The following is a 70,951-nucleotide window of genomic DNA, read 5'->3' as shown; positions in this document are numbered from 1 at the left end:
GTATCCTGATAAGAAATAAAATTGCTTAAAACAAATACAAAATATTTGGAGACAGGATAGGCTCTCTCTCTCTCTCTCTCTCTCTCTCTCTCTCTCTCTCTCTCTCTCTCTCTCTCTCTCCTCTCTCTCTCTCTCTCTCTCTCTCTCTCTCTCTCTCTCTCTCTCTCTCTCTCTCTCTCTCTCTCTCCTCTCTCTCTCTCTCTCTCTCTCTCTCTCTCTCTCTCTCTCTCTCTCTCTCTCTCTCTCTCTCTCTCTCTCTCTCTCTCTCTCTCTCTCTCTCTCTCTATAATATATATATAAAAACATGTATATATAAAAGCCCCTCTCGCCCTTCCGCGGGTGGTTTTCACCCAAGCTCTCTCTCTCTCTCTCTCTCTCTCTCTCTGCAAAACAAAAAGTTTTCTTAGAGGAGGGGATTAATCATCAAAAAGATAAGAACATATTGTACCAGTGTTACATACCTTGGCTGTGCTCATCTTTTTAACTTATTCATAAAATTGAACCATCTCTATCATATATTTAGTAAAATTGGGAGTTGTTTTTTTTTTTTTTTTTTGTTTTCTGCACCTGTGTATGTAAAATTTAGATTGGAGAAGTAAAAAATTAATACTATGTTCTACTTTTTATCATCAGAATTGAAATATGGGAGGATTTGTTTTAAATTTATAACAATGTTACTGTTTAATTTGATGTTTACTAAACGTTCGAATTGGTTCCAAAATTCACAGGAGAATTTACAAAAGTGGAAAAGGTGAAGAACTGATTCAGGGAAATCATTACAAAAACTACAATTATTTCTATATTTGAGAATTTGGATATAAACATATTTGTGGGGTAAATGTCATGTAGAATCTTTTTATGTATTTCTTTAATTTTAATATTTAAACAAAATGTATCTGGCAGTAAACATGCTTTTTTTTTCAATTAAGATCATTTAAAAAAAATGAAAAATTTCTCCTTTAATTGTAATGCTTCGTTTTTCACTTAAAGTATTACGTTTATGTTTGATGTTGCACTTTTTATAGAAAATATCAATACCATCAATTATTAAAGAGGGGTTTATTTTAGAAGCTTCTTGATGTTTAAGGTGAGAGGTCATCAGTAGATTTAATACTGAGGAGAGAGCTTTCATTACGGTGCACCATCCTGAATTAGCCACTAGGGTGTGCTGTATACCTCTCTGGATGCGCGCGTGGTCGTGGTGTCCGCTGCTCCTCGGTGGTAGTGCGCTTCCACTGGACTGGAGTGACAAACAGAGACGGGCGTGGTTTTTTAGTCCACGCCCACACTAGTCGACAGGACGAGAGAGGTTTTCTGCCAAACTCACCTCAAAGTAAACAGAGGTTGACCGGACGATACTTTATTTTCTCCAGCCGGTACTCACACGTGGCCATTCAATGCCTTCGGTTGAGAGCCTAACAATCGCATACGACTTCCTGAATGAGCAGGGGACGTTTTCCGGAGGAGACATAATTACAGGAAATGTCACTCTTACTTTGGAGAAGGAAACTAAAGTTCAGTCGCTGTGTGTCAAGGCGAAAGGAGACGCGGACGTGCGATGGTCAGAAAAAAGAGGAGACAAAACCAAAGTGTACTCTGCTCATACCAGATACTTTAAGCTGAAGCAGTTCTTAACCGCAGAGGGTTCAGATGGTAAGATCACCGCTACAGCCGGAAGTGGATTGAAACTGGGATTCATGGAACACAATGTGCCTGTAATTCATTGTAATGCAACTATGAGGATGATGAATCAACCATATTGGAAAATTTCCTATTTTAATGTATTCTTTCACTAAAAGAAAATACTAACTCCCCTACTACTGATTTTAATGAATGTTACATGCTTTACTGTGCATTTATCACTCGGCTATTGCTCTGCTTTTGATGATGCTACCAATCTAAATAAAAACAAAGCATGTGATCTAGGTGAGCTTTGATACATGATTTGCATGAGACAAAGAAATAGCCTATATATATATATATATATATACACACACACACACACAGTGGTGGACAAAACTGTTGGTACCCCTCAATTAAAGAAATAAAGTCCACAATGCTCACTGAAATGACTTGAAACGTTCAAAAGTAACAAATTAAAATGTATTGAAAATTAAATAATCAAAATCAGCCATTACTTTTGAGTTGTTGATTAACAGAATTATTTTTAAAAAAAAAAGCTGTTTTCTATGGAAGCGATAGTGTAGCATAATTAAAAATAAAAGTCAAAAGCAGAAATGCTTTTGACTTTTCAAAATGACATTTTTTGACTCAAAATTCAAATGAAAAAGCAATCCGCCAAAATGCTTGTTCATTTTCTACTTCAAAAGCGGTTATTCTGTCACTTAATTAAAATTAAAATGAAAATGGTATTTGACATTTCATTTTCAAAAATTCTCTAGTAAATGTGTAGCAAAATTCATTTAGAGATGTCTAATCTGACAATTGAAATGGATGAACAGAAATGCTTTTTAATTTTCAAAATGCAGAAATGCTTCAAATGACTTAATATTAAAATTAAAAAGCAATACTTCAAAATGCTTTTTCATTTTCTACTTAAACACTGCTTATTCTGTCACTTAATGTGAAAATGAAAATGGTATTTGACATTTTATTTTCAAAAAGTTCTCTGGTAAATATGTAGGTGAAATCTGCTAGCTGTTGATGGGGCTCCAGCTGTCATTTTCCGAAGAAAAAAGCTTGCTCTGCGATGCGTCTGAAGGAGGACCGCAGAAGGCGGAAATGCTGCTACGTAATCATCAGAAGTTTACAACCAACACAAAGCCCTCTTCTCTGCTGCTAACACAAAGCTCCACTGCTCCTGGGGGGTATTCCAGGAAGCATGTTTAAACTAGCCTGACTTTAAGCCTGAACTCTGGCTGAAATCTGCTATATAAACTCAACATCCTCTCCCTCCCTCTCCCTCATGGTGCAAAGACTTGAGCAAAGTGGGACAAAGTAACTCGGCAAAACACGGTAAAACACAGTAAAACAACTAAACACATTTGGTCAAAAATTCCACACTTAAACCCAAATCCGTCCAGAGAGGCAAAGGGAATGATATCCCACAATCCCTTGCGGTGCCGATCTAACAGCAGCACCAAAGTTACACCTACTTGATTGAATTAATTTGAATGAAAGCAAAATAACTGTCTGAAAACTACGTGTTATTTTTAAACTGACTTAACAAAAAAAAGATTAATTATTTTTGACTGAAGCAAATAATTATGTTAGATCAAAGTAAAAAAGTTTATTTTTCCAACATCCATATGTGGTCTTATCACCCTCTCATGGTGGAAAAAGTATTATCTGAGCTTCTTCATCCACTAAATCATCTTCAAATGGACACAGCATGCTACTTCACCTCTCTGTAAACAAAGGAACCTTCAACTAAACCTACTCCAGACCAGGTTATGTTCAGAGCATGAGTTGCTTTGGCAACTTGACATACCCTGAAACATACCTCCATTTCTGGAACCGAAAGCTGAGGTTATCAACTTCCTTAAGGCCTGTTCACACCGGGACGAATTTCGCCGGCGATTTTCGCCGACGTTTAACGCCTCGTGACTAAACAAAGGGCACCAACGAGAGTGTGCACACTGACGCGAAAAAACGCCACGCGTTAAAGCGTCAAAAAAAAAACCGCCTCGGGTTCGTTTTTTTTTTTCGACGCGTCGCGTCGAAATCTACTCGACCAATGAGAATGGCGCTTTTGCTCACGGGTCTGGAGCTTCTGAAGTTACAGTAAAACACAACTTGGGGGCGCTCAAACACAAAACTGTCTTGCTGAGCACACATACCAGCGAAGAAGATAGACGCCAAGTAGCGTCTAAACAGCCGCGAAGCAATAATGACGGACATTCTAAAATATCCCCGAACCAAGCACCAGTTGGAGCTACTGGTGCTTGAAATATTCATGTTTTCTTTGTTTGATTCTGACAAGCGTGTAAATACTTGCTCTCTTCTTCTGAGTGAAAAGCGACTTTAAGAATCGTAAAGTTGCGCAGCGCCACCTTGTGTACAGGAGTATTTCTGTTTTACATTAAGCGCCATCTAATGTCAGGGAATGAAATTGCATGTTCACTCCACTCATCGTCAGCGAAAATCGCCTGGGTGTGAACACAAAAAACGTGGCGAAAAACGCTGGCGAATAACGCCTGGCGAATATTCGTCCCGGTGTGTACGGGCCTTTAGCCTCAAACTTACCGTGGGAGGTTGCATAACCTGCTTTCTGGAATACCCCCCTGGTGTGTCTGTGTCTCTTAGCAGCTGGACACACAGAGAAAGCACTGACGTCATCGCCCCGCCTCCCGCTTCCAAATGTACCACACTGAACATGGACGACAGAAAGCAAAGGAGAGAATTGTCCGAGGACATTAGAAAAACAATTGTAGACAAATATCGTAAAGGTAAAGGCTATAAAACCATCTCTAAACAGCTTGAAGTTCCTGTGACGACAGTGGCACATATTATTCAGAAGTTTAAGACCCACGGGACAGTAGCCAACCTCCCTGGACGTGGCCGCAAGAGGAAAATTGATGACAAATTGAGGAGACGGATAGTTCAAACTGTATCCAAAGAGCCCAGAGCAACCTGCAAAGACATTAAAGATGCACTCCGAGATCAAGGTACATCAGTGTCAGATCGCACCATTCGTCGTTGTTTGAGCCAGAGAGGACTTTCGCCGCGCACATGGCATTCCTACTACGGAGATAGCGAGACCAGCGTGTGCCCCCTGGATTGTTTTCGGTTCCGGGAGGAGACGGAGACGGGGGACAGACAGGACGCAGAAGCGGGGCTGCCGCTCAGGCCTGCTGTAAAGACTGAGGAAAACCCCCCACAGGCCTCCTCTTCCGAGTGTTCCTTGCCAATGCACGATCGCTGAACAAAAAAATGGACGAGCTGGAACTAATTCATGGATGGAAACCGCTACGTCCGTGACTGCTCTGTGTGCTGGTTAAATCAGAATCCTGGCTACACCCGCAGATTCCCGACGCGGCTATCCAGCTAACTAGCCGCGTTGTTCACCGCAGCGACCGGAACAAAGAAGGCTCGGGTTGGAGCAGAGGGGGAGGCCTGTGCATGTATGTACACATTAACTGGTCAAAAGACAGCCAAATAATCCACAAACACTGTTCGCCAGACGTAGAAGGCTTTAAATGCTGTCCATTCTATCTACCCAGAGAGCTAACCGCCTTGCTAATCACAGCTGTTTGCATACTACCCGATGCTAAGGTTAGCATAGCTCTCTCACTGCTAACAGATGCTAACGCTAGCATAGCGCTCTCACTGCTAACAGATGCTAACGCTAGCGTAGGTCTCTCACAGCTAACAGATGCTAACGCTAGCATAGCTCTTTCACTGTTAACATACACAATACACAGACTACAAAGGATTCACCCTGACGGTTTTCACGTAATATAGCTGGCGACTTTAATCAGACCAATCTGAAGTCTGTCCTGCCTAATTTTTTACCAACATGTTAAGTGACCAAACAGAGGGAAAAATACCTTAGATCAATTTTACACAAACATTAAACATGCATACAGAGCCACTCAGCTCCACACCTAGGCCAGTCAGACCACCTCTCTCTGCTCTTAACCCCTGCTTACACACCTCTGGAAAGGAGCTCAACCTCACTCGTCAAGACCATGGCATCACTACTTGGCCCGAGGATGCACTCTTCCAGCTCCAGGACGGCTCTGAACACACTGACTGGAGTATGTTTGAACACCAGGACCTGACAGTATTCACAGAGGCAGTAATGGAATACATCACCTTCTGTATTGGGGACTGTCACGGAAGTTAAACACATCCTGGTCTTTCCCAACCAAAAACCCTGGATGACCAAGGAGGTCAGGTTGCTCCTAAAAGGTCGTGACTCTGCTTTTAGGTCAGGGAACAATGACCTGTACAGGACCGCCAGCGCCGATCTGAGGAGAGGGATCAGGAAGGCCAAGTGGGACTACAAAAGAAAAATGGAGGACCACCTCTCCAACAACAACCCTCGGCAGGTGTGGAAGGGACTACAGCACCTGACCAAGTTCAGGGGACAGACCAGCACCGAGGCACACTCCAGAGCTGCACTAGCGGAAGCGCTGAATGTGTTCTTCTCACGCTTTGAGACCACACCACTGCAGTCTGAAGTCCCATCACTGTCCCCACTGTGAAACATGGAGGAGGCTCAGTTCTGTTTTGGGGCTGCTTTGCTGCATCTGGCACAGGGTGTCTTGAAGTTGTGCAAGGTAAAATTAAATCTCAAGATCATCAAGGCATTCTGGGTAGAAATGTGCTGCCTAGTGTCAGAAAGCTTGGTCTCAGTCACAGGTCATGGGTCTCCCAACAGGACAACCATCCAAAACACACAGCCAAAAACCCCCAAGAATGGCTCAGAGAAAAGCGTTGGACTATTCTGAAGTGGCCTTCTATGAGCCCAGATCTGAATCCCATTGAACATCTGTGGAAGGAGCTGAAACATGACATTTGGCGAAGACACCCATCAAACCTGAGACAACTGGAGCAGTTTGCTCATGAGGAGTGGGCCAAAATACCTGTGGACATGCGCAGAAGGCTCATTGACAAATACAGAAACCGTTTCATTGCAGTGATTGCATCAAAAGGTTGTGCAACAAAATATGAAGTTGTGGGTACCAGCATTTTTGTCCAGCCCTATTTCATTAGTTTTTTTTTTTTTTTTATAATTCTGTTAATCAACAACTCAAAAGTAATGGCTGATTTTGATTATTTAATTTTCAATAAATTTTAAGTTGTTACTTTTGAACGTTTCAAGTCATTTCAGTGAGCATTGTGGACTGTCTTTCTTTAACTGAGGGATACCAACAATTTTGTCCACCACCGTGTCAGCAGATAACAATAAAAATTAGGCCTGCACAATATACCGCAAATTTATCGTTATCGCAATATCCAGCTCTGCAATATGCATATCGCAAAAGACGGCGAATATCGCAATAAATCGCAAACCCAAAATGTGTTAAAACAATCTTCTAGCAGCTTGAAGCATTTAACGAATCAAATAAATCCCTTTATGCTTTGACCAATCAGATGGACGCCTTCCCATTGTTGACCAATCAGATGGAGGCCTATTATGTTAACCCTGGTCCTGAAGAGCCTCAACCCTGCCTGTTTTCCAGCTCTCCTTAACCAGCTTGCTGTTGATTGGCTGATTCAAGTGATTTCACATCCTGATTGACTGAACACACCTGATTTTGGTTATCATTATCGAGCAGTCTAGGGAGAATTGGAAAACAGACAGGGTTGAGGCTCTTGAGGACCAGGGTTAGCCACCCTGACGTTTGTCCCCCATGTCGATGAGGGTCATTTGGAGTATAATTTTGAAACTGTTGCAATGAAATGGGAATGATGTTTTTGTTTATTTTTCTATTTGTTTATTTACCGCAAATTTATCGTTATCGCAATATTGATCACTAATATCGCACATCGCAAGTTTTCCTCATATCGTGCAGCCCTAATAAAAATCCTTTCAGTTGGCTTATGTAATTTAATAAAACGATAAATTATTTACTTAGGTTTTATTTTGCACAATGTTTGACACTTTCATTGGAAACATACTGGTTTGTAGCAGGGAAGCACTTTCCCCACGATTTGTTTCAATGATTTGTATCTAACACACATGAGTCGGTTTTGGTTTGGAATATATACACACACATCTACACACATTTTTCACCTTCAACAACATGCATGCACACACTTGTGCAGGTTGTTGAAGGTGTACAGGTTGATGCAGCTCATCCTGTTTGATGCTTCATTGACTGTGTAAGAAAACTGGACTGAGCTATCCCTCCCCCAAGAAGCCAAAACCCCATAGACTTCTATTGAGAAATAATTACCAGAGACAAAGGGAGTTGGCCAATTCTCTGACTTAGAACTCAGGCCTCGAGGGCCGGTGTCTCTGCATGATCTCCAGATATTCAACCCCTACGCAAGACTAATTACCTGGTTAATGTGTGTTCAGCCATTTAGAATATGCAGGGTATGTGTGCAAAACATGCAGGAATGCCCTCGAAGCCTAGAGTTCCCCATCCTTGCCTTTAGGGGGTGTATGGATGTTTGTTTGGGGGGTGTGCTGACTCCAACTCCCTTTGTCTTCCTTAACTAGTTGGAGTTGAACATGTCTCATTTTTGTGCACTCCCTAGAGAAGGGAACTCTAAAATTATAAGATCATTTTCCCACTAGGACACACAATAGGTCTGAGGAGTTGATGTGCTGATGGGAAGCCCTGCAGTTCACAGGTTGTAGATTAGACGTGTGCTTAGGTTCACTTACTGCCTCCCACCATCTCTAATTTTAATGCAACATTCCTATTCGTATCACTTTGAAGTTATTATATTTTTTTCTTCTTTTTACTGCTTTCCAGTTGGGGATTTAGAAAACCTTATAATTTGTCACCTTTACTTTGCACACTTGTGCTGCTGTAAAGATTGGGCTGGGGTGGTGTGCTTCTTTAGCTCCTGCAGCATGGTGCACGGGTTGGCCTGGACATGGGGGTCTGCTTTGCATGCCGCAGATGCCATTGAATGCATTCTTGCACTTGTATTTATTTTCTTCTTTTTTTGGATCAGTGTATTGAAGCTTGTTGTTTCAAAGAAATGCCCTAGTAGAAGTATGCCTATCATGAACGGATCAGGACTTTTTAAGCACAGCAGAATACAGCAACAGGAGGTACACAAAAAACATGTCGGTAAAGTTAGAAAGATATTCCCAGATTCCGATTACGGGGCTCAAAAAGTCTTTTGATAAATGTTTTAAACTGACAGCAAGTGTCTCTTGCTATTTGTTTTAACACAAACAATGATGCACAAAGACATTTCAACAGGAAAAAAGATTGTTTTTTCTTTTTAATGAGAGCGGCGCTCTCCTACTGCTGAAAGAGAGATTGCTGTGACACGGCTGGAAAGTGCTACAGTTTCTCACATGAATAATTATCACATATATTTACTAGTTTATAGTAAATAATCTTTTCTAGTTTCAGTATTTTTACTTGATTCTTTAAGCTACTTCATAAAGTGCTCTGTTCAAATGTTAAATGATAAAAGAAAATAAAAATATGGTCCAACCTGGATCTGTTTATTACGTTTATATTTTTATGTTTTATAAAAAAAAATCGGATTGGGACTCAAAATAAAATGACTTGTAATTGAATGGGGACCAAAAATTCTGATCGGGACCTCCCTTATGACATCACCCTTGCTTGGTCCAGTCTTCTTATAGGCCACAGGCAATGATTCTCACCTAGGGACAAGGTAGAATCATCATTTAACCTATGAAACATGTTTTTGGACTGTGAGAAGAAGCTGAAGTATCCAGAGAAAACTCACGCAAACTCCACAGAAACGGTCCCAGATAGGATTCGAACCAGGACATTTTCATTGTGAGGTGAGAACAGTGCTAACCACTACACCACTGTACAGCCTTGTATCTAAACATTATACTCTTATCATAAACACCGTGTTTCTTTTCTTGTTTTTTTTGTTGGTGCATCACACAGGTATAAATAAACCTCAATAAGAAAAATAAAAAAAGCAGAAACCAGAATAGTGTTGCAGTCACACTGATGTGCACACTAGATTGAACTACATATATTTAATAAAAAATGGTCGTACCAATTACAAATTATGCAGACAAAAGGAAAAAGGGGAAACTAACTCTTTCATGTGTTTGTTTTCTGTGTGTGTGGAGGGGTGGACAATCATTGACTTTTTTTACAGCCAATGATAGTTTTTACAGTCCGTGGTGACAATCCAAAGGTTCCTCGATGATGGCCATTTGGGGCGGGACCGTACTTCAGGCCCCACTGGATCCTTATGGGTGACGTCAGAAGGCATCCGCCCACTTTGTATGTCTAGAAATCAGAGGCAGACGTGCAACCTTTCACCTGCAGTTAGTGTAACTTCCCGGCCCATCAATGCCTTCAAGTAGAAGTGTAACGATAGAACACGACTCCCTGAATGAGCAGGGAACGTTTTCCGTAGGAGACATTATAACAGGAACTGTAACGGTCACTTTGTCGAAGAAAACTAAAGTTAAGTTACTATTTGTGAAAGTGAAGGGAGACGCAAATGTACATTGGACCGAATCTGATCAAGACCATAATGATGAAGTGTACTCCGCTCATACTAGATATTTCAAGTTGAAGCAGTGTTTTATCCCGAAGGACTCTGACGGCGAGTAAAATACACATTTGGCTGGAAATGCGTTTAAACTGCATTAGGTGCCATATTGTTTGGATCGAAAGGAAACGCGTGTTTAATGTAATATGTTGTGGATGTAAAACATTTCTCCTTCACCTCACAGAAACCGTGTTGCCTCAGGGGATCCATGTTTACAAGTTCCGCTTTCAGATTCCACCAGGGTGAGTAACGTGCAGCATCCTTTTGCTCTTTTTCAGTATCTTCGATGACAGTCAGCTGACCATGAGATCTAATATCAACCTCAACAGTTTCCCATCATCCTTGTTGGAAAATATATTTCAGTCTATACTAGTACTGAAATACAATACGAGTTATTTAATTTATGTTTTATTGTTAAAAATTAATCCCTGAAAGAGAAGGAACGACTATTTCAAGCTTTCTTAGGTGTTAATAAAACTTTCAAGAAAAAATAGAAGAGAAACCCTAGTTGAAGGATCAAACTTGCCCCTTCATCCTAAAGAGGAATCTGTAATTGTTTTCTTAACTGATGTTAATTCTGTGTTTTTTTTTTATTTTACCGTAACAGATGCATGCCGTCGTCGTTTAAGGGGTCCCATGGAAAAATTGTCTACAAAATCGAGGCCAAGCTGTGTAGAAGTTGGAGAATGAACACCACTGCAGAAAAGGAACTGCTGTTCATATCCAAGTCTCTCCCCGCTCTTGATTCACCAATGGTATTCAAAACATCCAATCCAGCAATCAAAATGCTTTCATGTCATGCCTATATTATGTTGCATCCAATTAGAAGCAATACTTTTTTAGAAAAGACCCACTCTGATCAGCTTTTGATCTAATTGAAGATTATGCCGTTTTTACCCAAAATTAAAATTAAAAAAGAAAAAAAAAAGTAATTTTTGAGGACCTCTAAGATGTAACTTACTCTGTCCCTCCTTCCCGTCACCCATAACTGAGAGCTCTCTGTTTAGGTGCTCTCTCGCTAGCATATGGCTCCTTTTTCCCCCAACCTCACTTTAGCGGTGCAAGAAAAATGGCGATCAATATCGGAGCAATCCAGCCATACAGTTTTGAGATATATGCTCCAGTTCAGACGAAGAAAACAAAGACGTACATGGATCTATTTGTCTCAGAATGGAGCAGAGCAGAGAGATTGTGGCATATATATGTATGTATACATATATATATATCGGTATATATCGGTATATCGGTATATATATATATATATATATATATACATGTATATATATTTTAAATATAGTTATAGATAAATAAAACACAAAAAACAACACACAATTAGCTAGCTTGGGTTCAGCCTAATTTTAACGGCCTTTCCTGGTCTGTTGACTTCGTTTTGAGTTTTTCTTGTATTTTTACAATTTATCTTGTGGATATTAAAAATGATACTTGCTATAGTGACAGTCAAACGTGTACAAAGCATGCAGGCTGTAAACGAAAGTTGTTTTTTTTGCTTACAGACACCACAGCGTGGTTCAACTCGAAAAGAGATGGGCCTTTTTTCCAAAGGACTTGTGGAATTGGAGGCCGTCCTTAACAAGAAAGCATTCTGTGCAGGTTGTGAAAGTCTTCCTCAAGCAATATCAAGCTAAAGTTATGAAACTTTTCTGCTGTTTGGAAATGCAATTACTCCTTTAGAACTGTCACCAAAGAGATGCACTAAGGTGACCTGTTGAGCAGAGTACAGCGGGGAAAAAAAGTATTGAATACGTCAACATTTCTCTCAAAAAACATATTTCTAATCGAGCTATTGACAAGAAATTTTCACCAGATGTCGGCATCAACCCAAGTAATGCACACATAGAAAGAAATCCAAACATTTATGTCCATAAATGAAGTTATGTGTAATAAAGTGAAATGGCACAGGGAATAAGTATTGAACACGCTTACTGAAATTTATTTAATACTTAGTGCAAAAACCTTTGTTGGTGATTACAGCCTCAAGACGCCTCCTGTATGGAGAAACCAGTCGAATACATTGTTCAGGTGTGATTTTGGCCTATTCATCCACACAAACTGCCTTCAAATCTTCAAGGTTCCGGGGGTCTCTTCTGTGAACCCGGATCTTCAGTTCTTTCCAAAGATTTTCAATTGGATTCAAGTCTTGTGATTGACTTGGCCATTCTAGCAGCTTTATTTTCTTTTTCTTCATCCAGTTGAGTGTTACCTTGGCTGTGTGCTTGGGATCGTTGTCTAGCTGAAAGATCCACCCTCTTTTCATCTTCAGCAGCCTGGCAGATGACAGCAGATTCTGATCAAGAATGTCTTGATACTTTTCTCCAGTCATTATTCCTTCAATGATATGAAGTCTACCAGTACCACATGCTGAAAAACAGTCCCACGCCATGATGCTCCCACCTCCAAACTTGACTGTTGGTATGGTGTTTTGGGGGTGATGTGCGGTGCCATTTTTCCTCCAAACATGTGTCTTATGACATCCGAAGAGTTAAATTTTGGTCTCATATGACCAGAGTATCTTCTCCCAGAATGTCATGGGTTTATCCAAATGTTGTGTCGCAAACTCGAAACGAGCTTCAACATGCTTCTTCTTTTAAAATGGAGTCTTGCGTGGTGTGTGTGCATGGAGGCCATGGCGGTTGAGTGCATTACTTATTGTTTTCTTTGAAACAACAGTACCTGCTGATTCCAGGACTTTCTGAAGCTCTCCACGAGTGGTCCTGTGGTCCTTCTTGTCTAACAACTTGCTGGTGATAAACATTTTAAAAGGCATCAATCAGGACTATACCAGCTGATATTACTTTGTAATAGGGGGCAGGTTAACCTTCTGAATACTGACAAAATCCAGCTGCTTTCTTGGCTTGCCAGACCTTTTTATCCCCCCTTTTCTTCATGTGTTCAATACTTATGTGCCATTTCACTTTATTACACATAACTTCATTTATGAACATATATGTTTGGATTTCTTTCTATGTGTGCATTACTTGGGTTGATGCCGACATCTGTTGAAAATTTCGTGTCAAAAGCTCGATTAGAAATATGTTTTTGAGGGAAATGTTGACGTGTTCAATACTTATTTTCCCCGCTGTATTTCCAAAGTAAACAATGACACGTTACCTTCGTTTTCCTAAAAAGTCTTGGTGTTTGAGTAGTTGCAGATATTGTTCCTAGTTTTAACAACAGCAAGTTTTTTTTGTATCATTTTTTGACTTAAAAAATTATCTTTTCAGAAAGCCAGGTAAGTAAATGACCAGCATAAGTAGAGTTTTATAATTCAAAAGTTAAATATTAGTATTATTTTGGCCACTACTTTTAGGGAATGTCTTTGACAGATTTGTTAGTAAAACTTTTAACTATTAAGCAAATTTATATTAGTTAAATCATTTTCTTGCAGTGGTATGATGAACTGTAATAACAGGACTTACAGACTGGCATCCTGCAAACAGCGTTAACATTCCGCTGCTTCGTAAGTTTGCTGGTTATTGTTCAATAGTTGACCAAGTATCTGATTTTTTTTTAAAAACCTGGTTGATTATAGCATCCAAACAAAATCTTCTGTAAAGGTTTGGAAAAGTCATGAAATGTTAATATTTTGGATGAAAAAAATCATAAAAAATCAAATAGTTTAACATGAGATCCAAATTTAAATTGTGGCAGAAGTTCAGCCTTGCGCTCTTGATGATAAAAAAGTTTCTATTTTTGGTTTTGGAAATTCTGTGAAAGGTTATGGAAAAGTTAAGAAAAACCATTTCTAAAAAGTTTACGAACTCTGTATTAATCTTACAAGATATCAGATTGATAAAGTCAAAAGACACAAGTGATTTCCATGACTTGGGTGTTGCATTTGAGCAGTTTTGTGAAAATATGTTGAACCGTGTTTTTCATTCTCAGGTGAAAACATGGAACTTGTTTTATTAGTAAACAACTCTTCCTCCAAAAAAGTTAAACCCAAGTTAAGTTTAAGCAAGAAAATCACCTACTATGCCAGAGGGAATACCAAGAGTTCCACCGAAGAAATCAGCAAGATGGTTTTTGACCCAGTTGAGCAAAATAACAAAGAAGAACTGAAGTGTGTGATGGAGATTCCTGCTGGTCAGATACCATCAATTCAGAGCTGTGATATAATTAAACTGGAGTACACCTTAAAGGTTTGTGGCTTTTTACAAATAAATAAATGAATTGTCCTTCAGATTTCAAATTCTGTTCTAAAAAGTAAGACATTTATGGTGGCTGGTATTTTTCTTCTTAGGCTTACCTGGACATCAGCTTTTCTTTCGATCCAGAGGTCATCTTCCCCATAACTATTTTACATCCCGACTCAGCTTTCCACTTTCAGCGTGGCATCGCTCCGCCTGGAGATTTTGGTGGCCCAAGCCATAGCGACTTTCCTCCACCTGCTGTCTCAATGGGTCTTTACCCAGCGTCTCCTCAAGCAGGTGGTTACGGATACCCTGCAGTTCAGGGATTTTCAGGACCTCCTCCGGAATACCCAGGTCAGCCGCAGCCATATGCTGCTCCACCGGCTATGTACCCTCCTATGCCCCCAGCGTACGGGGGCAATGCAGTGCCACAGCAGCCTCCTCCTTACGGATCTGTGTTTTCTACACCTCACCTGTCACCGACTGCCCCACCAATTTACCAACCACCATCAGCCCCACCCACGGTGCCACAATTTTCCTCCCCATTTGTAGCACCTACAGCCCACAGTTCTTTGCCTTCTGCACCTTTGACGAATGAAGATTTCCTTTCTCAAGGAGAAAAAGGTCCATCTGTGTAATCTATTTCTTTCAACCACTCTTTGTATCTGACACCCAATAACCTCAATACAGTATCACATAGATGCCTTGTACCTCGCTGGTGTAAGAGTGGATGTAAAATGCATGCCAACATAATAGGATGATCGTTTCAAGGTTTTTCATAACAGAAATATATTTACCGTACTGGTTGGATATTATAGGCAAAAATAGTATGTTATGAAAGATAAGAGATTACTAGAAAGTTTTATACAAGAGATGTTGTCAAAGTATGTATTCAACATTACATTTCACTCCATATTTGTAATGCTCCAAGAGTTATCTGTCTCTACAACTTTATATGAAAGGTGCTCCTTTTATTTAGTTGTTTTTTAACTGTTGATTTCCCTGAGTGCCTGTATCTTTTGTGATCATTGTTGGGTATAAATTCAGGAACTGTTAAGTAACACAATACTTTACTTGTTTTATGATTATTTCACACATGCGCTCTTATTGTGAAAGGGCAGGAGAAAAGGGGTGTGACATTTTGTGTTGATGATGGTGAAATAAATAAAGTAAGCATTTAGCTAAGAAGTAAATTTTAATTTTGCTTAACAGTTATATAGGTCGGAATAAATATTTATCCCTCATATTTTGTGTGCTTTGTATATTTCTAATTAAAGCCACACTTTTATCTACGATGCATTTCTTAAATATCTAACTTGCCTCAAATAAACCTCAATAACAAAATAAACCTTTGTTTATGTCACAGTCCAATTGTTTTAGTGATTCTTTAAATGTCATATAACCCGTTAGGATTTACTTTAGTTTGCTGACAGTTCTGAAATGGGAGTGGAAGATACAGATATTGTTCTGCTGCACTTTTTTGTGAAGAGTTCAAAGCGTTTTCTTTTGTTTTTTTCTCATGATGGTTTTACAGCCTATCAATCATGCTGTCTGCAGAAATACTTCTTAGTGAGGTTTTGTTTAGTGTATCAGTCACACATAGACCACTGATGTGACTTGATGGAACCTGATTTTGAGCTTTACCAGAACAAAAGAGGACATTTGACTAGATTGATAAGAAAAGGACTTTGACACACAATCACCAAAGCACAGCAAAGTCAGATATTCGGATTGGTTATTTCAAAGACCCACCATTCATCGTTTGCTCTATTGTAAATGTGTTTGCAATGGTCTTATAATTAAGATTTTACTATTTTAGGCAAAATCTGAGTTGTTTTCTGGGACATAGTTTCTGCAGAGCATCAGTAGTTTATTAGAAATTCTCCTCTGACTTCTGGGCGGGTCTGTTGGTGGGGAGTAAGTCTGTGTTAATTTCCCATCATCCCCTTTGTTTACACTCTCTCCCGCTAGTTTACAGACCCAACAACCCCAAGCTAACTCCAGCCATGCAGTTTAGGCAGATGTCAGCTCAGAGGAGGAAAATGGAGACGTACATCGATCTATTTGTCTGCAAGTGGATGCTGCAGATTGGAGTGAAGCAGGGAGATTGTTGATTTTAAAACTGCAAGCTTTTAGTCTTTTTTTTCCATCTGCTCCTGATCCACAACAATTTAAATTAAGTAATACTCAGAAACACAGATTTAATCTTTGTTATATACAGTATGTCCTCCATCATCAGAAAAATTCTACAAGAACATGTTAAAGACATCATTTTCATTGGAATGGATCTTTAGGGAACATTACTGTGCCTGATAAGATGTCAGTAGAAACATGCATTTGGAACTGGCTTTATCAGTGAGTAACATCTTCAACAAGTCCCTCCCTGCCTTTCCTTAAAATTCCAGTCCCAAAACAACACCCTAGCTGACCTTTATAGCGGTCTTTTCACATTTTTACCCTGAAAGAAGTTCCATTATAGAACAAACTACCAGACTCCTAAACTACTTGTCCCCAACACTATAACACCCATTTAAATACAAAAAGTATGGTCATGTTTTTTTAATGTCTTACATTACTAATTATTCACAGTTCACTTGACATCTTTGTTGTGTGCATTTCTGTTTATGTTTGTTTTTATGAGGTTCTAAAGTTCAGGGTGAAGATTTATACAGTGACAATTGTTTTCCTACAGTTTGGGATTCAGCTGTGTTACAGACTTTTCTCAAAGCAAAGTTCATCTGGTGTTTGCAAGATGATGTGGATTGCTAACAGGTTTGCAGTGAAGCGTTCAAACCCATGAGACAGCCACACTTGCCAAATGGAAATCACTTTCTCCATAGTTTTAACCATTTCTTAGAGGGTTTTTTCTTTGGAAGACATGCATTTTCTAATTAGCACTGCTAGCCTTGGGAAAGCAAGCTTTAAGGCATTGGTACTGAGTCCCAGCACTATAGGACTAATTACATTCTTTTATCCTCTCCCTAATTAGATTGTCCGGTGAGGCTTGTCTAAATAACAGAAAGCTTTTTGCATTTATTGTCAATGCCGCAACATTTCTAGACATAAAATCCACTGTCAAGACAGTGGCCAAGTTCAAACATCCACACCTTTCAAGATTTTTTTTTTCATTTTTGTTTTCAAACTAACAAACCTCTCACAGCAGTTTGCAAATCAACTCGTGGTGAAAACACACAGCTATAGATTAAGATTGTAGGGACTACTAATCACTGTACAAGTTGTAGTCTACAATTTTTTAAATCCAAATCCAAACAATGTCTTAAAGTCAAACAGATATTCATCGCTGTTTCTAACTTAATACAAGGACATTTTAGAATAGTATCACATTATGGTACTTACAGTACATTTTCTCAGAAAGAAGGTCAGGCAGACTGAGAAACATCAGCAAGAAACCACAAGACCTAAAACGTCTCTATCAAGGCCTGATTATGTGTGATTGTGCACTAACACACAGGGGAAATCCATGAGGCCTGTTTACAGAGTAGATGCAATGCTTTCCTAAGCTCATGTTTTGATTTCCCCTCTTCCTTCCTGTTGTCTGGCTCTGAGACCATTTTTCCAAACTGGTAAATTAAGAGACAGAAAAGTACGTTTCGTAATGCTCTCTCACAAAAATAAAGACACTCACAGGTATGTGCACAGAGATATGCACACAAGCAGTATGTTATGTTGAGGTAGAGCCTTCAAATGTGTGATGATTGCTTCTTTTCTTTCTGCAAGTTGACCTCCACCGCAAGATGGAGTGTCAAGTCAGTCTATTGCTATTAACCCTTGTGCTATCTTAGATGACCCCACCCTTCCATTGACGTGTTCTCCCTACCATGACAAAGGTGGATAAAGGTGGAAAGATTTCATGTAATCCATGGACACCAGTGAAGATCACAAATCATTGAAGAAAAAAGGTTCAGAGCACTGTCTAGTGGTTCTAGATGACCCAACTCCCAATGTTAAAGTGCCTAGGATAGCACAAGGGTTAAGAGGAAGTGGTAAGTGATACATCAAAATATAAACTTTTTATCTAAAACACAGTGAAACGTAAAATGAAGCATTTTTGCACTCATGCTTGCCTGGTAGAGAAAGACAATGTTTCCCAAACAACAGGTGTGTTACAAAGATTTCTGTTCTTAATTAAAGTACAACTTTCTTAACCTGAAAAGTTTCAGCACTTTTTTGGACAAATATTACAAAAGTTCGACTTCCTCCAGTATGCTGTAACATTGTGTGCAAACAGTTGTTCAATTTTCAAAGATCAAGCAGATTGTAATACTAGTCAGAAAAATACTGCAAAACTTGTTAAATAAAGTTTACATTAAATGTACAAAACTTTTTAATTTGCTTTTAATTTAGAAACTTCCCTTGCAGGAAATGTTTTTGACTTGAACAAGCTTAGAGTTTTCTAAGATGGCATTTTTTAAGCAGTCAACAACAGTTTTTCTATCTAGAACCAGTGTCATTCCTTTACCATGGTGAGTCCAGCTATTCTTTTCAAGGGACAGCAATGCATTCTCCTTGTAACAGATTTATGCTTTTAGTCCTCATTAGTAGTCCACCCAGTTCTACCACAGAAGTCATATCTTTTCCTCTTGTCTAGTAAAGTGGTAAACAAATACCAGGGTTTAAAAATATTTGAATTAAATTTCTGCTAAAACTAAAACAATTCCCCATCAGACAATTTTTGTTTCATGAATTCATTGCCTATTTTTTTATACTGAAATTTATGTCAAGAGTCAGCTAACATCCTTAAATCATGTTAGCGTGTTTTTATTTCCGCTCCCAAATGCTTTGTTGCACATCAAAACACTTAAAGAGAGTAATGCTCTTCCAGCTCATCTTAGGGTGTGTGTAATGTCTGTGTGGGAAACATTGTTTCCTCCCACTCGTTGCTAAATTGATGTAACTAGGCGGTTGAAACCACAATTATCTGAGTGTGCCATCGCCATGGGACGAAGGAGCCTGCTGCAAGTTTGTTTGCTTCTTCTCGCCTTTTTCAAAGGTAATATCATTTGCTGCTTAGAAAGTGAGCTAACTTAAAGAGATTAAGGCTTCACTGAGTTTTAGAGAACCAGCAAGGGGGCAGAAGGACCTGCAGTGTTTATATTTGTCTTTTAAGTGGGTTTGAACATTTAATATTAAAGAAATTGTTCAGATGCAACATCATTAACTGAGAACATTAAAAGAAAAAAAGAGGAAAGGGAGGTGATATATTTATTTTAAACTGTGTTATCCTGAGCATCTGCTGAAATCTCCAGGCTTTTACAAGGACATGAGGTTTTCCACACGTACCCTAAATTATTTCAACAAACATCATTTAAACTTTATTATTAATTATTATTTTGACATTATTCATACTGAATAGAAACTTAAGGATATTTTAAATATTTTTTTACTTTTAAATATAACTTAAAAAGTAAAATAATGCTTTTAAAAACTTGTTTTGAAAACTGTTTTGAAAATGTAGATGCATTACCCACGATGCTGCTAAACTAGTTTTATTATTAAAGTATTATTAAACAAATTGGTTGAATTTGACCAATAACTTGAAAAAAACTACAAACAAAGAAAGCGTAGTAAAATAGAACTGTAGGCATTTTAATGAACCATCATAAACTCCCTTTAAATCTAACATTTAAACACTGTGCCTACCTCCAACCATTTGCAATAAAGGGTCTTTAAAAAATGTGCTTCATTTTAGCCTACTTTAAGGAGATTATAAGATATATAAGACAATTCTAAGAGTAAAATGTTTTTTATATTTTACTGGGGAATCTTTTCCAAGTGATGACTTGTTTTGATGAGACATTTATGGATGTGTTAAAAAAAATGTCAACCGTGAAGTAAACTGAGAGATTGACATGATTTAAATGAGGACAAAGACCTGTCAGTTCTTCAGTGTAGAGTTTTGAACCGTTGATGGATTTATTGTTGAAGTTTAAAAATTTTTAAATTGTTTACAGGCTAAAAGTGACCAATCACAAATTTTACAATGAAAAGCAAGTGTAGAGAAAATCAAAGTAGTTTGGAAGACAAATGCTTCCAAGACAAATGCTGATTTAGCTCAAGTGTTTTAATTGTTCTAAAATAAAAAGTTTTGATATCAAAAGTTGTTGATTGGAGGATTCTGATTGAAAATTATTTATAAATGAAAGTAATTTACCAAGAAAGTGTAGCATAAAAACTATTGCAAGTATTCCTTGTTATATATGCATTTACAGCTCTTGGAAATCATCTTTATCAGGATAATAAAGTCCTTATATGAGTTTTTTGCTTGTTTTCAAATTAAAATGATGCGGGATTGTGACAACTTAATGAAGAATTTTCTTTTTTGATGTTTGTCTTACAGATATGTCCTCCCTAAAGATTCGTAATAAATTGCTGGGTAAATGCCTACAGGTGTCAGAGGAACGTGCAGGAGGAGGAGTTTCTCTAGAGGGTTGCGATCCATTTTCACCCCTGCAGGAGTGGCTCTGGCTGCCTGAGGGCCATGCTCTGCGCAGTCACCACACCGGGGACTGCCTGACTGCACCGAATGCGGAGTACGAAGGCGTCCGCCTACAGCCCTGCATTTTTACAAGTGGAGTGGTCATAGTGGATGTGGGAGGAGAAGCTAGCAGCCAGGCATGGAGCTGCTCCAAGAAAGGACACCTGACTTTGAAGGGCAGTGAGCGACACCTGACTGCTTCTCATGAATCCAGTTTAGTCTTCTTGTCAGGGGAACATAAGAGGGTAGGACTTATTTTATCGGGGGAAATTGTTTAACGCCTTTATGGGCTCTATTGAAATGATCTTGTGTTGTTTATAACAGCCAGGTAGTAGGTGGCGATCTCTGGATAACCAGACGCTTTGCAGTGGCAAAGGCATCAAACAGGACATAAGCCAACCCCAACAGCAGCTGGGAAAGACAAAGCCAGTCATCTCTCCAAGTGATGGTTCAGACACAAAGAGACTCGCCGACACATGTGAGAGCCTAAACCAAGATAATGCTTCACTAATAATTTATATTTTTTCATGTGCAATTTTTGAAATTTTGGTTTTTTTTGTTATTAGTATAAAAGATATTAACATTAAAACTGTTTTCTTTCTCATCACTTGCTTGTATAAGTATAAAGTTACATAACACGACAACTCCATACGAATTTCATTTCTTTAAACTATGTGTCTACACTACACAAACTGAATCTTGTTTCAAGAAATATTGTCATATTTTCTGTTTTGGAATAAAATTAATCTTTCTAAGAAGGTTTTTCAATGTTACAGTTTCAGAAAATATGTCTTGGGGACTTGAATTTTTTCCTTTAACAGAAATTCTAGGTAAGACCCTTTTTTTACCCCATTAATATAATTTATTGACTATTTAAAGAAAACCTGCCAATAGGGTAAGCATTTTTGACTTATTTTTAAGGGGTTTGTATTTGCAGTGATAGAGGTATGTGTCTCTATAGAAATGACATGCATTGTGATCACATGAGATTTCAAAAAATGTCCCAAATTTACACGATTCTACACAAAAATGTTTTTCAGAACTCATTTAGTGTGAGATGTTTTTTTCAGTATAAAAGACCATCATTCATTTATAAAATACCATCATTCATTTATAGAAGGATATGGTTTCAGTTTGCAGAAGGCTTTTTAAAACCACTGTGCCCACGTGATGCATACTGCTGTGGCTCAGGCCAAACAAATCTAATTTTTGTAAGTGCACTTTAGAGCAAATATTTATTGATCCAGGAAAACAGCTACTCCGTCTGTAAAGCCACTTAGGGTTGGAGCAGATCAGGTTTCTATTACGTCTTCTCAGTAGGCTCCTCATGTAGAAAAAAGGAAGTTGACCCAAACCTTAGCGCACACTGAAGAATTGAACTGCACAAAAAAATCAGAGTGGGGACAAGGCCTCAAAGGGAAGAAATAAACAAGATGAGAAAATGAATTCCTAAACATTTCATGTTGTTTTCTATTCATTTCCAGATGCGGCTACAGTGGGTACTGCTGGGACAGATTCTTATCAAGCAGGAAATATGACTCATTTCTTCCTCAGTACCAAATCCCCTCAAGATCCAACCATGATCTTTTTCACTATAGACTACGGTGAGAACCGTCACTGGTTAGGCTGGTTTCCATTAGCATAAATAATGTTTTAATCTGAAGATTGGTTGATGTTTTTTTTTTAAAGAAGGCGTTTGAAAATTTAAACTAGTTAATATTTAATTGTGTTAAAAGTTTTCGCCACAAGGGGGCCACAGATACAAAGAAAATGATTTATTTTGTAAACTGATATGAATGCAGGATTGCTTCAATTTCATGCTTGCTGTTTTGATTTACTGGTATTAATAAAGATCTCAAATATGAGCTGTTATGGATGTAGAAATGCCAGATAACCCTGTACACTAATACCACATGATGTTTGGAACTCTAACTAGCATAACTTTATTTAATGTTTATTAGAATACTTTTTTTTGTTAGATTTTTTATGTGACTTTTTCTTTTTAGTCCATCTTTGATTAATTCAAAGTGATCTATTGTGTAGGCAGCAGTATGTGTATTTATTTTTTCTCCTTTGTGGGTGTGGCAGCTACAGTAGAGTTATTGATTTTCAGTTTACACAGTGGGATGTTGTCCCTTTTGCCCACAAACTAAAAAAATACAACAACTTCCTCAACAGGACATATTCTGAGATCCCTGTGTGCGAAGTGCACAACAAATAATTGCTTTCCGTCATGTGTTTTCCTTTGTTTTTCTTTTGGAACTGAGCAAACAATGCATTACCAGCAACACTGTTGCAGAAAAAGAGTAACTGTTTGTTAGTTCTCCAAAACGTTTCAGAATCAGAATTAATTTATTGTCATATGCACAGCTTTACACCGACATACGAAATTAGTTCCAGTACAACCTGAACAAGATCAGACATACAACAGACACACATATACAGTTCAGAGTTGACTGAGGCTGCAGCAATAAATGCGCTGCCTTACTTTGAAAGTTAGTCCAAAATATCCCTATTAAACAAGCATTTTCTTTTTCAAATTTATTGAGCAAAATGTTCAAATGATGTATCCCATAGAAACTGGAATGATTTTTTTGTAAATGTCCCTGATATTCTCTGAAAATACGTGTGTAAATATGTGCAGGGATGGGCTGGAAGATCACAATGCTGGTGTTGACCTCCCTGGCTCTGGTCTTAGGAGCCGTCATCCTCATCCTCAGTGTTTACTCTAACAGGTGAGACTTACACAGCTCCACTTAAGTGGATTCATAAAAAAAGATCCTTTATCTACTAAAGAGGCTAGTATTTTGCTGCGAATAAGTTAGCATCAGTCCATAGTATCTAATAAACGTCTGGTTTCAAAATCACATAAATGCATAATACAGAAATGCAAGCTTACAGCTTTATCCACACATTTAATTAAAGAAAAATGCAACCAAGCACTGGGAACTTTGTTTAAAGAAGGGTATGGATGTGGCACCACCAACCCTTGGGTGTTTTCCTTTCTTTCTGTGCCAGAAAGAAGAAGATGGTTTGTGTCGTGAAGTCGTTCAATCCCAGACCAGACATGAGTGCTCCGGGATCCCCGCTGCTCAGTGAAAGAGCCCCACTGACGGAGCACGCCATGCATCTCTCCCACTCTTCCCCCTACTTACAGCGAGGAGATATTCTAATAGAATGGAAAGATGGCACTGTTACTCCCCTGTATGAGGCTTAAATGTCGATGAAGGCAGTGCAGATGTGATTGTTTTCTGTAAAAGCACGCCGGCAGCTTGTGTGTGATTTGGCATGTTGCCCCACCACAACCAGCATCTCTCCCAGTGTCTCCTGGAAGCAAAAAAAAACAAAATTGAGAAAGTGAGGTGAAAAGAAAACTCAGCCTCAGCATTATTAGAACTAACTTTGTGAAGCTTTCAGAGTAGAATGTTAGTTTTCAAAGAAAAGTTCTTAACTGAGTTGTGATTTGACAGACTCCAAGGAAGACAAACTTTACCACTTTAGAAGCACTTAAATAGTTCAGCAAAGCCACTACATCTGTCATCTGGTATCAACCTTTGCACCAGTAAATAGAAAATTAATATTTACTTGAACCATTATGACCAGCTGACCTAGTCTCTGTTTCATGACAAACACTGCTGTGCTAACTGTTTGGCAGTGCTATGTGTGCTTTATTTTGTGAACTTAATTTTGTTTAAAAAAAAATTAAGATCCCCTGTTACTACTAAGAATCCAGATTTCTTGTCTGATTTGTAGATTTTTTTTTTTTGCAGTCTGGTGGTGTTGAAAACTGTTTCCAATGTTTTAAAGGTAGAAAGCTAACTAAATTCATTTATTAAGTGCAAACTTTTGTAATTGTGTTGAGTCCTGCATGTACACTGACTTGTTTGTCCATTCATGAGGGCTCTTCTTTAGTTGTGACAAATTCTCAGTTGGCTTAAAAGTATTTTCGGTAGTGCCTCAACTGCCTTTAAAGATCATCAGATTTCAGAGTGAAGAACATCACAGGCCAAATTCAGAGATCAACTGAAAGATAAACTGAACCTTTGGATTTAGTTGCTGGTGGTAAAAGTGTGAGCAAAACTCAAATTAAAGAAAGGATCAGCTGAATTTGATTTGACCACAAGGAGATTAATGGATTATTGAATTGAGAGCATTGTGACATTGCTGGTAAATATCTTAACCCTTGTGCTATCCATGGCCCGTTAACATTTGGAGTGGGGTCATCTGGACCCCACAAGACAGTGCGCTAAACTTTTATTCTTCAATAATTTGTGAGATTCACTTGTGTCCATGGAGTATATGAAATCCTCTTCACTTTTATCCACCTTTGTCCTGGTAGGGAGTCAATGTAAGGGTGGGGTCATCTGGACCCCATAAGATAACACAAAATCAGAATAGGTGGGAAACTGTGTACTTTGGACTGTTACCTAATAAGGCAGGGCCATTTCAGGATCAAACCAGAAAAGCAGGTTTTGTCATGACGTAATCTAGGAAATTGCAGAATAACATCTTAATTATCTGTAACTGTGAAAGTACTCTGGAGCTTGTTTTTGGGTAACAATAACTGGGTAACAACTGGCATCTTGTGAAAGGGGACACGCCCTCTCCTTTTATCAGTCGGGAAGCTTCTGTTATCCGCATTGCTTCACAAGTTATCCCAGGAAAAAGAGAAATAATAGTTTGTTTAAAAACAAGAAAACTAACAACAAATCACAGGAAAAGTTTTTGTTTTAATGTTTTCTAGCCTGTAAACAAGCAATAAAATGAGTTTTATACCTAATTTGAGTTGGTTGTATTTCTTCCTATCTCAGAGATATTCCATTGTTTGATTAATAAAGTCTTTCAAATTGAACTGAAAGGACTTGTCTCCTAATTGGGGGGAACACGGATCAGAGATTAATAAATGTTACACACAATCCAGTTGTTCAGAAACAATGCAAATATTGGGGTGTTCATTTATGAAAAGGCTAAATCGAAATAGAGAAGGTGTTAAAGAAAAGCAGAAGGGGTTTTCATTAGGAAATTGCCCTGAGTGTCCTGCAACACTGAACTTTTAGAGCTTTTCCTTGTTTTGACAATTACTCAATCCAGTCAAAACAGTGCCAGAGAAAGAAAAATGATGCGGATATCCCTTTGGGCTTAACTAAACCAGTTCATTTCCTCCTGTGAATCCAGAAAGTGTAAAAGACATACTGCTGACTTCTAATGAGAGGGCATCAAGCTTACTGAGGAGCTCATTGAAGCCCAAAAATGCTGTGGCATCCCACATGTCTCTAAATGTCAGCCACATGACAACATTTAAATTTACAGTTTCACAACTTCAATCTTTGCTTGTTAAAAAAAAAAAATAATGATGTATCTTTTAAATGAGTATTTAAAGGTTGCCATAGTAAAAATGTGTCTTCCTACTAACTTCTACTGATTTTGAGTGTTGCCTGATTTAGGAATAGTTTTTAGATTTAGCTGCAACATTTAATTTTTGCTTATCTCTTGTTAACTCCCTTCGTGCCTATACTGCAGCGCACTCCCCTGCCAATCTGGAAAACTCCAGTGTGCATGCGTGTTGTGTTATCAGCTGGCGTGAGCATTGCAGGCTGATTTATGCGATGACGATTTCATTTACAAGAAATGTATCCCGTGATCCATTATCTGGAGCTGGTTTCCTTCACAAAATGTGGTTAACTCCAAGACTAAAACAATGCGCAAAAGGCAGCAGTTCCACTGATTATTTCCATCACCAGGAGGTTTATGCGGTACAGCATAATGAAATGCCTCAAATTCCATTGGGCCAAATCTCCACAATCATAGAAAAGATAAAAATAAAAACTTAAAGAAGCCAGCCACAAACATAGTAACTCTGACCTTTCCGTGTGCAAAACCAGCTCAATAAACATAACAAACAAAAAGATTCCATTTTAATTGATGTGCTTTAATCGTAATTATCCATTCTCATGGTCATCTTTAGGTTCTTGTGGTTCTTTTGTAGTCTTAGCTGTGAGGTTTCAAGTTCAACCCAAGCTAGAAGCGCATACACACACACACACACACACAGGAATAAACATTTGAAGATCTTTGAAGAGTTAAATGAGTGAGCCTGAAGAAAAACAAGAGTTTATGTGTGTTCAGCTCCAAACAAAAAACTTAATCCAGCTCTTTCTTACATTGAAATGACGATTTATCGTATTTCGGGCAGATACTCGCTGCAGTGTTTTTCAGGTAAATACCCTAGGGCGGTTCAGTTAATTAACTCACCTGCTCAGCGTCCTATTTAAGCCAGGTGCGCAGTTGTTCATTCATTCAGCGCTCATTCTTCGCCGGTCTCCGAGGCCGCAGGTCTCCGTCTCTTTCGGCATCTTGCTGTGTTCCCCCGTCCTTCGGATGGATGATCCCCATCTTTCTGATGTGGGGTTTTCATTTCGCCGCGTCTGCTCTCCTTAATTTCTCCTCCGATCCGCGGGCGGCTGACGGCGCACAGCGCGTTCGTTTCGCCGCGGTCGCGTGCATCTGCAAGGGGTGTGCTTTCCGCGATGTTCGGGATGTCCGTGCCCCCCGATCAGGAGTAGTCCGGGTCTTCTCGTCTGCCGTGGTCACCCCAATTATCCACGGTGAGCGTCATGCGGTACTTTTCCCGTGTAGTTTTTTATGGCTGCGTCTCACTTCCTGTTTACTTCGGTGACGTCACGCCCCTAAGGACTCTGGGAATTGTAGTTTTGACTCCGGGTCCTTCATGATGCACTTCTGATTCCTTTTCTGCTGCGTAGTTCTGCGTCGTCCGGTTGTTTTTTCAGGGGTTGTGGGGTCCTTTCTGTGGTTGTGAAGGCTGGCAGTCCTCACTTGGACAGGTTTCTCATGCTGGCTGAATTTATCGTGGCTTTTAGCATTTGTTTTCTGTTGCTGTTTTGTTCTTTGGGAGCTGTGTGTAAATCTTATTTTTAATTTGATGCTGGCTTTATTATTATGGCGGTTCTTCTGTTTGTTTTCTTCGTTGTTGTAGCTGCTGGTTAGTTAGAATGTGAATCAGTGTCTCTTGGACCCGTCTCTGCTCTATGGACTTTTTCCCTATGATTGGTCTCTCTTATGCAGCGTCTATGGCTCATTTTATTCACTCAGCGATCGTCGTTCATTGCCCCCGCACATTCTGCATCTGGTTCTGCTTCGCCTGTTTTTCCCCGCTCTGTGTACCCCAGTGGGTCCTGCCCTGTCCTCAGGGACTTGCGTCGGCCGCATTAGTGAGTGTGTCGGTCTCGTCGCGGCCTTGTTTTCCCGGCTGGACAGTTAATTTGTTGTTCTCTCTCTAGTTTGGTTGGAGGTTTGTGGGGGCTATGTGATGGATTCTTCCGGGGCATCGTTTTCAAAGCCGCCACTGAGGGTGGCCCCTAGGAAGTGTTCAGGTTGACATGACTTGATCTGGACCTGTTAGCGCCTCGCAGTTAATCTTCTGGGCATCAGTGGCCTGGTTCCCCATGCGCCTTCAGGATTAGTATACATTTTCTTCAGCTCCCCATGCTGTCTCCACGATTTTCCTCCGAGCGCGATATAAGGCTGAGGATGACTGTCACTGATGGTCTCCCTGTTCTGCCTCTATGCCTCTCAGTGGCGTCTATTGGCCTTCAGTTGGCGCTCGAGGTGTTTGCCGGTTTGCCTTTCCGTTGTCGTGGCAGTCCTCATAAAATCGACTTTATTATCGCCCTGTACTGGATATTTGTAGGCGCTTGGTGCCCTTCATTTTGCATGTTATTGATGATTTCTTGGTGGCCAACTTTCCTTTGTATCCTTGGTCTTTTGAATCTCTGTGGAAAAACTTTATTTTCAAAATTGGGTTTCCACGTCATCTATAATGTACGGTCCTCCACCCGTCCGGATTTATTTTTCTTCTATAGATTTGGGTGGTTCATTGATGCTTGTCTCTCCCCATTATGTCATCTCTAGCTTTTGTGCAGCATGTCGTTTATTCAAATTTTGGTTGGATATGATTCGTCAATGATTGGCCCACCTGACATTTGCTGTAGCTTTGGTCCTATGGTCATCCGTTCATCTTGTGTTCTTGTCCTGGGTAGTTCGATCCTGGGCCACGTGTTCCTGTTCTGGATTTTCGTGTTTTGCGTTTGATCTTTCCCTCTCTTTGCCTGGAGTGGTTTTGTGATACCTGTTGTGTCTTCAGGCTCCCTCCACTTGTTCTCCTGAGTCTGCGCCTTCTGGTTTGGGGGAAAAGGATTTAAGAAGAGTGGTTTGTGTTTGTCCGGCCGCCAGAATCTACAGCTCTGATGGTTCTTAAGGGGTCGTCAGGTTATTTCATCCTTGGAGATTATATTAAGGCTGTTTCAATATTGAATGATAGTATTGTGTCATAGGTTGACTTGGTTAATGTTTAAATAACACCTTGAGCAACTTCTACCCTGACCGTAGGAAATGTATCACTTGCGCTCTCAAGCTTAGTTCAAGAGTTAAATCTTGTGTCCACAAGTCAGTCTTCTATCTGCCTTTTCTAAGCAGATGACACTCTGCTAGATGCATCCCCATTTAGAGGCTTGTTATACTCCGCCTCTAAATGCTTAAGGTTCAGTCTAGCAAAAATACTATCAAAACCTATGATCCCTCATGGCTCTCAAGTTCTCTTTTGCAGTATCCAGTCGCCCTTGGCTAAATAAAAATTTTGAGAACCACTAATATCAAATACAAGGCATCAAATCCAGCCGAGCTGTAATCCTCTGCTACGTGGGATGTTGACCTTCCTCATCTACAAATCTCCTTGGCTACTCTTCCCATCTACTACTCCTCGATGGCCTCCTGAAGGTGCGTCCCTCTGAAACTGTCAAAGGTTACTTTTCTCATCATTGGAATATATAAAAAAATTGGTGTTAAGATTTCGTGCAGGTCATATATTTCACTATCATTTCACTGTTGGAATTTGTAATTATGGTGGTTTCTAGGGTGCGATAAATCCACAATGGGTCTTTACCTTAACTATCTACTAAATTTCACTTTCTCAGATTTGTTTTTTAAAAGCACTGTTATTTAATTTATCTCAATCATTTTGAAACTGATCAGTTTCTGGTTTATTTATATATTCTTTTCAAGACTAACACTGCTTTGTTTTTATCTATGCATCGCATCCTGAGCCTGCGAACCCCTACGCCCCGATCAGCTTCTCCGTTTCCAGGAAATGACGTCACCCATGCATTCCTTGATCCCGGTGCTGCAACGATGACTGCTCGACGTACCTATTGCTGCACTGAAAGTGACGGGGCGTTGGACCTCCACTGCATTCCAATGACTCTTCTGACTGAATTAATTAATCAATGTCAACCGCAGAATGAATGTAAATTCTTCGATTATAGATGTTAAAAGAAAATTATAGCCAGGTGGAAGCCTCAAAATTTAGGTTGCTCTAAGTTGTATCATAGTATGCGCGGAGCTCGAATCTGGTTCTTAAGCTCATTTGTTTGTAGTATGCCAATGAAGCATAGTATATATGGGCATTGAACTCGTTCTTAATACTGGGATGGAACCTCATTTATATGGATGTTCCTTGAGCGCTTATAATTGGTATGCCAAATGGAGAAAATTATGGCTATTAAGCTCGTTCGTGGTACTGTCGTTGGGAGCTTCGAAATAATGGATGTTACTTAAGCGCGTGTATATATAGTTGCCAAAATGGAAGAGTTTATGGCCATCAAACTTGTTCTTAGTTTAATAGAAGTTTGAATAATGGCTGTTAAGCATGTCATACGCCATTGGAAGCTTTGGATTGGATGTTAAGTTAGTGTATCATACGGGTTGTTTGGCGGTTTAAATTATAGTTCTGCACAGCGTTTTGCGGAAGTGAGCTTACGTTCTAAGATCAGGTATAAGTAATTTTATGTAAGCTCCCCTTTTATTTCTTTCCCTCTCTCTTTCAGATAGTATGTTCCTCTAGTGGTTTCCACGAACGGGAGCGACCCTACGGTCAATGGTGCCGGGTCACACATAGCAGATCCACTAGATAGCATGTCCCCTTCGTGGCGCTGTACTCGAACGGGGGCGGCCCAACGGTCAATGGTGCCGGGTCACACATAGCAAATCCACTAGATAGCATGTTCCCTTCGTGGCGCTGTACTCGAACGGGGGCGGCCCAAACGGTCAATGGTGCCGGGTCACACATAGCAGATCCACTAGATAGCATGTCCCCTTCGTGGCGCTGTACTCGAACGGGGGCGGCCCAAACGGTCAATGGTGCCGGGTCACACATAGCAGATCCACTAGATAGCATGTTCCCTTCGTGGCGCTGTACTCGAACGGGGGCGGCCCAAACGGTCAATGGTGCCGGGTCACACATAGCAGTCATACTGGGAAATGAAATGAAAATGGAATGCTGCCGAAAACACACCCCATTTTATTACACACTGATTATACATTCACATTTTCTCTTCTGGATGATTTTAGTGTTGGGGGTTTTGTTACCCGAAAGTTTTATGGAAATTTTATGGAAGTTTTATGGAATTGAACGGAGCCTTATGCCAAACGAAAATATGTGAATGCCAACTTAAAGAATGTGGAAAAATGTCAAATATTTCTTACTGCAAGAGTTGTCTGACTGAAATGACGATTTATCGTATTTCGGGCAGATACTCGCTGCAGTGTTTTTCAGGTAAATACCCTAGGGCGGTTCAGTTAATTAACTCACCTGCTCAGCGTCCTATTTAAGCCAGGTGCGCAGTTGTTCATTCATTCAGCGCTCATTCTTCGCCCCACCCTCCTCCCCGGCTTCCACCTGTGGGCTCCGTAAAGGGGGTTTTGTTACCCGAAAGTTTTATGGAAATTTTATGGAAGTTTTATGGAATTGAACGGAGCCTTATGCCAAACGAAAATATGTGAATGCCAACTTAAAGAATGTGGAAAAATGTCAAATAAATATTTCTTACTGCAAGAGTTGTCTGACTGAAACTTGACAATAACGGAGATCTCACTAGAAAAGGAACCAGGACATGATGGAGATGTCATGGAACGAGGAGGAATCCAGTCAGAGAAGGCAAACAAATCTGTAGTCCAAAGGCAAAAAAACTCAGAGAAAGGAAAGGCAGGTTGTTACACCAAAGGCACAGACTTAATCTTAACAATGGATAGAAAAAGGGTTAAAAAACAAACAAACAGACGAGCAAAAACTGAAATGCTGGACTATGAACTAATGCACAAAAAACTGGCAAAGAGTGTAGGGAACTGTCAGTCCTAAAAACTGTGGCTCACAGATGGGATGAATGATAATGATTAGGTGAGGTGGAGAGAATGGAGAACAAGCAAAGAAAAACCCACCACAGATCATGATATGTGCATTCTTTAAAGAAAAGAAATCAACACTACATTTAAGCAGAGAGAATGTGCTTCATTTTGCATGGTTTTGGAGTATATTTCAGATTCTAGTTGATTTGTTACTGTTAAAAATATCTGAATGCTACTAATGGACTTTCTGTAGGATTTTTAGTTCAGTCTGTTTAAAGCATAGGAGTGCCTTCACATAAAACATTTATTAAAATCAGTTTTATTGTGATTTTTCCCTATTAAGTCTTTTTGAGCTTTGCAATACTTATTTTACCATTTAAAGTTTCATAACACTGAGATATATATAGTGAATCAGGATTATGTAAGAAAAAACACTAAAGGTATTAGAAAAACAACACATTGCCAAGCCCTGTATTCAAACACCTTTGATCAAAACCGTTAAAAGATGTCTCATCTCATCCCACTGGCTGAATGTGCACCAACATTCACTTCTGCAGGTAACAAAGAAGAGGGTGTGTAACCCCTAAATAAAAAAATCATCTTCTGAATGGTTGGGCGGCCATGGTGCAGAGGTTGAGTGGTTGACCTCTGACTGGAAGTCTGCAGGTTTCCCGTCCACCCTGTCCATGGGTCAAAGTGTACTTGGGCAAGACACTGAACCCCACATTGCTCCTGGCAGTTACAGGATGGCGCCAGTATTAAGAAGTGAACCTGGCATTATTGTGTGAATGGGTGAGTGACTGTGTCTGTAAAGCACCTCAAGCCTTCTAAAAAGGTAGTAAAGCACTATATTAATATATGCCACTTACCGTTTGTTGGTGGCACATCAATGGATGCATATAAACCTATACCCTAAACCTATACACAGACCCTTTCTTTGAGGTCAAAGGAAATTCAAGAGAATGCAACAACAACATCAGGAATAGAGTTGGCCACCTCCACAAGTGTGGCTCATCCTCAGATGCAATTGTCAATAATAGTGTTCTTCTTTGCCTTTCGGCTGCTCCCTTTCTTCACCTGTTGCAACTTGCTTGAATTCAGCTCTTCACCTTTTTCCCTCACTCTCTGTTGCTTCTGACCCTTTATCCTAAATACTTAAACCATTCAGACAATTAGTATAAAACGTGAGTGTACAACCATCAAATACCTCAGGATAAAGATGGATTCTGAGTCCCTTGGGAAAATGAATTAAGGTGCAAAATACAGTAAACCCAAGGATGACTGTCTGCGAAAGTTCTGGCTGAAATTGACAGTAATGATTCACAGGGAAAATAGTCCTGTATTGTTGTTGCTTAAAGGTTATTCTGGGAGTAGAAAGCAATAATAACAAAACTTCTTTAAAAAAGGATGGCCGTAGTTTGCTTTTGCACATGGTGACAACCCTCAATTTCAGAAGTAATTAATTGTGGTCTGTAGAACTTTAATCCTACACCAAATCCTTTAACTGTTTGACCACGATGGTAATTGGAAAATCTCTTCTCAAGGGGGGGATTGAAGTCTCAGAACACTATTTATAAGCTGTGAAACATGGCAGAGGTGGTATGATGCTGTGAGGTATAATTGCTACAGATGAGAAAATTAAGTTGAAGCAACAACAGATGACATCCGACAGGAAGTTAAAACTTGGGTCCAAAAGATACATGCATACATGTGGAGAAAATGCCAATGCCTCACAGAAAATACCCAACCAGGATGTGAACAGGGTCTTCTCTTCATGAGGAGAGAGTCCTAATCATCAAACTGCCGTGCAGCCCTTTGATTTAGGGTTCAACAGAAAAGTTTTGTGTTTAAAAGTTTGTGTGAGTATCTGGTTTCAACTATAATTACACATAAGTAGGAGCTATCAATCATATGAAGTTAAAATATTTCTGTGGCTTTGGGTGAAATAAAAAAGCAAAATGAAGATTCCTGTGTTCCTTAAAGTTTGGCTTCTTGTCTTTCACTGTTTAATTACCAAGGAATTCATTCTGTTATCATGTAGGCACTTGTTTTTCCCGTCAAAAGTATACGAGCACCAAATAGAATATGATGTAATTCCCCACGGACATAAATCAGGTTTTCCTGATAAATCTGATCTTGTAAAAACGTTCATGTAAAAAGGGAAAAACGCCTTTAAAAAAAGAACTGCAGTGTAATCCGTGCCCTTTTTAACATAGTGTTGCAAATAATAAGACTGATGTAAATAGAGTTTGAGTGTTTTTTTTGTGTTTTTTTACAGACAATAAAATCTAATGTTCATTAGAAAATGAATAAACCTGTCCAGAAGTGTTTTCTTTAATCTGCGTGTGTGAACCATCTGAACCTTAGAGTACATTCTGAGGAAATGTGTAAAATAAAAAAAAATAGTTTATGTTGACACACCCATGTGTCTGTTTATCTACTGGGATAAGTAATGAGCAAAGGTTTGATGCAGTGCGAACAGGAACACGCTTGCCTTCCTGGAGTCTACTCCCTATGTCAAACACTATGTAAAGAAGTATACAGTACCGATAAATCCATTCCAGACATAAAAAATGTAAAAAGGAAAAAAAAAGGACTAGTCTTGCTGGTCTTGCTTATCCTGATAGGAACCTTTGCTTTGTGACTATGCAGTATTTCCCCTGCAGGGAATAGTGACCAAACACCCGCCAAAATGCAGAATTCGCCAATACAGAGAACCACACCTCATCCCCGCACAAAGAATGTCCGTCACCGATCCTTACTCATCAAAAACATTTCTGAAACACTTCTGATGCTTTTTAAACATTTATTAAAGAACATCGGAATGTTGCCTAACATAAAGAGTTTTTTTTTTTTTTTTTTTATTCAGAGCAATAGAGTACTGTAGTGTAATTTATAACACAGATTAGGAGTGTCTCTCTGTGTCTTAAAACAAGGAGCTTGTACTTTTTCCATTTTAAACATCATCATCAAATCATCTTCCTCAGCTTTTCAGGATGTTTTCCAGCTGCTTCTGAGTCAGCTGAAACCAATTCTCTGTGCAGGGGCAGAAACTTTGGTAATAGCAAGTCAGGAACCGGTGGAAATAGCTGTGAAATATTCTTTAGCAGCCGAAAAGGAAGCCGACGGGGCAGCATGCTACTCATCTCAGCTCCCCTCCTCCTCCGCACCACCTTCTTTTAGACGCAAAAAGTCTCATAAATGCGTCTTGAGCTGATTTTTTGTGATGAACCGGAGGACTCAAGTTTGCGAATACGTGAAACTGCAAATATTTAAACACGAATAAACGGGGGAACACTGTCGTAGGCTATTCAACCTTTTGATAGACTGTGCTTCTTCAGATTTGCATTGTGGGATTTGTCATGTTCCTGTCCTCTCATTAGACTACATGAAGTTGGGGAATTCACACAGACTACATAATGTCTGTGTGCATTCACACTGTAGTTAACTGTACCAGAGTTCACTTGTATTTGAAGGGTTATTCATGGTCTAGTGAACCAGAGTTGTCTTTTCTGGCCCACACAGGGTTCAGAGGAGCTCCTGTTACATGAAGAAGCTTATCTGAGGAAACAAACTCACAGCAAGGTGTGAAAGCGGCTTAAAGCTTTGGACGTAACATCACACATGGCACACACATGGCACTGTTGCCTGAAGTGTTTATTAACATTCAATTATGTCCACACAGCCATGCGAGAAACATTTTACTACTCCATAAGACACAGGCTGGAAGCTGTTTGATCTTGTCAAAGATATCCTCAATTATTTTTGTTAAAAAACACTGATTATCAGTTTGTTAGCTAAATATATTTACATGGATTCTTAATTAATGGATTCTACCATGCTCTCTTGTCTACGCTGATCTATCAGTCATCTTGTTCTTATATAAGTGCAGGTTTAAATGCTTTGATAAAATTCTAGAACCAACAAGAATGGCCTCGGGGACAGAGTAAAAGTTTTTACATGTTTTAGGTCTCTGTGCCAACAAGCTTACTCATCATTACAGCTTTCAAGGTGCTGCATTTAATTTTTTTAGAAAGCTGTTTTGAAAAACAGAAACCTTTTTTTAATACATGACATTTGCATGGTGTCTAGACATGTCCACTGTCACAGGATGTAAAGATTACAGGCTTGTTATTGGGAAAAAAACAGAGAGGTGTGGCACAGACGGTGTTTTCAGCAATATGTGCATTATTCACTGTTTCCCCCAAACTAGGCCCCATCGTGCAGGTGACAGGACAACTATGTGTTTAAACAAAAATACAATAAACAACTGGAGATAAAGGAGATACCGGTAAATAAAAAAGTTTCATTTATTAGCATCTCAACTTCAGGGAGAGCCAATGGCAACACAACAAACAAAACACCCCCTGAATGAAAAGAAAAAAAGCAGACTTCCCTCAAACCTGCAAAATAAAAGATGCTAAACGCCAAGCCACTGAAAGAAACAAGGAAAAAAAGAAAGTGTCATCAATCGAACTATCAACACCTGGTAAGGTGACCAACAGAGGAACACAACGTCTGAGGTAGCATTCACACATATTGTTCGTTTCAAGTTAGATCCGCAGCAGGTGTGGGCTCAGGACTCCTGGGTGGTGCTGTGCCTCTCATCTGGGTGCTGGCATGAGTCTCATGTGGTTGGGGCTTGGGTCTGGGCCTGGAGCACCTCGGGGTGGGGCTCCTGCTCTGCACGCTCTCTGTTCTTCCTGATCCTCGGCCAGGGGGTTGCCAGATCCTGTCCTCTGTCTCCGTTGTGGGGGTCTAGTGGGGGGGGGGGGGGGGGGGGTAGTTGTTCCTGAGGCTCTTGTCTGTTGGGGGGGCTCTTGGATGCCTGAATCGGCCGGGCCGCTGCGCCATGGACTCTGGACTCTGAGGTCTGGGGTGCCGGGCCTCCTGCTTCTGCTGGAGCATTCAGTGTGATCAACTCTAAGAAGCACATACATTCAACCCACCTGCTTTTTCACTTTGGCACAAATATGGGCATGGGTAATGTTTTTACATGCCTCTCCAAGAATGTTGGATATGGAAATCCTGTCTGTGCCCATCTGTGTGCATGAGTTAATTTTGGTCAGTGTGCCCTGTGAGACAAGTCCTCCATCATTAGACGTAAAAGCTGTAAATAGTCGAGAATATGCCGTTTGTCAGTGTGTGTGTATGTGAGAATTAAGTCATGCAATTTACCTGTGACATTAAAAAAATCTCAACCAATAATGTTCAGCTCCATATACAAAAGGGGTTTATCAAACACTCGAGGAAGTTTCACACAACTTGGATTGTAAAAGTAAAACAGGTCCATCAGAAGAAGCACTCAGCTAAAATCTGCATGTTCTTTAGCTGGACAGAACAAGTGGAAAATAGAAAAAACAGAAACAAAGAAAAAAAATGGATCCACTTCTAACTATACTTTTGACAAAACACATTATTAATTTTGGCAATACCCTAACTTATTCTTACAGCTGGGATTTTTAAAGCTGCAGTAGCAGGAAAAGACACGTTTTTAACAAGTGACGTTCATATTACAAAGACTCTGCCAGGTAAGCAGTAAAGCAGTCAAGTTGACCTGCCAAGACCTGTGAGAAGGGCTTGAATAATATCAGAGCTGTACTTTCCAACTTGGCAGCTAACTTTGTCCCACTAAAAGGTACTTATTATAGTGAATAGCAAAACATGACCAGGCACATGAAGCTGGATAAGGGAACACATGTTAATATTCCTCTTTGTCAATGAATGATGGAAGGTATGGGCAGATAATTGCTTTAGAATTAATGTTAGTCCTAGATTTGATCTGATTTATGAGCCTCACTGAAGCCAGCTCTGGTTTGGGCTTGCTGCTTGGTAAAAGCCAACAAACGTCAGGTTATCAGAAATCCTCCTTTCAACTGAACCTGCATCTGAATTTCTGTTTCTAAAAAACACTTTTGGTTCCATTGCAAGATTTCATTTTTTTTATGTATTTATTTATTTATTTATTTTACATAACCCTTCTTGAAGGGAACCTTGTCAGAAAACATATCTTGCAAAAAGATAGGTAAGCCTTTTAATATCAGATGTAATCTGAATACAAAGGTCTAACAAGAGGAAGTTCTGACAAAGAAGAGAAAATCAGATTACAAAAGAGTAATGGAAGGTCCATTCATGGTACAACAAAAGAGCAGAAGTTTATTTTTTGGGGGAAAAAGCATAGCCTTTGCACAAAACACAAGCTCTCACAGTACAGTTTTGCAACCAACCATGAATCTACAGTTAGCAAGTATGTCAATAGGTCGCAATAAGTTTGAAACTGTCTATAAAAGTTTACATATTCTGATGAGATATAAACATTTAAGGTAGCATCAACACACAAAAGGGGCATGTCTAGATCCAGGTAAAAAAGCAAAGCTTTTACAAAATTAACAGCACAAATTATGTAACGGAGCAACAAAGCGCATTTAAGAACAAACTACAGCAAAAACCAAAAGCTCCTAAAAAAGCACCGGAAGCTATAAAACAAGCCAAAGTAAACAGGAAGTCGTTTTATCGGGTAATGAAAATTTAAAGTCACAAATGAACACAGCAATACACACAAATTCCAAACTATTCATTTTTATCATGACTGCCTGTTGCTTTTAGTTGTCATAGTATTTGCATCGTAATAACTTTATCTCTCAGACTTTTTTCTCAATTAATCCAACCCCTTTCTTTTTCCTTATGCTGTTGTCATGCGGCCTCTCAGATTTAGTTGTCCATAAGTAAATGTAGTCAAAAATCCAAGCTTTTTCTTGTCTTCTTCAGCTGTTTTCCAGATTTCTTCATTAACAACATAGTTTACTCTGTCACTTTGTTTAGCACTTGGTGAGCTAATTACATCACCCAGATAGGACTAAAACTATTTTACCTTTTTCTCTTTTTTTTATCCAACTTTAAGTAATTTGGCTTGCAAGTATGGATAAAAAAGGTATGTCAAATGGTTAACATTTTATATTTAAAAATAAACTTTTATTATAAGAGCTCAGTTGATTTATTTTGTATTCTCACTTTGGTTTCATTATTAATATCAAAAGGGATAGATGTCCTCTTTTAAAGAGGGACCTTTTAAAAATATATTTTTTTAAAGTTCTTTGTTTTATTTCTTGTATTTCTAAAAAACATTTGATTTTTTTATTTGTATTTTTTTCTAATGAATAAACCTATTGCAAATGTGTAAAATGATTACCTGATAAGGATTAAAATAACCTTGCAGGGACAGACACCTGTATGATGCATTGATAACTCCATATAAAACAAATAATAAGAATTGCAAATTGCTATTTAAACTTACAGACACTGTGAAGCAGAAAAAATTATTCAACTTTTTCGTATTTTGGTTTTCTATTTATACTGTACATAACAATTTCAACAAGAGTGTATGTTACCAAGATATTTAACAGAATACAGAAGTTGAAATGATCAATCTGACAAATAGGCAGTTTGAGTGGTTTTAAAAAAGTATTTAAAAAGGGTTGTGAAACTATTTACATGGAATTGTTTTCAATCGTCTATGTATGTCTTGGTGAAACTCAGTAGAGTTCTTTGTTGTCCTCCTTTGATGTAACATTTGTTAGCTTGACATTTTGTTCCTCCATTTTTTCTCTTTTGTCACGAACTTCTCCCTCCACATGGAAACCAACCATTAACTGGTAGATCATCGTACCAAAAATGGCGCCAAGGAAAGGAGCAAAGATCGGTATCAGGAACCACCCATCTCTGGCTCTGTGGAGTTGGCAGAAAAGAAAAAAAAAGGTGATCATCAAGGAATGGTAAGTCAAAAATAAAACAAATATATGTTTCAATTGTGAGGACTTACGTGAAAACTTCCATCCCCCAGCCTGCCATGGCGGTGAAAATACGAGGTCCGAGGTCTCTGGCAGGATTGACTGCGTAGCCAGAGTTAAAGCCCATAGACAACCCAATCACCAAAACCACAAATCCCACAGTGAAGGCCTCAAGCCCTTGAGGGATGGGATTATTGTAGGGATCCACAATAGCCAGAATGCAAACAATCAGTGCTGATGTGCCAATAAACTGTTGAAAAGATAGACAAGTGGTGGACACAGTGTGTTTTATGATCTACCGCTGTAAATGTTACATTTTAAGAGAAAACTCATGTCATTATCTCAAATTACCTGATCAAAGAAGCCATTAAGCAGGGTCAGATGTTTTGCTGGGTAAGTGGAAAAGATGCCCGCAGTGGGACTGGTCACATTCATGTTAAAACTCTCAGGAAAGTCCCACAATGCATCTAGAAACACACAAAGAACGAAGCATAGCAAACAGGTGCAAAACAGCAACACTTTTAAAACTGCATGTTGCAAGACCTCTAAAAACTCCTCCCTTGGAGCTTGTCCTTACCATAATACATGCCAAAAATGATGGCAGCCCCAAAGAAAGCTCCAATTGTTTGAAAGAGGAAATACATGGGGAACTTTCTCCAGCGCTCTCTCCCAAGCAAGCAGAGGGCAAAGGTCACTGCAGGATTCAGATGGCCGCCTGCAACAAAGATGAGAGGATGTCAATAAATACAGGATATTGTTTAAAATTCATCCAAAATATTATAATAATAACAGTACTGGATTGTGTTTTTACTTTCTTGTTACTCTAGGTCGTGTCTTGGCAAAGAAATCATCTTAGCATACCTGACACCTGGCCACACACCAGGATGCCTAAGGTGGCCCCAAAGCCGAACGCAAAGTTAACCGTCATGAAACGGCCATGGCTGCCTTCACTTAGCACATGCTGTGCACAGGCACCGCAGCCAAACATCTGGAAGACAAAACAAATGGGTTTAGTAAAATAATGTTAACAGTGTTTTCTGCTTTCAATACAGCTTCTGTCAAACAAAAATCTGGAGTTATCCTGAGCTGTTTTAGCAATTGTTTGCTAAAATAGCAAATTTTGTTCATTTTTTTCCATCTAATAATACATTCAGTTTTGCTAAATTTAAAAATATTTTATGTTAAAATCAAACAGCACCTAATCTGAGAATAATTTGAAATATAAAAAAGCTCAAAATAGTTTTTGGACTGCTTTATTCAGAGGTAAACAAGTCTGTGTCTACAATCAGACAGCACCACAGTTTCTGAGTGCAGAACTATAACAGAATTATCATACTTGGTGGGAAATTATTGAATGTTTTGCTCTTTTCTTTGTCAACAGTCAAAATAGGTGAATCCTTCTTAGTTTTTCTTTGTCCGCATTGAAAAAGTAGGGGTGAATTTCAGTTAGACCACACAAGTCATATGTTGAGGTTAAGCTTAAGGCAACCACACTGAGGACGCCCGGCGCCTGAGGGCTGTTTATGATCTAGGCTCAGCCTGGACCATTCCAAGCCAAAACTGGCCCTTACTGAGCAAAAGGACCATAAATAAATCTTAAGTTGGATTGTCTGTCTCGGTTTTTGGATTGAGGTGTCACGCAACGAAACACACGTTAGACTATAAATGTAGAAAATAAAACATAAATCCTGTTGTTTACAGTCTGTCCATCTGTCCATAAGTCCATCTATCTCTTTTTTATGAAAAACATATCCCGTGTAAGCCTAGAGGATAGATGTGCCTCAAACATTTGCTCAGATTTGTGGATGCACTGGGTAGCTGTTGGTGGTCATAACAGTAATGTCATGCCAAAACTTTATTGCTTGTGCAATAAAGATAAAACAACAATTTGACCAACCGAAAAAATGTACAAAAATAAAGTTGGTAAAAATTCCTGCCCAAGAAACACATAAAAAGCTTTTAAGCCCCTGCAACTCAGAAGAGTACGGAGCCGTAGAAGAGACTGATAAAAACAGGAGCTTTTTGTCCCCACAGAGGCTTTCAAGTAAAGGGCAGTGACTCCAGTTCATCATGTCAGATGTGTTAAATTACAGACGAAGGTCCATTTCCCTGGATTTACTAATTCTCCTCTTACTTAGATTATGTTACACTGGAAAGGTTCCTAAATCTGTCATAAAATCTAAAGTTCATGTATTGTTCTGCTGAGGTTGCCTGTAGAACAGGCCTGCTGTGAGGCTGCCATGATGTTGTAGTTAGTTTAACTTTACTTGAGGCTCTCCCTCAGCTGGCGACAAATCTCTCAGTGTAGTTCTGTCACAAACAGCTTGTACTGACTTTGAGCTCAGTTAGAGAGCTTATAAAAAGAAACCTTGAGCCAGCCCACTGAGACACACTTCACAGTTGTCTCAGACTTAAAAGTCTAATCTGTGTGAACAGAATAGGAGGTGCTAGCGCCCCAAAGCTTCTCTCTTCTGAAGCAGAAAAAAAACATGCTTGTTTCAAAAAGAGAGTGTTAAAAAATGTTCTCTTCAAATTCTTTATTCTTCCAGTTCCCAACTTTAACCTTATAAGAAAAATGTCAATGATCTGTTTCTTAGATGTAATAAGTGAGTCAGAAAAATGCAGGTCTAAATGGACACACCCGCACACACCCTGAACAATGACACTTGCATTAAGTGTTTTTTTTATTTTTTATAGAATTACCAATTTCATTTAAAACAAAGCTAAAAAAAAAAGAGATAGAACAAACACATCTACACACAATAATTCAGTCTATGATCAACCTCTGGCATTTGTGACAGAGGAAGTGAGAACATGCCAAAGTATGTCAGCAATGTGATACTTACTGTTCTGCTACTGACTTTCCCTGTTATTAACATGTCAGCTATGTGAAGGCTCAACCCTGAGGATTGACGTGCTGTGTTTCTGCGTTGGCCATTGCGTAATAAATCTTTGTCATCTTGTGTCTGAGCTTCTGGACATTTACACAAAGCTAATGGTTGTTCTAGAATTTCAGCTTTTTTGTTTAAAACTCAGCGTATCCCACAAGCCCTTTTAAAAACATCCTCTTTGTGGTGTATGTGTGAAAGATGAGCACAGTTCCTTTTTGTGCACGCTTTTCACAGTTCTTTTCATAAAAACAAAAAAGATACATGATGAAACCTAACAATACTTTGTTTGTAGGATTTATAAGTTATAAAGAAATCTATTTATGGTATGGAAAAATTTGTATTTTTCACAAGCATGCTTCCTGCCATGTCAAGAAAACAGTTGTTTTCCCCTTTAGGATCTTACATCTAATATTTTTTGCAAATAACAGGGAGACTTTAAATGTGTTTCACATCACTCACAGCCTGGAGCCACCTGAAGCTGTTTGTTCTCTCTCAGCAAGTTTCAGCAAGAGTGCATTTAGACACGGACAGAGAACCTGCTCACTTTTCAAAGGTTTCTCTCTGAAGTCTGTATTGCTGCTAAATTCCATTCATTTTGCCCGTGCAAACAAACGTGACATCACATTATACTGTCATGAAGAGGAATAAAAAACAAAAGGTTAATTGAATATTTGCAAAAAGGAAGGAAAACCCCCAGGATGCAGAAGTTGCATACACTCAGGAGATTCTAAACTCTCTACAGCTTTCATTTGATGTGTAGGATGGCGACATTCTATGTACACATCTGTGTAACAAAGATCCTAATTACAGAAAATATTTTCTGTTCTTATTTTGACATATATGTTTACCACAAAAAAGAAAAAAGAAATACAAGTAAGTTTTGATCCTAGAAGTAAAGTTCTAAGTCTATGAACAAAGTGGTTTCCAACAGTTTAACTACCAGCTGGGATCTTGGATCACATGGACTTACCACAAGGATGAGGGTCCCGAGGCATTCTGCAAGAGACTGACGAAGCAACTTGTTGCGGATCTGAAAGGTCCGCGCTAGTTTGTCCAATATGATCTTTTGACGACTCATGTTTGTAGTTGCTGAGAGGAGACACACAGATCAGGTATGCAGCGCTCCTAAGATACTGTGAGACAGAGAGGATGGGGCTCTTCTTATATAGCTCAGATGAGAGGACTTTTTTTCTTTTTTTGCCAGGTTAGAATCGGACCAACCCTATGCACCACGCCTCTCCATGCTTAATCAACTCCAGACTGATTTTCTTGCAGGACCTGTCTCTAACAATACAAACATAAGATGTGCAACTTTTTTTTTCTCATCACCTGTTGTCGTTTCTGGGTTCCTCCAGGATGCTGTTCACACCAGTAACAAAAGTGAAGTATCTGTAAGCATATACAGTACCAAGGTAAATAAATGTGTATTTAAAACAGGTGCATATATAACCAAAAGACTGTGTGAAAAGGGGAACATCAGGTACATTAGCAGTTACTGGTCTGACATGATACTTGGCGTAGCATTTCCCTCATTGTTTGTTTCTCATTTTTGCCTCCAGATTAGATTTTTATCACATTCTTGCTTTTTTTTTATCACATTAACTCACTTCTGTGAGGCTTGGTTGCTCTTGCTCCACAACATTGTTTATCTGATCCAACTGATGTTCTGTTTGAAGGTTTCATGTTTTCTCTACACATGGTTTCATGGGTAATAATCCATAGCAGTTTGGGGTCACCTCAAAGTCTGGTTTTCAGTTCATCTTTGTCAGATTATCTGTCTATTATTAACACTTCTTTAAGTTCTGGAGTTGTCCCATCTGCCTTTAAGAATGCTTTGGTTAAGCCTCTTATTGATAAACCTCACCTTGATTACTCTGTTTTAGCTCAATTTAGACCTGTTTCCAATTTGTCTTTTTAATCAAAGTTCAAAAATGTTGTTTTTAAGCAGTTAAAGTTCTTTTTCGGAACTAAATTTTATTTTTTGAGGAGTTTCAGTCTGGTGCCAAACAGCATCTACAGATAGTCTTATTTAACAGGTTTAGGTTTAGGATTGGTGAGGCATCCTCATCCTCATCTGTGACATTTCCACATGGAATTCAAATTGCTCATTTGTTTGTGGTCTGCCGGTGCAGTAGCAAATCCTTAAAGACCACTATTTACGGTAATTACTTACTTTTGTCCATTCTACAGAGTCTGAAATGTGTTCTTCAACATTTTATATAAAGATAAATTGCAACAGAATCCAAAAAGAAAGCTATTAAAACATTTTGTTTACATTTGAGCCAAACTGTTTGGTTTTCTTTCTTAGTTTCTCTGCAGCAGCTTCTGCTTTTGGTTTTAATACATACGTCAGTTCCAACTACTACTAGTATATGCTGCCTTACAGTTGATTCTCTATGTTTCTTGCTAGTTTTGCTTCAAAAACTGTCATCATCTGAGTGGATCACAGACTTTGTCTTCATTTATCTTTACATTTTGCTTCTCACATATTTTTCTCAATAACTTCACAAACTAATTTCTCTTTTTTTTTTTTTTGGGGGGGGGGGGGGGGGTAATTCCTCTTGTGTAAAAAACCACCACATTACATAACAAACTACACTGTGTCATGGAAAACACACATTGTCAACTTGTGTCATGCCTTGTTATTGCATAACCTCCTACTGACGCCATTAAAATAAATATCATGTTTGTAAGAAAACAATTTGAATATAACGTAGTGCAATTAAAATCAAAATACATGTGTCGATTTCTGTTCTATTTCATTAAATTGACTTAACCCTTTCTTGCCACGTATCAGTATTGGTAATTTGCAATATACTTTGAAATCTTGGATCTCAATTTATTTACACTCACCTTTAAGAATATGTTTTATATGATTTATGATTTAAAATTAACTCAGGCATGCATGAAGGGGTTGTAAAAGTTTAATAAATGAGATACTAAGTGATACTTGAAGACATAGTGGAGTTGTGCAAGTCCGTGCCGAGTGTGTTTCTCCTTCTGTTTTGAATAACCTCCTCTAAAGAGATCCATCACTCAAGCGGGAGGGGCATCATCTGCAAACCACATGGTTTTGAACAACTTCTGCAGAGGCTCTCAAGCAGATGATGGTGTTAGATCTACTGACAAAAAATCTGATGTGGTCATTTAAATTGTAATTTAATTCGAACTGTCTTAACTTAATAATAATTATAATAATAATGGATTGGATTTATCTGCGCTTTTTTAGACACTCAAAGCGCTTACAGTGTGTCCATTAATCATATTCATTCATAATCATTCACTCCTCATTCATACTTGGTGATGGTAACTACTGATGTAGCCACAGCTGCTGGGGCAGACTGACAGAGGTGTGGCTGCCAGTTTGCGCCTGCGGCCCCTCATACCATCACCGGGACATTAACACACATTCACACACCAGTGGAGCCACACTGGAGGCAAGGAGGGTGAAGTGTCTTGCCCAAGGACACAATGACAGTTGGCTGGGGGGAGCGGGGATCGGACCGCTGATCCTTCAATCACTGGACGACCTGCTCAACCGCCTGAGCCACTGTCGCCCATGAACTTGAAAGTGTCCTCTTTTTCTTTTTTGTGAAATTTGAAAAAATGTGTCCAACATGAGTCTAAGTGGCTGTAGCTTTCCATTGAGAAAGGTAAAAAAAAAAAGTCCTTCAATTGACATGCGTAGCAGAACTGCAGGTGTTCACTTCCAGAACAAAAGAAAAAGAGTTTTAAAACCCCGAGGGCAAAGTGTGAAATGTTGCAGCATGAAGCCCAAACATCTGCCTGTTTTCCAACCAGGAAAACAGAAGTTTAAGGAACTAGAAAAATACTGGAAATTTTTTTTTTACAAAAGAAGTGTGTCCAGAGCCAGATCCCGAAACCTATAATTTATTAGGTTTGGTTATTTATGCACCACATACTCTGCTAGCCCTCTGTTAATCTGTTGCCCAGTAAATCTCACAAGTCAACTCTCCATGTTTGTTTAGGTTTAGTTTTTATTTATTTAAGATATAGTGGCCCTTACCCTGACTGGCACTTTGTATTTTCATTGTGAACCATTGGCTGTATGTGACAACTGGACTGAGAGACCCCTCCCTCCTGGCGCTCGTAACAGGAACTGCCTGCTGCCTCCAAGAAGCCAAAATATCTGTTATACCTTTCAGGATAACCAGTCTTGTTTTATGAGTTGAATAACCTGCTGGTAATTCAATGAACGTTCAAAATGTTCGATTCACAGATTCTCCCGAGCCCACTTACAAGTGATAAGGGGTTTGGGACTTTCAACGAGCTCACTTCTGATTGTCGAGAGTGGTTGCCATAGAATCTTTGACTCAGTCCGACTCGGACAAATTGCTGTTTACCGACATTGTCTGACTCCAACATGGAGGCGCCCATATCACAAACAAAATGCCACTGAGTTGACTTAATTTGGTTCAAGCCAAAAGTGACTCATTTTCTATGGGCATCACACTCACTCTGTGCAGTTTTCATATACAGTCAAAGATGTAAAAACCAAGAAAGTACTACTTTTCACAGAATCAGACATTTTTAACTTTATAAACTTAACAAAAAGATATTGTGATCAAAAGATGGAGCAAACAAACCCCACACTGGCTTGAACTCAATCCTGGGGGAAACATCAGCTTTTGTTTTCTACCTTTCATTATTGTGTTCCACACAGCTGTTCAGGTTGTGCAACTCTAAAGTCTAAGTTTGTTTTATATAACCTTGGCTGACAATTTCTCATTGCCAGGTGAAAATCCCACACCAAAGGACTTGCAGAAGCATGCACCGGGTTCATTTTCTTACAAATCCACGTAGAATTCATACATATATAAACCCATTCATTTTTATCCAGCTCATCATGAACATGCAAAAAAAAACGTTTTTTTCTAAGGAACATACCAGACCAGACCATGGAGTGTTTTACTACATGACTAGTTTTACTACATGACTAGTCTTTCTTCTTTTTTCATTCATTCATCTTCTTCTGTTTATCCCTTTCAGGGTCACAGGGCTGCCCTAGCCTATCCCGGCCACTTTGTTTTTCTGTTACTGGAAAATAAAGTGGAGGATTTTCAAGTTAAAAACACTTTTTTGTTACTTTCAGAGGCCGATTCCATCTCCCTGTAGGCGTGTGCACGCCCGTTTTTTTCTTTGAATAGTAGACGCTGTCAAACTCTACTCTAACAAATGGAATGGGAGAGTCAACACGCTCAAACATGATGCATGGGGCCATCTCGGGTTTAGATAAGTCAAAAAGATATAATTTTACAGGACAAATGAAACAGATTAGCATCATAAATGTGATTTTTGTTTTTTAAAGCTGCCTGCTTCACTCTGGGTTGCTTCCTGTGTTTATTTAGTCATTATAGAGTTTTGGAAGTTACAGGAAGCCAATTCGTGGTAAAGACAAGTTCTGACAAAAAGAAAGGATTCCAAACTCAGATCATGGTTTCACATTGAGAATTCAACTTGCTTTGGTTTCTGAGAAATCAAAACATGGATCATTCTTTGAACTGAATCCCATTGAGGGCTTTTAACAACACCGATACTGTGTCATACTCCCACAATTGAAGAGAAGTCAACACTTTGACTTCAGATGATGCATCTTATTAGCTTTAATAGACTGTGATTAAACTGAAAATATAAGTGATGAAGCAGAAAATCTGTGAATTGGTGGCTATGTGCATACAACTTTTAAAGATTTTTAACAAAAAGTCTCATTTAAAATATTAAAGTTAAAAGAAAATCACACATTGATGATTATAGGATACCACAATGATTACAGATAGTGATTTAAACAGTGCACAATTTGTACAAACAATGTTAAAATAATTTACTTTAAAGTTAAGATGAAACTGATATAATAACTGAAAAACTAATCTAAGAAGAGAAAACATCCATGATGGAAAACAGGGAGAAGAAGAAAGAGAACATTCCTGAGTGCACACCTAATTGGTGTCTTCCAGGAATTTCTCAGTGTCGTTTTTCCAGAATCATAGTTGCACACATGTATGTGTAACGGCTGTGTACCGGTACTCCTTCCTGCACAAACCAGTCAGACTCTTCTCTTTTAGGCTCCACTTCATTTACTATTTTGCAGCTGGAACAGGAGAGCGTGTCTCACGCTAATGCAAGGCTTTACAGTGTAAATAGAATTTAAAAAAAGCTCTGCGTTATGGCCGACGCCCACAGCCAGGCTTACAGCCCTCAAACAGCAGGGAACCCAATATGTTAGAACCTCAGGGGGAAAAAAATCTGTGGTCAATAACATTACCACAAAAAGATGATTCTTTAACATTTTTACTACCGCTCTTAGCACATAAACACTTTTAACATACTATTTTGAGTTTTAAAAGAAACACAATTGTTTATAGATTTTCTGCATATAAATGAGATATAAATCATCTGAGTTTTTGCTTTGTGTGGATAAAAGTTTTAAAATCAATTCCAAAAGATTCTGCAAAACCTTTACTCAGGCAAGGCCATCAGCTATTGGAAAGAGTTATGGAAAGGGTCACAAAACACCCGTTACTACTCCCATACCCTTTCAAATGTCCACTCATTGCAAAAAATATTTTAACATGGAAGAAAATTGAGTTGCTGAATATTTTATTTAATTTCTGGAATATTCTATTAGATTAGTTGACATGGTGTCTCATTTAAAAAAAATCCAATGAAAAACAGAAATTAAAAATGTCAAACTATTTTAAAGTAATTAAAAAATAAAGTTCTGTTTCGGAAATGATCTAACTCACCTTTGCAAAGTGGTCTAAATCTCTTTGAGTCCTTTTAATTAAAAGCTTTGCTTAGACGGTGATCTGTTGATTATCTGTCTCAATACGCTCACTTTTAATAGATTTCTCCCTCAAGGTGAGAGGATCAAAACAATGCATCCTAAAAATATCTGTTTACCGGAAGTTTTGTGGCAAGTTTGCTCTATTTGAGTTGTTTAGCTTGTTCTGTCTCGTGAAAGACATCGGGCGATCAAAAATTCAAAATATACCCAACTCCAACAATTTAATCTGTTTCAATTCAGTTTTATTTATTTAAACCAATATTACAACACAGTTGTCTCAACGGGCTTCAATAATAGTACAACACATAGAATCAGTCAAAAAATAGCTGACTAAACGAAACAGACTAAACTAAACTGGGCATCCCATAGACTTATGGGATTTCAGCTTCTTGGAGCCAGCAGGTAGTTCATATTTGGATTGCGAGTGGGGAGGTTGTCACTCAGTCCAGTTCTCTTATACAGTCAAGGTCTGGACTCATGAGTTCAGGTTTTGTTATTTTCTAAGGACTCAACAACTCTGAATGTCTCTGCATTGCAAACAGCTGCCCAAACGCTTCTCTGCACACGGGGGCCAGATCAGCCTTAATCTGAGGGCTGACTAGAACACAACAGGTGGACTTCGAGCATCTTGCTACCAAAACTACATTTGATTCCCTGATAGTGCTGTAGATCCCTTATCTAACCTAATTGGGCTGACTTTATCAAAGTACAGAATATTGGTGTCAATAAGATCCTGCAAACCTGGCGTCAGATTTGTTTGTCTGCTACACACCCCAACTGTCACTTCACTGGCTCACCCACAACGATCACTTGAAAGCACATTTTCCTGGTTACAAAATTCACTTTGAATTCTGTCATCATTATAAAATTTAGTGACTAATAAAACCATCATTTCTTAGAGACGAGGGAATGAAGACGGGAACTTGAGGATTTCAGAGAAACTTTAGATTTCTGTACAGCACAAAAGCAGAACTTTTTACCACAAAACCTTTATTTTTTTAATGTTGACACCTAATACAACAGTTCTGAGATATTTACTCATACAAAACTATAACCTGCATGCAGAATGGATCAATAATGGCATAAAAAAGCTTATAAACAGGGAAACCACTTTTTTTTAGCTTGTTGGACTACCAAAGAAAAATCTCTGTTTTGAGCAGTCTGTCTCCAAGGATTTCACATAAAAACTATGTTTACCACCTTGAAATATTCAAGCAATGCAAATTTTTCTTTCTTTCTAGAAAATAGAACATAAAAACATTTATCTTTCTACCCTTGGATCGCATACAGAAAACTTTATGGGCTGCCAGCTCCAGGAACATATGTTTATAGACACCAGATGATGCAGAACTTAGACTGGCTTTTATCTTAAACCAAGACATTCCATACTATCTCTAACATTTTAGTCTTTTAAGCCTGGCTCTGAGTGATTTTTAGCATTCATTCCCCAATCCCTGCCTGGCCTTCTCTCATATTTCACAATCCTCTAACAGATGTATTCGGGGTGTTTTAGGAACACAGGCAGAGTTATAGTGTTCGCCGTCTGGGTCCTGGGATGATCTATTTAGTCAGTGATCCTCTTTATATCCCCTTAAAAATCTGCCTGTATTGGAAAACAGTCCAAACTTAACCTTGGTGTGTTTTGCTTTTCATTTTCATTCATTCCCCTTTTTATCTATTAAAAACATTTATTTTAAATAGTGGAAAAAACAGAATATTCGGGTCTTTCATTTTATGAGACTTTCATAAAATGACTTTTTCTTTGTTTTGTTTTTTTTACTTTTCACTGAACTGAAACTACACCACAATGCTTTCATAACATAACACGGTAACAGATGCATAGCAACAGCTACCTTTTGACATTCAAGATTAAGATAAAAAAAAACATCTTTGTTCAGGTAATTTGGTGGTTGTGCCTGTTGAAACAAGACTTCTCACTTCTAGGAATAACATCAACTGAAGTAATACTTTCCAGGAATGCTCACATTTCTACCTATAGGCAGATAAATTTGACATGTTTTTATCTCAAAATTCTTTTCCTGGAGGTTTTTGGACAGGTGGTGACAAGGTAGCCTGTACATCAATAGACAAATGTAATGTAACCTTAGAGTTTCGAGTGTCAAACTGCAGGCATTTAGAGCCTTAGATTTAGTGTTCAGACCATTAATAAATGCTTGCAGTTTTGACTGAAGTTATATGGAACACGCTGTTTCTGTCAAATTTCAGTTACATTATGGGTAATAAAAAATAAAGTGCTGTTGAGCTCAGTATAACACGTTTTATTTACATACTGTGTATTCTTTTGCAATAATTTTATGGTTTGAAAAAACATGTAATCAGGAAGTATATTTAAAAGAAGCAATAGTCGTTGCACATGCATCAACCAAATACTTTGTTAAAAATAAAAATAAATCACCTGTTTTTGGAAATAGAACTTTTCAGGTTTAGACATTAAAACAAAACTATATCCAAAAAATAAAGGAACAATTGCAAAATTGTATCAACCAAGACAAGAAGTCACATAAAAGTAGTAGGGAATAAAAGTGTCTCTTTCTTTGAGTTGAACTTTTAAAGTAACTTAGAGGGATAGAGCATTTCACTGTGTTAAGTGCATTCCAAAGAGAGGTTGTAATATTTTTTTAAAAGGGTTTGAGACAAGCGCCTCCATGTTTGTCTAGCACACTTTGGGCAAATAATCCATGTGGTTTAGCAGTGGTTTGCAGGAAACAATAAATCCAAAAATGTGGCATTAGGCTTGGTCGTGAGGGGATTGCTTCTTAGAATTAATCCTAGACCTTATGGGTGACTTAAGAGTTAATGTGACATATTGCAAAATGCAGAGGAATATAGATTTTATCAAACAGCAAGTCTGGCCGAGGAATTAGGAAACAACTGCCAGCAGCAAGTGATGTGTCTGAACAAACCAGAACAAAAAGGGAACTCTCAGGTGTTTTAAGACTACAAGAGCAGTTTGAGGGCAAGTTGTGTTTTATTTTTGTTAAAGAAGAAAAAAATCCACAATTTAATGCAAACCTGTTTGTGAACTGATAAAAAAAGGGGGTGGAATTTGAACATTTTGAAGGTTTATGGGCACATGCATAGGAAATAAAATGTAGAAAAAGAAAAGAACAGTCCTTTGAGAAGGGTTTTATGAGCCGAACTCCAAAAAAAAAATAAATAAATAAATAAATACCAGTAGAACAAGAAATTGATGCTTGGAAATTTACCAAAAAGTCACAGCATGCAAATTTGCCATGCAAGATCATTTTTTCAAAATAAAATAAAATAAAATTTGTGACATTGGTGAAGACCAAAAAAGGAGTTTTCTTCTAAAGAGGAAAGTGACATTAGCAAAAACAACTGAACCAAAATAACTTAAAAATAATAATAACTTAGATTTTAACAAATTAGAAAATTTGATAAAAGCAATGCTAAATGATGGGCACATTGAAAAGAACGAAAACTGTTAGGCCAAGTTTTGCTCTCACGCCATTTAAAATGATGAAATACATTTCTAAGAAGAGCAATTAGCCTATGTAGTCTTGGAAACAAGGATGAGCTAAAGTTACCCAAGAAAAGACTGGTTACTTGGAAAAAACAGGAATTTCAAGCTACTGTTGGGAACGATGTGTTGAAAACTTCCATCAATCATTTGTTTATCCAAAGGCAAGTCACAGGGGCTGCAGTTGAAAGAGATGTTTAGATTTACTTTCACAGAAACTTTTCGGAGCTCTGCTGAAGTCACCCCAAGGCGCTCCCAAGCAGGTGGAGAGACATGGTTCCTGCGGGACATCCTGGGTCTTTCCCTGGGCCTCCACAATAAGGTTGCAGTAGAGGGAGGGGGTGGATAAAAGCCAACTAATGTAATCGTAGGGCTTTTTTTATGTTTATATCTTTCGTGTTTTTGTTCAGACTGTGTAACCCTTGTGCTATCCTAGGCATTTTAACATAAAAAGTTGCAGTCATCTAGACCCACTAGACAGTGCTCTGAACCTTTTTTCTTCAATGATTTGTGAACCTCACTGGTGTCTATGGATTACGTGAAAACTTTCCACCTTTATCATGGTGGGGAGAACACGTCAATGTAAGGGTGGGGTTGTCTAAGATAGCACAAGGGATAAGAGAACTAGACTGAGTGACCTTCTGTCCCTCTTGTTCCAAACAGGAAGTACCCGCTGGCTCCAAGAAGCCAAAATCTTCTAGGCTATTATGATTCTGAATGAATTGAATATCTGTCAGAATAATCATTGCTCTGCAACCTTTTTTAACATGCTCTGGCTAATCTTAACTTTTTTGTAGGGAGTTATTCAAGTTATAACCTAATCAGTCAGGTGCCTCAAAAAAATTATGTGGTCTCAAGTCATTCAAAACATTTGATTGACAGATTCTCTTGTTTTCAGTGGTAGGGGTGTGGACTTCCAACAAACTTACTCATGATTAGGTTGAGTGGTTGCCATAAAAATGTTAACTCAGACCAATCACTGTTTAGTGATGTCATCTGACTCCAACACGGCATATCGCAAAAAAAAAAACAAAAAAAAAAGGTGAAGTCGTTTTCCATGATGATGTCACTCATATAGTTTATACACATTAAATATGATTTTATATGTAGAGCCAAAGATGTCAAAGACGTTGAGAATTTAGCGACAAAAAATGCATTTATTTTTTTAAAACGTATAAACAACTTCAATTAAAACTTGCAGTCAAGATTTGCATTCTGTATTAACATACATTATTTTTTATCTTTATTATTTAAAAAGAAAAGTTCCAACAAAAGGTCCTTTGATTATTCATGTATATTTCTTTGTTCTATTTTAGTGAGGTGTCATCAAGTCACAAAATCCTCTTCTTAACACACGGATCTTGATATGGAGGTTTTCAAGCATCTAAAATGACCATTTGTCCATTTTGGCCTCCACTGATTTGACCAAATCCTTTCCAAGCACCCGGAAGTCCTCCAGTATAGCTTCAACGTTGGGGAGGGTTTTTGCTTCATTGCCGGTCACCTTCACGGTCCTGGCAGACACCTGCGAGGTCTGATGAGTGACGGATGAGGACATGTCAGCTCAAATACAAACAATTGTACGTTGTTTTTTTAATCCACCAAGCAAACCTTTTTTGGTTTTAATCAGCACATTTTAGTAAAGGCCTCACCTTAAAAGGTGCAGGAGCAAAGGCCTTCGGTTTCCATAAAACTGCAATCACTGTTCCTCCATAGGGGTCACAGAAAAAGAGGGCCAGGTCTCCAAACGCTTCCTAAAAACAAATAAAAAATTCTCTAATAAAATTGTCACAGTAAAGTATCCTTTCAACTAATAAAACTCCAAACTTACTCTGAGCTCTAACAGGTAAAGGAACACAGGGTTGTAGTCAATTACTGGCAGAGACCCCCCAGACTGGGCAGCACTCTGGGCCGTGACGCCTCTGCTGAAGTTGACAGACGGGGGGTCGACGGCCTGGCTGAGCAGGGGCACCTGCTTTGGGTTGAGGTGAATCAAAACGTCGTAGGCATCCAGGGGCGGACGCATCACAACCTAAAGAGACAAACAGGCGGGACGTGTTTGTCCAAATGCTAAGCTTTCTACTAGACTCAGCATTTACCATCAAACCACAGCTCTCTACCCACCCTGACATCTTGTAACTGTTTGCCATCCATCAGCTGACGCTCCAGGACTTTCAGGCTTTCTGCAGCCACTGTCATCACTCGCTGCAGCATCTGAAACAACACCAGCCGGCTGAAGGCCTTTCTTTGACCGCTTTCTGACGTTGTCTTCATTAGATTTACACAATGTTTACTAATTATAACCAACTGGAACTAATGACTAAGCTCTGTGTGGAATCAAAAAAGATTTTTCAAGAAGAAAGTATAATGAAAAACAAATGAGGAATGCTTCCATCAGGCCAAGAAAGTCGCTGTTGACAGTTTTGTTTAGGAACTGAGAAAAAAAAAAAGAAAAAAAAATACTCAAGATCATTTATGTGGGCTTCTGATTTAAAAAACAACCATACAACTTATTTATAACCTGCTCTATAGGTTTATTATTAGTTGTTATGCTAAGGTTTATCACAATAAATGCCCAACTGAGTCACTTCTATCACTCACTATCTTACAAAAACATCAAAAGCAGATGGAAAATAAAGCGTGAAAGGATTTTAGCAGTTTGCTGCTCAGACTGAAGATCTTGCATAACCTGAATTCTGTGATTTCCTTTGTCTTCCAGTAAAGCGCCAGTACAGAGTGCAAAAACAGACCAATAAATTGACTTCAGGACAGTCACACCCCGTTGTTTGTTACTGTCCGTAGACTTGTTGTGTAATTTACAAAGCTACCATCTGATCTGGATTTTACTCCAAACCCTTCATTTTCGACACAATGATGAATCGTAGCCCAGTTGAGTGTTTTGGCTGCAACTTTGCAAATAAACAAGAATCTGGCACAAAAATAGGGTTTAGTGTCATGCAGTTGGATGCCTCATTTAAGCTTCTAAACGCCCACATCCTGAGGCAAGGTAAAAACTCTCTGCTCTCTAGTGGTAATTCAGAGGATTGCAGGAGACCGTAAACTTTTTTTTCCAATCAATCGTTTTCTTTCTGAAACAAAGTCTCTTCACTAGGTTACTGACATTAAATAATCCAATAATAAACAGTTCAAACCTTTAAAATGTGTAAAGGTGGGGTTATAAATTTTATCATTGTTTTATTTTCGGTAAAAAAAAAAAAAAAAAAATTAGAAGTGACTTTAGAGTAAACAAAGCTGGAGGTGACGTCTCGGTTAGGACATCCCAGAACGCACTGCTCCTGATCTGTGCTTCCAATATAAAGGAGGATGTTGGGAGAGCCTCCGCATGGTCTGGGGTCGCACTTGCTGCAGGAAACTTATCTGGGTCAGCTGCGCACCATGCAAGCCTGGGTTGTGCTTCTCTTCTGGACTCTATTAAGAGCCACTGGAGGCTTTTCCAGCTACGGTTACATCCAGACAGAGGAGTACAAAACAAAATACCTGAAAGATTTGGCCACAGTAGAGGACGGCAATGAAAAGCAGCTGGTGAGCTACAGCATTCCACCTAAACAAAACCAACTCTCCATCTTACTGAAATCAGATTTTTTTTTTCCAGATCAGTGATTTACACCAGGTTTTGGAAAGACTTCAAAGCATTCAATTTCCTGCTCTGATAAAAAAGCATGGGTATCTCCCTGTGGTAAGTATTAGGGACCTCAAAATCTTAAAGGAGAATAGAATTTGTTTCTAGAAATGCATCAGGATTTCTCCAGAATTTTTTGAGCACTCATTCAAATGAGTTTATAAATGATGAATGTAGTTTGTGTATTTTCAGTGTGAGCCAGGGGAACAGTGTGCGTTAAGAAAAGGCTCCCGGATTGGAAAACTGTGCGACTGCTCTCTGCCCCGGACATGCAACTCCTTTCTCCACAGATGCTTCTGATTCTCCACTTCTAACAAGTTATGTAAAAATAATATATAAGCTGGATGCCTGAAATGATATTTGATGGTGTAACTCTTGAACACAATTGTTTTTTTTACTAAATATACTGTGCAAATAAAGCTCTGATTGCATTTTTGAAGCTTTTTAGGATAAATAATCAGCACTGGAAAGTTTCCTACTTTTTAATGTCTGGAGCTGCGACTGTGTTTGTGTGCACTGACCTGCACAGTAGGGGCTCGTTTGGTCCACATAGATGACTTTTTGTCTTTAGGCGTTGCTATGAACATGACAGGCAAAGACTCCCTGGAGGCCATGAAGCCATTCTTGATCTCTGTGTAGTCTGCAGCTGCACGTGACAGAGACAAGAACAATCATTGTAACTGGCAGAGACGGAGAAGTTGGAAGAGCAGGATGTTAAAGTATGCAGAGAGTGTAAATAGAAAGGGGGTCAGGAGTGTTTGTGTGTGTGTTAAGGCCCTGCCTGTGAGCTCGTTGTTGAGGTTGACGATCAGCGGGTTGTTCCTCCATTCAAAGGAAGAGAGCAGATGAAGGAAACGAAGGAAGCCCACCTGGGGAGAACTGAGGACAACAGACAAACTGGGTCACATGATCTGTGGGCCAAACAGGGAATCTGGGAGAAAGTAGTTTCCTGGTATTAGAACCTTGTTTAAAAATTTAAAGGAAGTGGTTACCCTGGAGGAGTGAAGGGAGCAGGCTGCAGGAACAGTGACGCCACCAGCAGATCTGCTGTGTCCTCTGTGATATCATCACTGAAGAGCTGAGCTGCCAGCCAGCGCTTAGCCAGGCGGCAAACAGCGCCGAAACACGAATACTCCTGCTGGAGCCTGCATGAACCACCACGAGAGGAGCAGAGCAAAGAAAATATGAGAAAAAAACGGCATTTTTGTAAAAGCGTGCATTTTTAGCCATTTGGAAAGACGAACTCTTCTCTAATTTACCCGTGTAATGTGCTGGTGAGTAGAGGTTTGTGAATGGTGGCCACCTCCAGCTGCTGAGCTTCCTCGTTGTCCCTCAGCACCAGCAGGCCCTCTGGCGTCACGCTCTCCCTCAGCACCTGAGGCTCACGATGGTACGCCACCTGGATTCGAAACGCCAAGCCCTCCTAGCCAGCAGCAGATGGGCACAAAATGTTATCCAGACCCCACTTCACTGACCCACACAAACCTCACAGGGCACCAGCGATGACCTGAAATTCCTTACATGACCTACTTCAGTCACATTTTTACTTTCGTTGTTTGCTGCTTCCCTTTCGGCTTTTCCCATCAGGGGTCGCCACAGCGATCAAGTCGCACGGTAAACTTGGCAATGTTTTACGCCGGATGCCCTTCCTGACGCAACCCTCTCAAAGCAACCGGGCTTGGGACCGGCACAGAAGTAGAGAAGGGAACAGGGAGCAGCCCGGAGTTGAACCCTGGTTTCACGGACGGAAGGCACCGCAAACCAGCACGAGCTAAACCAGCTCCCATTTACTTTCGTTGTTTAATATATTTATAGTATTTTCCCAAGATGTTTTAATGGTGTGCACGGAGAGAGATATGTATGGAAACATGTTAAGACTTCTTTCTAAGGATGTCATCCAAAACATTCTTGAGAGGTTTGTTTGGAAAACCTGAAGTGGAGGTCACATTAAAATGACACACCTTTAAATATCTAAAGAAGTGTTATGCTGGCAGATTATACCAATTAGTTGTTGAAAAGATGCAAATTGGTTTGGTAAATAAATCGTTGAAGCACTTCAGACCTGCTTGGTGGCCTCTTTGAAAAGTGGCATCTGACAATGAGAGTGGAAAGGAAGGATTTGATGCCGTTTAGGTAAATAGACTGATTCCTAAATACCCAAAGTGTTTCCTAAATTGATGAACTATTTTAATTGAGTCACGCACAACAGGATTATGAACTGCCAGGGGTTTAGATAATGGAAGTAATGCACCCATTACATATGACAATGATAGAAATCCAAAGGACAGCTTTTCCATCTCTACCCGTGTTGAGTGGTGTGTCCAAGAAGACATGCAACAGAAATTAGCAGCCCAATAATGCTGACAAAAATTTGTAAGAGATAGCCCACCATCTCATTCTCTTCTCTGCAAATATTCTTCTGGAAGACGCGTTTTGTTTTTTTAGCATTAGTAATGCATACCAGGACGCACCGAAATAAATACAGAAATCTAGGCATTACTGACATTTTTACTGCATATTCTCTCCCAACTAGTGAGAGGTATAGGGGAGACCATTTTATTAACTCCGGTTGTATTGTTGACTTTAATTTATGAAAGTTTTCCCTATAAAGGCAGCAGATTTCCCCTGTCACAGCTATTCCAAGATAAACAGAGTTGTTGTTTGCAATCTTAAAATGAACATGGACCTCCATCAAAGTAGATTCAGACAAACTGATTGGCAACAACTCACTTTTATGTAGGTTTCATTTGTAACCCACACATTTTTACTTTCAACAAACTAATACGGTAAACTTAAAACACTGCTTTCTCAAGTCTAATCATCTTTTAATGGAAACATTTAGGGTATAAAAATAGTAAGACTAAAGGTGAAACAACATTTGATTATCCTTCACTACTAGCTCTCTGTTTAAAAAACACGACCCAGACATGAGGCTTTCTCCAACAATGACAGGAACTTGATTACCGTAAATTCCGGACTACAAAGCGTACCCGATTACAAGCCGCACCCACCCATTTTTACGTGTTTAACTACTTTTATACATACACAAGCCGCGTCAGAGTACAAGCCGCGCATGTGTTAGGCGATATTGTCATCCTGACAGATCACGGCCAGCATCCCAGAGTGAGTGCAGTTCATTAGTACGTTGTGGGTGTAACCAGCTTTGCCTCTGGCTCATGCATTTGAGTGTATCGATATCTGTCAAACAGCATGGACCTGTATTCTGTTCACAAGTTCCTTAGTTATGGTGTTTTTATTTCATTCTTTTTTTTTTTTTTTTACTTATTGACAATCTAGGTATCATACATAAAATTACAAACAGTAACCATATAATCAACATTACATCCCTCAGTTATGATGAGGAAATTTACATCCGCGATTCCACATTTCCCATGAGTCTTAAGGCCCATTCACACCTGGACCAATTTCGCCGGCGATTTTCGCCGACGTTTAACGCCTCGTGACTAAACAAAGGGCACCAATGAGAGTGTGCACACCGACGCGAAAAAACGCCACGCGTCAGAGCGTCAAAAAAAAAAAAAAACGCCTCCGGTTCGTTTTTTTTTTTCGACGCGTCGCGTCGAAATCTATTCGACCAATGAGAATGGCGCTTTTGCACACCTGTCTGGAGCTTCTGAAGTTACAGTAAAACACAACTTGGGGGCGCTCAAACACAAAACTGCCTTGCTGAGCACACATACCAGCGAAGAAGATAGACGCCGAGTAGCGTCTACACAGCAGCGAAGAAATAATGACGGACATTCTAAAATATCCCCGAACCAAGCACCAGTTGCTCCAACTGGTGCTTGAAATATTCACGTTTTCTTTGTATGATTCTGACAAGCGCGTAAATACTTGCTCTCTTCTTCTGAGGGAAAAGCGACTTTAAGAAGCGTAAAGTTGCGCAGCGCCACCTTGTGTACAGAAGTATTTCTGTTTACATTAAGCGCCATCTAATGTCAGGGAATGAAATTGCATGTTCGCTCGGCTCATCGTCAGCGAAAATCGCCTGGGTGTGAACACAAAAAACGTGGCGAAAAACGCTGGCGAATAACGCCTGGCGAATATTCGTCCCGGTGTGTACGGGCCTTTAGGGGCTAAAGGCGGGGCCAACGCACGGCTCGCCATACTGTTGTATGTGTTTAAGAATGAGCAAGTATCAGCAGTGCATGGAGGGGTGAACGGGTAAAGCTCTCCTTCCGCTTGTGTCGCGGCAGCGTTATGGGAGTAACAGGGCTGGTTAAAAAACACACCGGTAAAATAAAGCAGCGGCGACTGAAAAGCGCGCGCCTCAGCGCGATACGCGCGCCTCAGCGTGGCGCGTGCGTCAGAATTCAGAAGCCTCTGCACTCCGCGGACGCCTCTGCGCTCCGCTCCCGCCCCGCGCGCTCCTTGTCTCCCCTTCCTATCTACTCCGACACCTCTGGCCAGGGCGGCTTCAATTAGGAGGACTTCGTCCCCATTGCGCCGGTGGACCGAGCAAATCGTGTCTGTGCAAAGCAATCGGACTTAATACTGTACGTTTTGTGTATGAGGGGCGGATGCGTTGTTACGTGTGGGAGCCATCAGACTGCCATCGGCCCCGCAGCTCTATAAGAGCAGCAGGAGGAGAAGATGTCTCCAACTCACACGGAGGCTGTGAGCTTTTCAAAGCAAAATTCCGCTTTTACGGTTTCCTTAGAAACCGTAAATGGAGTGTAAATTCACTCCATGCGCTGTTCTCTCCGTCACGCAGCAAACCGGCTATTCAAAACCCGTTGGTGACGGTGGACTTTTTTACGCTGCTTTTAACGATTGCTTTTAACTTGAAAGCTTCATCATATTGTAGCGGCGATCACGTGCACGTTGGGTCTAATGGCCCCAAAGGATTCTGGGATGCGGCCGGGCATGCGTGTTTCGTTTTGTTGAAGCATGACTGAAGTGTCTAAGACCTAAAGTCAAGTCCATGCTGTTTGGCTGCCAAGAGGTGTGTTGAAAAGAAATGCCTCGTGCTTGGAGTTGGATAGAGAGTTCAAACTATTCACTGAGTTCGAAAGTACGTACACGGCGGCCGCCAATTAAATCCATAAATTAGCCGCGTCACTGAAAAAGCCGCAGGGCTGTAAGCGCAGGAAAAAAGTAGCGGCTTGTAGTCCGGAAATTACGGTAGTCTGTAACAGAAGCATATATTCTATATTCAATTCAATTTGTATAGCCCAAATTCACAACAACAGTCGTCTTAATGGGCTTCGTAGCAATAATTGTAAAGTAAACATAAAATCAAAAGGACCATAAATGGATTTATTCAATTGGAGAATACTAAACTTAACTAAAAACAGACTAAACTAAACTAAACTCTCTGCCCTTACAGCCTCCTTCGTGTTGCCGTTGCAGTGGTTTTTTCTAAACTTTTATGGTTGATCATTCTTATTGCTCTCTTCTAGTTCAACACTTTTCCTTCCTTTTCCCCTTATCTTATTGATCTACTTGAAATAAATGTATGCTAATATTTTGACATTTTTAACTTCAAAAATGTTCATGGAATTAGGCATGCAGGTGTAAAAATTAGGGGCGTGGCGTCAAATTATCAAAGTAATCGTGATTAATGACAGACAAATTATGACAGACAAATTAGCGCGTTATTTTTTTGCGTTAAATCTCATTTTTGGTCTAAAACTCTTGTTGTGTTCTCAAATATAAAACAAGAGTCCAACTGTTTACTTGTATAAACTTTTTATTTGTTATTTGACTTCACTGTCGGTGTCCCTTTAGGTAACAAGCGCCTGTCACTGCTGTGATGCGACTTTGTAGTTTCTTAACAGAATTAAGCCAAAACAATGCCATAAATATGCCACAAATATTATCTTTTATGTAAAAGATAAACCCTGACGAGGTGTTTGTCATCATAAGTTAATGGGGCACGTGGAGAGCTTATAGCATGAGATGATAAACCGTGGAATAAGATGTGTCAACATATGTATTAAGGTAAGCTATTAATAAGAAGCTTGTTAATATTTTTTGGATTGCTCAGAAGTCTGGACCTTAAGGTTTTTTGTTTTTTTTTTATTGAAAGAAATCCGTGGTGTAGACGTAAAGATTGAAAGTCTGTTATAATAATAAAAAAAATAACATATAAATTATATTTTGATCTTTTGCTGTGCCACTGGGTCACAAATGTAAATAAAAAATGCATCCAAAATGAGACTTTTCACGGCAACCATTAGAATACAAATAAATTAATTTGATTAATGAATTACGGATCATGATTACTTAATCGCACACAAAAAAATTTGTCACATGACAGCACTGGTAAAAACCAATGAAAATTGGATTTTCATTGAAGTAGACGACAACTATATCTAGCACTTTAAAAACAAACTCATGCACGCACGAAATTAAATAAGATAAAATAAAACAAAACAAAGCCTGTCTGTTACTGGGCCGTTACTGAGCTGATTAGATTTCCCACAACCTGAGGATTGTGGGCTTTTAATAACCATAGTTGTAGTTACTTCCACCCCCCCGCGCTCATGTAATCATCCGATTTTATCCGTTTTCCTCTTTATCTCACCTTATCGAGATTCTGTCCCTTTCCTCAGCCTGGCTCTCCTAAAATGTGTTTAAACAACACAAAAAAATGAGAGGAGTACGAAAACACACCTTCCAGACGTCCAGATGTGAAGGGCAGGCTCTGCATGTGTAATTGTGCTGCTTCTTCAGTAACTCAGCAAGTCGGATATGGAAGGCGGCTCGGATGTGACGGATCGCCAGACGGTCATGAGGCCATTTTCCACTTCCCTCCATGTGACAGATCACTGCAAGAACAAAACCAGAAAAAAATAAAAAGACTCCATGTTGATCCAGAGACACCAAGTTGATATCCAAAGTAAGACCAGAACACTTTTCGAGTGGCTAATGGATGAAGAAATAACCTGTGATGGGAGTGATGTATGCTGGACAAGGTTTGCCTTCCTTTGGAATCAGGGATCTGGAAATCTTTTCTTTGTCAAAGAAGGAATAGTCCACCTTTAGTGGCCGAGGTGGAAATACCTGTGAGGAACAGCAGACGTATTACAACTCTTAAAAAGTCAAATGCAAACATGTTTTAGGATAAATAATTAGCACTGTACAGTTTCCTACAGCACTGGAAAGAGCATTGCATCATTGTGACCAAGAAGCCTTACTTGTGTGTATCTTAGAGCGGGATGGGCGCCTTGCACTGCAGTTATAGAGAGAGGAAGCCCTTCCAGGTTCCACAATTTCCTGCTCAGGTCATCATAAGCCTGAACCACAACTAAACTTTCCTCCTCGCCAGTAGTGGGCACCTGAAGAGTAAGAAAAAAAGGTATTTAAAACTTAAAAAACACTCTAGATGAGGATGAGCTAGACTGTACATTACCTCACTTCCTGTTTTAACAACGTCATCAATCCCTCCAATGTGCCGCACAGAGGCTTCTGGGATGTCCGCATGGCTGAGGGAAAAACAAATCAGTTTTATCTTTTTTTCCATGCATGCATGCATCCATCCATCCATGCACATATACATATAGCTTCATACGGCTTCAATTCCCATAATTTGAAATTATTCTGTTAATCAACAATTCAAAAGTAATGGCTGATTTTTATTATTTAATTTTCAATAAATTTTAATTTATTGTTACTTTTGAACATTTCAAGTCTTTCAGTGAGCATTGTTGTGGACTTTCTTTCTTTAACTGAGGGGTACCAACAATTTTGTCCATCAGTGTCAGGTATTACAATAATCTTCATTTCTTTACATATAAGACATTTTGTTTAGTCCCGATGACTGAAGGCTTGGTTTATTTAAAAAAAAAAAATGCTTTCAGACAAGGAACGAAGCTTCAAGATACTAAAACACAATACAAGCTAATGTTGAAGATAAACATTGGCCTGAATCAATTCAATTAGAGTTAAAATATCCCATAGGATCATTTAGAGAAAGATGAAACTGAACAGAAAAATATATAAACCTCAAGCTAAAAAATTATCAAATGTTAAATGACTTAAATATAAAATTGATGTATTTTAAAGATACATAGAACATGTGATTAAAAAGCCATACATTTTCAGTAAACTGCAGACTTTGTTTTGCCTCTTATGTTTAAAAGTTAGGATTTAATAAAGATTAATTAAACACACCAGTAATGATACTTCTATATTATATTTTTACAAAAAAACAAAACATCAAATCTTTCCTAAAAGTCCACTCTTGAAGTACTTACACCTGGAGCAAATATGTGACGATCTGTTGGGGGACCAGTCGCCTCTGGCACATGCTCTCTCCTTCCCACAGCACAGCCTCGGTGATGGAACCATCCTGGAAGCGGCGCAGTTCAGAGCGCGAGCCCCACAGCTGACGAAATTCAACCGCCTGCCAAAAGAAACAGGGAATTTTTAATAATAACAGAAAATGAATAAAATATGGGGTTTTGCATGTTACGAAAGTCGGAAAAGCAACAATATGAATCGACCGCCTCCAATCATGATAGAAAAAAGAACTAATTCAATCCTTGACTAAATAAAAACAAAGAGATTCTACCTTTGGGTTGTCCGCAGCAGGACCTTTTTCCAGGATACAAGATGCTAGCTCCGGTTGAAGGAGCAAACCAAAGGAGAGAGGAGGCTGAGCTTTATATTTTGGGGCATCACTCTCAACAGACCACTGCAAACAAAAAGATCATCTTTCTCCATTATCATTGGCAACAAAATAGTTTAAAATGATCAGAAGACTGCATTTATTCCCTCAAAAACACCATTCTTACAACCTCAAGATCCGGAGCGAGGGAGTGGGTGAGCAGGTGAATCCTCTGACCAAGTCCTTGCTGAAGCAGCGACAGAACAAACGGGAGCGCCGCCTGGATGTAGTTTCCACTGAGATCCATCAGGTCATTCAGGAGATTCTGTTTCTTGCAGGTGGACTGAAGTTTCACAAGGTCGCACAACCTGAACGGGAGTTTAAAGACAAACCAAATGAGCTCAGAGAATAAAGCTAGCAGCTTTTTTTAAATCAAACTATCAAATGTTTACGTCTGCATCAATGGAAAAGTCTTGAAAAGAAATGTGAAAGACAGAGGTAACATTTACAGGACCAATGTGTTTCAAATATCATGGCATCAATATTTGTTAAACACCCAAATACTTTCACCCTTCCTCAAAGTTTTACCTTTAAATTTGAGATCTTTTTGCTTGTAAGCAAATGTTCACATTTATTCAAATTGCTCCAGAGGGTCTTTCCTCAATCACTCTGACTCCATTTGCGCATTTTCAACACTTTCTGGAGTTTTGGTTCACTTCCAGGTTGTCCAGGGAAAGTCTTCAAAGTACTTAGCCGGAAATGAATCAGCCTTTAAAAGTTAAATAACAAATACTTCTTTACTTTTTTTTTAATGGAAATTATTCATATGTGCTCTTATTGTGAAAGGGCAGGTGGGATGGGCTGTGACGTTGTTGTGATGATGATGCCAGAATGAATAAAGAAAACGTTGAGCTAAGAAGTGTATTTTTAATAAACTACTGCTGCTCTGCAGAAACTATGTCCTAGAAAAGGACACTTTTTTAAAATTATTATTATGGCTAAATACAGCATAATCATAATTAAAAGAACACTGGAAACGCTTTTAAAATAGATCAAAAGATGATCGGAGTGTTGAGCCTTTTGTTGCAGAAAATATATCCGTATTGTTAATGTATATTAGTTGATTAAAGCAAACCTACTGGAAGACATGGTCACTTGTCCTTATCATGGGTTTAGGGGTCATGAGAAGGCAGTGGAAACCGTCTACAGTGGGCTCATCCCAGAACTGCATTGACAAAGACGCCTCATGCTGCAGCTAAAAACCACAAAAACAAAACAAAAAACAGGTCAAAACCACAAAACATCAAGCAAATCACAGCGTTGACCCAAACCGCTGCTTTCCTGAGACTCACCTGTTTGTAAGCACAAGCAGTCATATCAGAGCACATGTTGAGATGTCCTGAAGGATCGACAAACACAACCTGGAAAGCACTGTGGAACTCAGCCAGAGAAGGCTGTGAAGGTGAAAAAGAACACAAAATGAACGGATTTCCCCATTTTTTTGTTTTAAGTAAAACAAAACCTGCAAAAGTTGACTCACAGCTGAAGAGTCAGGGTCCTTGGCAAGACTGATTCCATTCACTGTCAGGTCTGTGGATGCTAAATAGAAATATTTATATACAGCTAAGTTTGTAAATTATAACTGTTAAAATGTAAATAGCATAAATAATGTATGCTGCTGTTATCTTACCAAGGAAGTTTAAGCTGTTTCGCAGCAGCTGATAGGCTGTCATGTTGTTGCTGATTCTGTGAGTGCTCAGAAGAAAAGCCACCAGCATCGAGGCAAGGAAACCACTGAAACAACCGGTGCCCTTCAAGACAATGAAATGTCATGTCTGAGATGAACATGTATGTAGTGGAAAGAAACATACAAAAAGCAACTGTCCAAACAGTAAGCTCCCAACCTGGTCAAGCTGTCTTTGGTGAAGCCAAACTTTGAGTAAAGCCACGCCGTCGGTGAAAGCCGAGCACTGGGAGCTTACAGCAGACAGAAACTGGAGGTGAGCTCTGGGCAGTAAATCTCCCAGAACAGAGCTGTTGTAATGAGGAGTGGGAGGGCCACTGGACTCTGAAATAAACAATTTTCCTCTCATTAAACACCAAGCTAAACAGAAACTTTGAGACTAATCATTTGCTCACAGTAGACAGTTGATTCAAAGATGTTGTTGAACACCCCAGTCAGATTACAAAGATAAACAGGTAGAACCTTATGTCTTACCAGGCTGGGCGGTCTGCACTCCAGTGTACCACTCCGTCCGGACATTATTCCTTTGGGGGTGGAAACGGTTGGGCTTGAAGAATCCAGGAGGAGGACAAGCGTGAACACGTACCGTAAAACTGGAGTCTTTACCTGAATAAAATCAAAAAAATCACAACACGGAGCATCCAAAAATCAAACTTAAACAAGATTCAAATTTTCTAACCAAGTTTAGAATTTATGAGCAACACAAAGTTCAAAGTGACAAATGCGCGAAGTGTGCTACACATTTTAATAAAGGTACCTGGAGGAGTCAACAGAAGTACTGGTCGGAGGCGGTTCCCATGAAGACAGGAATACCGCAAGGTACCAACTTCAGAGGAGGATGAGAGATGCTGGGCAAGGCCTGCAAGGTAAAGAGCTCTCTTCCTTGGATACCTTTGATTTAAAAAATCTTTTGGTTGAAGAACATCCTGAAAAAGAAAAAAAGAAAGGTGGCAATTGAGAGGATGTGTGAACTGCAGTTAACTAATAACAATTAATTTAAGACTTTATGTGTAGACTTACAGCAGGAATCGTGACAGCCAGGTCTACCTTGATGTGGGGTTTAATACATGTCCCAAGAGGGTAGCTACCAATCACATTGATGGAAGCTGGTGGGGTCATGTAGAACTTTCCTTTTGTTGCTTTGGGCATCAGAAGAAAAGGAACTTTCACTGGACCAGACAGCCAAGACAGGTCGCTTACCTGTAAACACACCGTCAGATAATTTTACAACTGCTGTTGTAGATGTGAGTAAAGGACTTGAATCTATTACTACATACCTCTACTTTTGGCAAAGTCGGCACAGCCTGAAGACACTTGGTGACTTTTTCAATGAACGAATCAATTTGCTGTCTCCTCCGCTCACTCAAGACCACTTCTTTTAGCAGCTCTTCCATCTGTCAGAGATGACATTCCAGGATTTTAAAGCCCCACTGACAAAAATCTTGTTTTAAACATGTTCTTATAGCATTTATCTAATGATGGAACAACATATATGAAGAAAATTGAGCTCAAAATAGCACTTCTGAGTATGTACTCCTGACTCAGGAGCAGTTGGAAAAAAATGCTGTTTGAAATATAACTTATTTGAAACATAGAAAATACACTGGCCCGCAGAGGGGAATTTCTAATAAACTAGTGGCGCTCTGCAGAAACTAAGTCCTAGAGAAAACAAACAAACGGCATTATCATAATTGAAAGACTACTAGGAACAATTTCGAAAAAGATGAATAGATTATCTGAGAGGGATTTTAAGAAGAAGGCTGGAACATCTGAGCAATTGGTCAAGTAAAATAAACGTCTCAACTGTTTTTTTCCTCCTATAAATTTATGTCAGAAGTCTCACCTGCATTTTAAGGAGGCTGCAATGAAATAAGCTTTCAGCCTCTTTCAACTGGTTCAACTCTTCTGCTGACGGAGGCCTGTAGAGGTCATTTCTCGACAGCTTCACTGGGTGATAGACAATCTCTTCTGACGGGACCTCGGGTTTGCTCCTTTTGGCTGGGAAAGCAGGCTGATCCTCATCATGACATGAGCCAGAGACAAACATCTGCAACATCAGACAAAATACAAATATGTGTGTGTCATATTTAATCGTTAACCGTTATGCATCTGGTCTAATACCACTATTCAACTTAACATGTAAATTATTTACGGGAGTAATTCATTTCTACCAAATAAATAAATACATTCTGGACACGTTCAACAAGAGAAACAACGCAGTTTCTGCTAATTATTACAGACATCGTTCGTTTTAGTTTAGGGGAAACATCCGTCCGACCGCGGGGGAAACATTTTAAAAGTTATAGTGATGGAATAAAAGCGAATAATGTCGGTCATACCTCCTCACTTGACTCCTTTTTCGTCTTCATTACAGAAAGGAGTTAAAGTAATGGAAAAAAACGAAATGTAAAGATGAATAACCAACACAGCGCCTTCTTTTTACACTCACGTGTGCTGAGGGACAAACTAACTTGCTAATGATGATGATATTTCACTGATTGGTGTTCAGGCTGAATAGCGGACTTCTCATTGGCTTATATTTTCATAAATACCGCCTTCTTTTGCGAGTTCGGTTGAGAAAACAAGGTTTCAATCTTTGGCGCCGTCCTTGTGGTGGGAGGCAATTTTACAAAGAGCAAACCAACATTACATGGTATAAAGTTTGTAAATTCCCTTTAAAAGCGTATTTACTTCTTGTATCAGATCTTAACGCTAATTTATTATTTTTCACACACATCTGAACATCAGAGATATGAGGTGAATGCAAAAAGGTAAAGTAAAATCTTCCATAATGTATTTTGTTTAGCTTGTCCTGTCCAACAGCTGGGCAGACAGATGAGAACTGAGGGCCTCTTGTGTTGGACATATTTTACTTTAACAACAGGGGTTATGCATTTTCCAACAAACCAGAGGTATGTCTGAATAAACCCCTTTTGTAATCGAGGAAAAACTTTATTCATTTTAATTGTTTTGGATGATCTTTTGTGTTGGACCGGACGGAAAATGAAAGGAGGTAAGAAGAGCGAGGGATGTTAGAAGGGGGGGGGGGGGGGTAGTAGGGTGATCATAGGAGGGGGGGGGGGGGGAAAACCATGAAGCGGCATAAAGCAACAAGCTACTGGGCGTTCATCATTACGGTAAGGTTCAGATGTAATACAAATCTCAAATCTCAAAGGGCGGGGCCTGTCCACACACACTCAAATGTTATAAACACACCTGTTAGCTGCAAAAATGTCCACATGTCAACATGTACACAAAACAGATAGTGTTCACATACGCACACTTATGCCTTCAAACCAACTAGTGTGAAATATTTCATTCAATCAATCATGCAAACTATTAGTGCAAAGGTGAGCTAACACCTGTGCTTAAGTGAGTGTTTTTGTTCTTCTAAAATGGATGGTGGAATGTGAAAAGAAGGAGGGAGAGTGACCAGCTATCCCCACCCCAAGAACGCCGCCGCGGCAGCCAGAACCCCCCAATGCCACACGACAGCAGGTAGAGAACAACCCCCCCGGGCGATCAGATCCGCCACCCAGGCCAGGACCAGCAGGACCGCCACGAGGCCCCCAGAGCCAGAGAGCAGGGAGGCATGAGGGGAAAGAAAGTTCCGCCCCAGCCCAACCAGTAGAGCAGCCCCCCCGCAGCGCCAGGAGGGCCCAACGCTGGGGAGAAGGGGGCCCACAAGGGTTTTTGTAGACATGGCCCGACCAGGCTCAGCCACAGTTGGAAATTTGGCTTCAGCACTCAAGGGCAATGACCAGAACCCACACCGCAGGGACACGGACACCCCCGGCTCAAGTGTGATGTGATCCCCGGCATCTGGCCTTGCCAGAAAGCTCAGGGATTCCTCTGTTTTAGATTTGCCAGATTACCACTGTTTTAGATTTGCAGGAGAAGGCAAGACATCATAGGTAGCCCTAATTATAAAGCTTGCCCTGGACGCCTCCATCTCCCACAGGTCTTTCCAGGAGAACTTCCTCTTCTCCACTCCTTCCCATCCTATCCACTGACC

The 70,951-nt window shown here is 39.4% G+C and overlaps 5 protein-coding genes across 6 annotated transcripts; 3 read left to right on the top strand and 2 right to left on the bottom strand.

Annotated features, from left to right (window-relative positions):
- The first annotated feature begins 1,267 nt into the window (after positions 1-1,267).
- On the top strand, positions 1,268-15,665 carry LOC101167126 (arrestin domain-containing protein 3). The gene is made up of 6 exons (XM_023958537.1): positions 1,268-1,653; positions 10,334-10,391; positions 10,757-10,904; positions 11,664-11,760; positions 14,053-14,309; positions 14,411-15,665. The coding sequence occupies exons 1-6, from the start codon at positions 1,398-1,400 to the stop codon at positions 14,936-14,938; spliced, it is 1,344 nt and encodes a 447-aa protein (XP_023814305.1). The 5' UTR covers positions 1,268-1,397; the 3' UTR covers positions 14,939-15,665.
- Positions 15,666-19,036: 3,371 nt separating this feature from the next.
- Positions 19,037-25,576, top strand: LOC101166636. 2 transcript variants are annotated; one of them, XM_023958536.1, is made up of 7 exons: positions 19,037-19,311; positions 20,659-21,041; positions 21,121-21,274; positions 21,573-21,626; positions 22,281-22,400; positions 23,441-23,531; positions 23,815-25,576. In XM_023958536.1, exons 1-7 carry the CDS (start codon positions 19,257-19,259, stop codon positions 24,011-24,013), a joined length of 1,056 nt encoding a protein of 351 aa, XP_023814304.1. In that variant the 5' UTR covers positions 19,037-19,256; the 3' UTR covers positions 24,014-25,576. The 2 variants fall into 2 exon arrangements, with proteins under 2 accessions (XP_023814304.1, XP_004072689.2); XM_004072641.4 differs by lacking the exon at positions 21,573-21,626 and having other exon boundaries at positions 19,048-19,311.
- Positions 25,577-38,013: 12,437 nt separating this feature from the next.
- LOC101163089 (aquaporin-3) lies at positions 38,014-43,815 on the bottom strand. The gene is made up of 6 exons (XM_004072457.4): positions 43,641-43,815; positions 40,641-40,767; positions 40,357-40,494; positions 40,131-40,246; positions 39,812-40,029; positions 38,014-39,717 (listed from the first exon to the last, which is right to left on the bottom strand). The coding sequence occupies exons 1-6, from the start codon at positions 43,746-43,748 to the stop codon at positions 39,525-39,527; spliced, it is 900 nt and encodes a 299-aa protein (XP_004072505.1). The 5' UTR covers positions 43,749-43,815; the 3' UTR covers positions 38,014-39,524.
- A 10,298-nt stretch (positions 43,816-54,113) lies between these two features.
- nol6 (nucleolar protein 6) lies at positions 54,114-69,440 on the bottom strand. Its single transcript, XM_004072456.4, has 26 exons — positions 69,276-69,440; positions 68,780-68,983; positions 68,214-68,330; positions 67,957-68,136; positions 67,694-67,862; positions 67,411-67,542; positions 67,097-67,260; positions 66,883-67,003; positions 66,733-66,791; positions 66,545-66,646; positions 66,332-66,447; positions 65,383-65,560; positions 65,157-65,279; positions 64,840-64,988; positions 63,996-64,068; positions 63,781-63,921; positions 63,529-63,646; positions 63,257-63,411; positions 57,877-58,040; positions 57,610-57,762; positions 57,399-57,496; positions 57,139-57,263; positions 55,102-55,191; positions 54,809-55,009; positions 54,630-54,731; positions 54,114-54,511 (listed from the first exon to the last, which is right to left on the bottom strand). Exons 1-26 carry the CDS (start codon positions 69,303-69,305, stop codon positions 54,362-54,364), a joined length of 3,414 nt encoding a protein of 1,137 aa, XP_004072504.1. The 5' UTR covers positions 69,306-69,440; the 3' UTR covers positions 54,114-54,361.
- On the top strand, positions 56,289-57,046 carry LOC100533514 (cocaine- and amphetamine-regulated transcript ch9). The gene is given in 3 exon segments (NM_001204795.1): positions 56,289-56,520; positions 56,591-56,674; positions 56,810-57,046. Coding segments are annotated over 3 exon segments (411 nt in total). The 5' UTR covers positions 56,289-56,301; the 3' UTR covers positions 56,918-57,046.
- Positions 69,441-70,951: the final 1,511 nt, after the last annotated feature.

The sequence above is a fragment of the Oryzias latipes genome, chromosome 9 (genome assembly GCF_002234675.1).
Source record: "Oryzias latipes chromosome 9, ASM223467v1".
Classification (NCBI taxonomy): Eukaryota; Metazoa; Chordata; class Actinopteri; order Beloniformes; family Adrianichthyidae; genus Oryzias; species Oryzias latipes.
This window is presented reverse-complemented; position numbering and strand designations above follow the sequence as displayed.

Bases quoted from the DNA above. Each gene is read 5' to 3' on its own strand.
- LOC101167126 (XM_023958537.1), top strand. From the start codon at position 1,398: ATGCCTTCGGTTGAGAGCCTAACAATCGCATACGACTTCCTGAATGAG. The intron at 10,392-10,756 runs GTGAGTAACGTG...TTACCGTAACAG, and splicing joins CGCTTTCAGATTCCACCAGG to ATGCATGCCGTCGTCGTTTA. The intron at 11,761-14,052 runs GTTGTGAAAGTC...TTTCATTCTCAG, and splicing joins CAAGAAAGCATTCTGTGCAG to GTGAAAACATGGAACTTGTT.
- LOC101166636 (XM_023958536.1), top strand. From the start codon at position 19,257: ATGGGACGAAGGAGCCTGCTGCAAGTTTGTTTGCTTCTTCTCGCCTTT. The intron at 21,275-21,572 runs GTGAGAGCCTAA...TCAATGTTACAG, and splicing joins AAAGAGACTCGCCGACACAT to TTTCAGAAAATATGTCTTGG. The intron at 21,627-22,280 runs GTAAGACCCTTT...ATTCATTTCCAG, and splicing joins TCCTTTAACAGAAATTCTAG to ATGCGGCTACAGTGGGTACT.
- LOC101163089 (XM_004072457.4), bottom strand. From the start codon at position 43,748: ATGAGTCGTCAAAAGATCATATTGGACAAACTAGCGCGGACCTTTCAG. The intron at 40,768-43,640 runs GTAAGTCCATGT...TTTGTCTTCCAG, and splicing joins TCGGGACCCTCATCCTTGTG to ATGTTTGGCTGCGGTGCCTG. The intron at 40,247-40,356 runs GTAAGGACAAGC...GTGTGTTTCTAG, and splicing joins CATTTTTGGCATGTATTATG to ATGCATTGTGGGACTTTCCT.
- nol6 (XM_004072456.4), bottom strand. From the start codon at position 69,305: ATGAAGACGAAAAAGGAGTCAAGTGAGGAG. The intron at 68,331-68,779 runs GTGAGACTTCTG...CATCTCTGACAG, and splicing joins GCAGCCTCCTTAAAATGCAG to ATGGAAGAGCTGCTAAAAGA. The intron at 68,137-68,213 runs GTATGTAGTAAT...GTGTGTTTACAG, and splicing joins CGACTTTGCCAAAAGTAGAG to GTAAGCGACCTGTCTTGGCT.